This window comes from Rhipicephalus microplus, chromosome 8, assembly GCF_043290135.1.
Source record: "Rhipicephalus microplus isolate Deutch F79 chromosome 8, USDA_Rmic, whole genome shotgun sequence".
Lineage (NCBI taxonomy): Eukaryota > Metazoa > Arthropoda > Arachnida > Ixodida > Ixodidae > Rhipicephalus > Rhipicephalus microplus.
In genome coordinates, this window is record NC_134707.1 from 131,614,782 (window position 1) to 131,686,870 (window position 72,089).

At 45.0% G+C, this 72,089-nt stretch overlaps 1 protein-coding gene across 1 annotated transcript; it reads right to left on the reverse strand.

Moving 5' to 3' along the window:
* Positions 1-22,395: 22,395 nt before the first annotated feature.
* On the reverse strand, positions 22,396-24,414 carry LOC119178138 (uncharacterized). The gene is made up of 3 exons (XM_037429302.2): positions 23,864-24,414; positions 23,221-23,432; positions 22,396-22,824 (listed from the first exon to the last, which is right to left on the reverse strand). The coding sequence occupies exons 1-3, from the start codon at positions 24,036-24,038 to the stop codon at positions 22,453-22,455; spliced, it is 759 nt and encodes a 252-aa protein (XP_037285199.2). The 5' UTR covers positions 24,039-24,414; the 3' UTR covers positions 22,396-22,452.
* Positions 24,415-72,089: the final 47,675 nt, after the last annotated feature.

Sequence of the window (72,089 nt, forward strand, 5' to 3'; positions counted from 1 at the left end):
TACTCCGGGGCCCGGACTTGTTGCCGGCGGCTAACTCAATGGTCTTGGCTGGCGTTGGGGTCTTCTAGGTGACGTGGGCTAGATTGACGGTTTGAAGGGGGCGTCCATTACATGAAAGCAGCACCACCACCAGATGTCACGGGGTCGTGACGTGAACGAGGGTAGCGGACTCCATGCCGAAGAAGCAACTGTTTATTCGGGCTGAACTTGTGGCCATTAAAAGGGAAAGTGAGACAATGGCTCTGATAGAGGCGAACAGAGCATCGGCCCTCAATCGACTGACAAGCGGCGAAGCGTGTCGGCGTTTATACCATTGCCATGGAATGTTTTAGTGCTATCGCTGGAGGCGTCGTATGTTCCCGAATAATCTATGACGTTCCAGAATCGGGCGTAATCTTAAAAAAGGCGATCTTACTAAAGCCTCGAAGCTTCTCGATGCACTGAACGTAGTGTAATGGGATGATAGTAATACTTGGAAAAAGAAACGTTGGAAGATATATATATATATATATGTATATATATATATATATATATATATATATATATATATATATATGACGCTATGATGAATGGGTGACGTGGCCTGGTCCATACGCCATGTTTATTGCAAAAGCACTTCTTCCTCATCTACTTCTCCCAACCATCCATGCCTTCTTACGTCACATGATTCCCCCTCCCCCCGAAAGATAACACCGGTTACAAACTACAACAAACTCACAGTTTGTGAACTACAACAAAAGTTCACACTTTCACATCCCGACGGAGTTTTACAATCTCACTGAATCTTCAAGGCTGAGGGAGCAGTCCGGTGATTTCTATGATGACTCTGGTGGACGAGCTTGACTGTTGCGTCCTGGATGGCATAACCACACCCTGAAAATCTGAACTGGTGATGTCATCGGTTGAGTTTTTGTGAGGAACGGACACGGTTGGGAGTGCCTGTAGCATTTGAAGTTCGGATGTGGTCGGGGTTGTCTTTTTCGTCGTGAATGGTGCCATCTCAGTGCTTCTTGCTTTCGTGCTTTTTGACAGACTGTGACGAAGTGCCTGAGTGATAGCGGTGTGCAAACAAGGCTTCCGCGTCTTTCTCGGCGTTTTCTGTGGTGGTGCAGTCGGTGTAATAGCGAGCGCAGAGAGTGTCTCTGGTGACGTTTCTTCGTGCGAAAGTGTCTGATGTCATGAATTGGTCTTTGGTTTCGAGATCTTATTTTCTGATGTTCTTCAATTGGTGAGTGCACTTCCGTTGAATTTTGCGTTCGCCGATGCCCTCGTTGCAGTCTCTCTCGTTGTAGCATGAGTTTGTGAAGTGGGCTTTGCTTGCTTTGCTGAGACTGTAAGGAAATGGCTGTAGTGGCACCCGTGCCGGAATGGCGCATTCATTTCCTCCGGTGTTTGACGCGTCCTGTAGGCAGCTGATGAATGGTGAACTGGTGTCTTGCTTGTCGGGCATAGTTGGTAATGCGTCATCATCGCTAGCATGCTCTTCAGGGGCTTCGGTGACGAGGATCATTACGAGTGCTTCCGAAAGACAACTGTGTACGAAGTTTGATGTATCATGCACTTCTTAATTTGTTCGATTCATGAATCGGTGAGCTCTGCATGTGGGCGCCACAGGTGACATGGCATTACTAGGTTTGAACTGCAGATTTTGGCAAGTCTGCGGTGCCGTAGAAATGACACGAAGCTCTTCAGGGGCTTCTTTTTCACTGTTCGCTGCGAGTAGTTCTAGCGCCTGGTAGCGTGCAACGTTCGATGCGTCTGAGCCTTCTGTTTTGTTTGGACTCTTGACAGTGTGTGCACCGGACGGTGATGCATGAAACCGTACGGAAGAAGAATGGCTTGACACGGTATTTTTCCTATGCGCCAGGTTATCTACCATGAATACGGCATCCTTACAAGGCAAGTGATGAGCGCTAGGAGCGCTTGAAGAACCGCGTGACGAAAACCCAGGTGGTGGACCACGTATGCGAGACGAAGAGTGAAGGGCATCAGGTGGTTGAGCAACGTCTCGGGTCATATGCCGAAGCGATGACTTTCGCGCAGAAGGGAGGCGCGCTTGACGTTTAGGTTTTTCTCAAAATACGCATGGCCTTCTATAAGTAAACTCATGTGCCACTTCGTCTTGAGGCAGTTGTCGATTCGCGCTGGGCTTTCGAATGGTTGAGGACTGCTTAAGGAATTGACGATAGTGTGCCGTTGTTTCTAGATGGTTGGCAATGAATAGGTCTTGGTCATAGTCATTAAAACGGGTAATGATCTTCTCTTTCATTTTTCGCCATGACTCGTCGTTCTCGAATATGTGGGTGAGGTAAAATTTAAATGCCTCACCGGTGACGTAGTCGCTGAAGTTCGTAACCATCCTCCGTTCCGACCAAGATGCAGCGGTAGCGTGGAACTCGAACAGGTCGAACCAGTCTTGTACGGGTCCATCATCCGCTGCTTCGGTGTACTTGGGGATAGGGGTCAGTAGATGCTTCTGACATGACGCTGATCTATGTATATTGCTAGGCGCTTGTACGGTAGACCATATATGCACAGGGTGTCATGCGGAGGACTGCGTAGATGATGAGCGACTTATGAAGCGGCTGGTAGGTCTTCATCCTGTCGACTCGTGTGACGCTATGATGAATGGGTGACGTGGCCTGGCTCATACGCCATGTTTATTTGTTTTGTTTTGTTTTTCTGGGAGGATTGGCTCATACCCACTCAGGGGGATTGCCCAAGAAAGTGTAGTGCAGTTTTTCTGTGATAATTTTAACTATGTGCAATGAATTGGTATTATAATAAGACTTATGTAAAAATAAAACAACATAAAAAGAGCAAACGAAAAAAAAATCAAGTTGAGCAATTTTTAGATTTGAGGTGTTATGTTTACCACTCAGCTGCGTTTACTTCACTCTGCCCTTGAGAGTAATAAATATTTTTTTTGATTGAAGATCACAAAGGTATACGCTTGGTTGCCTGAATATAATCGCAAACGGCATTGAAAGCATCCCTGTGGCAATGTCCCAAAGCTGAGGCGCCAAAGCTTAGCGCCGTTTCCGCCGTCAATCTAAGGCCTATTTTCCGAAATGGCATAACTAGTAACCTTTTTCTAAGTATCTCGTAGCGGCGACAATACAAAAAATAATGATCTAGTGATTCCATTTCTCCGCAGATTGCGCAGAGGGGTGATGTTGTCTGACTAGTTCTGAGTAGATACAGGTTTAGGGGGGGGGGGGACACGACATCGAAATTTAGTAATTAAGACTTCGAGCTTTCTGGACTGACTCCAGTGGGGTTGCCATGGAAACATGAGGTGGTTATAGTCTGTCCATGTAATTACTTTTTCTATCGTATCAGTGGAGATTTCTGATTTTCGATATCTTATAGCCGTGATATATTCTACATCTGGCAGTATGGACAAAACTGGCCCATCAAGTGCGGCTCGTGCTAAGGAATCGGCCAATTCATTTAATCTTAATCCACAGTGACCCGGAACCCATAGTAATCTCAGGAGTCTCAACTGCGGCGGTACTAATGTTTTGAATGTGCTTAGAATTCGAGAGTTCTCTGAAGCTGTCAGAGCTGCACAAACTGAAAGAGAATCCGTCATTATTATTGCATTGTTTTGATTTGATAGAAGTTTTCGAAGAGCTAAAATAATCGCCAAGCGCTCCGCTTCAAAAACTGGAGTAAAATCAGGCAGTCTCACTGAAAAGAACCAGTCAAGCAAATCAGAGGCAATGCCTACACCTGCCTTTTGATTATTTACGGAAGCATCTGTGGCTATTATATCTTTAGTTTTTGCATGCTCCAAGTAATCTAATAATATGGTATTTAAAAATTTGAGGGATTGTAATTTGGCGTTTTGGGGGAATATATCATCATACTCAATAATAACATGACATTTCGAGTCATTAGTCTCTATTACATTTCTAATGTTCACATTTATACTTTGTAGATTTTTTTGTACAAACATTATCTGAGGTGTGTGAAACCGTGGCCAATGAGCAAGAAAGAAGGCGTCTGAGTTTGCGATAAAAGCATATTGAGATCTTCTTGCCGGTAAGCTATAAAATTTTAAAAATGCTTGTACGGTCAAAATTCAAAATCGACAAAGAAGTGTAGGCAGGCGCGCTTCCTGGTACAGTACGTTGATAGCCACAAATCTAGGGAGTCCCAGACACATTCGCAGTGCTTCTTGCTCCAAGAGAACTAGAGGATTCGTTTTATAAGCAGGGCCACCGGAGAATAATATGCAGCCGAATTCCATGATGGGGCGCATGTACATCTTGTACAAAGTTATCAAGGTGTGCCTCCGTAACCCATATTTCCGGTTACTTAGCTTGTGTAGTAAGCCTGCAGCCCGCTGTGCTTTTGGAGTTATGTACTCTATGTGTGGACTCCAGTTAAGTTTGTCATTATAAATGATTCCCAAATATTTTATAGAGTCTACTTGCTGGATGGGTTCCTGTTTATATAGAATTGAAATTGAAATTGGTTCTGCAAGTGGAAACGCCATGAGCGCGCTTTTGTTGACATTTAACGATAACGAAATCGACTGCAACCAAATTTCTAACATGTTAATATATCTTTGTAAGTTAAGTTGTAATGAGTAAATACCACAGTCAGCAGCAAAGAGTGCGATGTCATCAGCATAAATGTAGACAGTAACTTCTTGATCTGTTGGAATTGTGCTCATTAAAGCATTAAATAATATTGGAGATAAGACTGCTCCTTGGGGAACTCCGCGCGTTTGTTTAAATCTAGATGAGGAACATCCATCCTTGACGCAGTAGAATTCTCTTGATTTTAAGAATTCTGCCACCCACTCAATAAAATAATGTGGGAAGTTCAATCTCTCTAGCGTATTTAACAATATGAAGTGCTCTACACTGTCATACGCCTTGGCTATGTCAAGCGTTACTGAAGCAGCGTATTGCCTTCTTTTACGCGCGAGCTGTATTCGGCTCTCTAAATCAGCATGGGTTTATTCCAAAAGCACTTCTTCCTCATCTACTTCTCCCAACCATCCATGCCTTCTTACGTAACATATATATAAATATGGAAAGAAGTGTATACCTAAGGGCTCGTTTTACCGTGTTTTACACAATAATAATGACATATAACCGACAATAATGCCTAGGAAAATAGAGCGGAAGATATTAAACCAACGTTTACTGTAAATATGAAGAAAAGTGGGTGAAATGATAACTTGCCGTGGGCAGAATCCGAACTTCGCGGATTTATTTCACATATAAACACTTTAAAGTGGCTGGGGGGATAGCTGTCGTGGTAGCTCAGTGGTAGAGTATCGAACGCGTCATTCGAAGGTCGCAGGTTTGGATCCTGTCCCCACGGCAAGTTATCTGTTCACCCACTTTTCTTCATATTTACTATACAATTTTGTCTAATATCTTCCCCTATATTTTCATTGGTATTATTGTCTGTTAAATGTCATTATATATATATATATATATATATATATATATATATATATATATATATATATATATATATATATATATATATCGTGTGTATTTACCCCATCCATGTAGCCATAGGAGGTCCCCCTCTCAGTTTCTCTGAAACTTTCGGACCTCCTGCTGTAATAACGCTAACCATGTAAACAACTGAACTATTTAATAAACTTGACTTCACTTGACTAATATTTATGCGTCCCATCTTCTCATCTGTACAAGCGCTCATCATCACCACACCAGTTTCGGTTGTGGGGTGCTTGAGAACTCAAGACAATAAAAAAGAGTTTTCAGGGTACTGGATGCCGCCTTACAAGTGGTTGAGAGTGCTGTCGGGACCCTGCATTCTCTCGCGCTCTCTGACACCCCCAGCATCTTCTAGAACACATCTCTGGAGCTCCGTTCTGGCCACCGCTTAAACGACCTGGGTTCGGTATAGTCGCAATGCAGCCAGCCCAGCGCGCCAGCTTCGCCACCACTCCCACCGCCAAGAAACCCTTTTCACCTGTTCAGCAGCCCTCAAAAGGATCCTGTGCTGATCGCAGGGCTCCGGGAGAGATCGTTGAAGACTGGCTCGAGGAGTATGACCGCGTGAGTGCCATCTACAACTCGGATGAGTCTGCGAAACTCACCCACGTGGAATTCTACTTGAGCGCCGTCACAAAAACATGGTTTTTAAAGCACGCTACAGATTTTTCTACATGGCACACCTCTACATATTAGCTCCACCAAATTTTGGCCGAATTGTCAGTGCACTCCGATATCGCCAAGACAAGGCTTGGTGCACGTGTTAAACGCCCCGGCGAGTCTTGCAGTCCTTACATTGAAGATATATTTTCGCCCTCTGTCACCGCATCGACAATTATATGGCAGAAAACAACCATGTACGCCACCTGCTCAAAGGCATTGCGACAGTCACTTTTAATGCACTTGCAGTGCGGAACCCCCCAATCATGACCGATGTTGTCGTTACCTGTCAGCACCTCGAGGAGCTTCAGACCACTTGGGTGCAACCTGACACGTATGAACTGAGCACTAGCCAGGACACAACAGAGCTGCGTGCAATGATTCGGTCTATCATCTGCGAGGAACTTCATGCACAGGCTTTACCTCGCCACCTTGATATTCGAACGATACCACCTGCTACTAGTCTACGTGACGTCGTGAGGGAAAACCTGACCTTGATGACTGGCCCATCAGTACCAAGCTCACACCCCGTACCCATGCCAAGTTAGGCTCACGTTGCTGCAATGAACCTGCGCCTCACTAAAGCCAGGCCTCGATGACTGGCACACCTGCTCCCATCCCACAGCCCTTGTTCATGTCAACTTATGCTCAGGTTGTTGCTATGACACCAGCACCCCAGCAAAGCGCAATGCGGCTACCAGCGCTCGGAGTGTATGGTTCGCTCAACTCACTCGCCCCAAGAGCAGCTGCCCAGCCTTATAACGCCTGGCACACCACGCGGCCGATTAGCTTTTATTGCTGCATGCGTGTTCATATTTAAAGGTTCTGCCGACGCCATCAGCAATACGAAAGATGAAGCTAAGATGACTCTAAACGGGACAATTTCTACACCACTCAGCCACCCTATTGCCGACTTTATTTAAACAGCGCACGCTGGTCACCGTCTCCGCAAAACTTCGGCTCAGTTGGCTGGTCTGGTTTCTCGCGTCGTCGCTTACATTCACTGATGCGGTGTTTCTCTTCCTCACTTCGACCTTCTACTTCGATTCCCCACCGTAAACTGGAAAATAAATAGTGCAGCTTCGGGAGGGAAAGCTGCATCTTTTGAACTGCGTCAAACCCCTCCGGACCGCTCATCAAATATTCCATTGGTGTATGTTGAAGGTATACAGACTGAGGCACTGGTAGACACAGGCGCATCAATTTCAGTGGTTCGTGCAGACTTTTCTACCTGCTTGAAAAAAGTAAGGACGCCATACGATGGCCCTTTTCTTCGTTGCGCAGCCTCAAGTGTTTGTTCAGCCTTCTAGTGTTTGTACAGTCCGCGTTTTCATAGATGGCATCCTTCACCACGTTCTGTTTCTTCTACTTTCTTTGTGCACTCACACACTCATTTATGGACGGGACTTCCTTTGTTTGGTATTGGCTTTCATATCACGTCGTCTGCGATTAATTCATACATCAGCTACTGAGAACTCTTTCGATGTCGATCCATACAGCTTCCGTTTCGTTGTTGTCGCTTTTTTTTCATTTCGCCTGGAGTTGAACAAATTTTCACGGTTGCTTTAGATGCTATAGTTACCAGTGACGTGTTCATAGCTGCATCAGTTCGCTCCAAACCTGTGGGGCTTACCTTCGCACCCAGCCTTGTGCGGTTTAATGACGGTAAAGCATTGGTTACTACGTTGAACCGCACTTCTTTGCCAGTGATGCTGCCTAGGGCACTTCTGTGAGCAGCTTCACTGACATCGAGTCTGTTTCGCTGGTTTTCCTTCTCGCAGAATCACCGTGTTTGTCTGCTTCAACTGATACCAAGGCTACTACTCTGGCTCTAAGTGCTACCATAAGTCGTCGCATCACTGCCGAGCAAAACAGAGACCTCTTAGACCTTCTCCAAAAGCACAGCCTTTCATTTGAGTTTGAGTTTGAGTTTGAGTTTATTCAACCATGTGACAAGTACACGAAAATTCGATGTATATTGGTGCAATGATCCGGTCTATCATCCACGAGGAACTTCATGCACAGGCTTCACCTCGCCACCTTGATATTCGAACGATACCACCTGCTACTAGTCTACGTGACGTCGTGAGGGAAAAACTGACCTTGATGACTGGCCCATCAGTAACAAGCTCACATCCCGTACTCATGCCAAGTTAGGCTCACGTTGCTGCAATGAACCTGCGCCTCACTAAGGCCAGGCCTCGATGACTGGCACACCTGCTCCCATCTTACAGCCCTTGTTCAAGTACACGAAAATTTAATGTATATTGGTGCGAAGGGAAAAAAGCTGCATTTCACAGCTTGACTGGCCCTTTCACCCAGAAAAAAATCTAAACTACAAATATACAAAAAATTACAAACATTACAGGCAGCGGAAAGCGACAATACAAAAAGAAACACGCATGTGGCCCATGACAGCAAATAATAGAATCACAACTCTAAAATACATACAAAAATATTTATAACAAAGCAATGCATGAAAGAACAAAAACTGAATAACCATTACAGAAATCACCGGACATTCATTTACAACACATTCAGCACATCCAATTTAACATTTCAGTTTTAGACAATATACGCAGATTATCAGTTGTTAGTTTCCATTTGTTCATCACACTTTGAAGGCAGTAACGAAGTGTTTCAAATCCATAGTTTGTGCGAGGACAAGGTACATGCCAAGTCTCCGTATAGCGAGTAACGCGACTGGCAGGATTTGGTTGCAAGGTGGCCAAGGTACATAAAAAGATACTTCCTCTGCGTATTTCTGATTTAAAAGCTGACAGAAGCTGGTATTCGTTATAACAGCGAATTCTTAAAATTCTATAGTTTGTAAATATTGAAGCAGTGTGTGCGTTATAGGATACACCTTGAATGCACCGCAAGGCATTTTTTTGTAACAAGACCAGGTTCTTTAGAGATGCTTTGGAGCCTGTAGACGAGACCAGATGACAATAGTGTAAATGTGAAAAAAAAAGCATTGTACATTAATATTTTTTTTTACAGGTAGTATGTTCTGGCATCGACGCAACACACCTAGAACTTTACAAAATTTGTGACTAATGTGTTCTGCATGGTAATTCCGTGCCATATGTTCGTGAAAATGGACACCGAGAGTTTTAACTGTTTGGCAAAGTTTAATTTCAACGTTATTGAGTATTAGCTTGTGAGACGTTTTAAATGACCTGGCTTTCGCACGGAACAGTACAGCCTTGCTTTTAGAGCAATTGATGTGTAGAGAATTTGCCACAGTCCAGGCATACATTTTATTTAGTATTTCATTAGCAAAAACAATGAGGTCATCAGCCGTTCCCCCAGAAAAAAAATATACTAGTATCGTCTGCGTAGATTACATATTCTACAGAGCTGTCAATACGTACAATACCGTTGATAAAAATATTAAATAATAGGGGTCCCAGAACGCTACCTTTAGGTACGCCATTCTTAACGTTCATGGATGATGATAGCTCCCAATTGATTGATACACATTGTTTCCTATTAGATAAGTAGCTTCCTAATAAAGCTAAAACGGTACCGCGAACTCAATAACAGTGAAGTTTTTCTAGCAAAATATCATGGTTTAATCTATCGAAAGCTTTCGAGAAATCTAAAAATATTCCTAGGGTAAGTTTTTTTGCTTCTATATTTCTTAGAATCAATTCCTTTTGGTATAGTAAGGCACTTTTGGTTGAGAGGCCTGACTGAAAACCGAACTGGGACGGCGAAATAATGTTGTGTTTATTAAAGAAGTTTGATAACCGAATGAATATAAGTTTTTCACACCCCTTAGAGAAAACTGGTAAAATCGAAATTGGTCTGTAGTTTCCTAAATTGCTTTTGTCCCCACCTTTATATATAACCGTTACTTTAGCGTTTATCATTCTCTGAGGAAACAACCCAGTGGTGAACACCAGATTATAAATATGTACTTAGCAGGCGCATATCAGATCTAAAATGTATCTTATAGGTTCTAATTATAAGCCATCTATGTCCTCGATTTTACTCAATTTGAAATGCTGAAAAACGCTGATGACCTCTTGCGCGTCTGTAGGATTTGCAAACACAGAATTATTTAAAGCAGGAGGCAAATAACCTGATGAATCACAATTATGACTACTGTCAACTAGTGAGGTAAAGTACTCGTTAATTTTGTTTGCTAGTACTACGTCCTTGTATATTTTATTTTCAATAACCAGCTCACTAATATCATTAGACACTTGTTTGGTAGATATAATAGCATTAGGTTGTTCCATAATTGCTTAGAATCGGTAACACCGTCAAACATCTTGAAGTAATAATCGCGTTTAGCTTGTTTTTGTAGTTTAGTGAGTTTATTTCTGTATACTTTAAAAGCTTTAAATTTATCCGGGTCTCACTTTATCAGAAACTTTTGATACAACCTATTTTTTTCTTTTATCATGTTGAGTATTGCGGGAGAAATCCAAGATTTGCGCGCCCGTTTTGGTCTCTTTAAGCTTTGTAAGTAAAATGTTTTTTTTTATACACTGAACATAGAGTATCAATAAAACAATCATAAGCAAGATCAATAGAAGAACTAGATAGAACGTTGTTCCAATTGAGAGTTCCAATTTCCTCTCTCAAAGAATATAGCGTTCGCGGATTAATTTGTTGAAAGTGAGCGGCAGGAAGGATTTGACTCCTTACACTGGTGATGTTTTCTATGACTAGATATATGGGCAAATGATCACTTATCGGGGCACGCAGGACGCCTGCCTGTAACGTACTGTTTGTACAACTTGTGATAAACAAGCCTAATAGAGTAGAAGTGGTATCAGTAATACGTGTTGGAATTGTAATTACGTTTGTTAAGAAAAAAGAAGCAAGAAGGTCTGAAAGGCTCTTCTGTTTATGTGTGTCGCTCAACATATCTATGTTAAAATCACCTCCCAGCACCAGTTTGTAATTAAATTGGTTTACAACAGAAAATAGGTTTGACGTACGTTCCAAGGTTCTAGGCTGCACCTTCATTGAAGAGCACAGGATCTCGACTGAAAGCAGCTTCATTGTACGCCGCCCATACTGTGTTTCTTCGGTAGAATGACAAATCATTGAGGAAAATGTCACCAACATGCTCAAACGGGATATTACTCGACCTTCATCCAGCTCTCGGTCGTCTCCTGTAGAGTTTGTCCAGAAAATGGATGGTTCTGTCCACTTGTGTGTTGATTACCGAGCACTCAATAATATCATGAAAAAAGATGTATATCCTTTGCCACGCATGAATGATACCCTCGACTCCCTACAAGGTGCAGAGTTTCATCCAGTTTCGACCTTCGATCCGGCTACCTATGCCTATGCAAATACTTATACGCGAAGCAGACAAGAGGAAGGAAGCGTTTGCAGCGCCAGGCGGGCTTTACGAGTTTAACGTCATGCCTTTTGGCTTATGCAACGCTGCGGCAACATTCGAGTGTATGATGAATACTGTCTTACGTGGTCTCAAACAAAAAACCTGCTTATCTTATTTAGACGCCATCGTAATTTATTCTTCCACTTTTCCTCAGCACCTTCAGAGTTTGGACGAAGTTCTAACACGCTTTTTGAACGCTGGCCTTCAGCTCAGTGCCACTTTGCCAGTTAAGTACCACTTTGCCAGCACAAGCATCAAAGTATTGGGTCACCTTGTGAGCAAAAATGGCGTTCGACGCGACTCCGACAGGGTTGCTGCCGTAATTAGTTTTCCTCGTCCGGGTAATCAAAACATTTGGGAAGTTTCTTGCGCCTGGCGTCTTACTTCCGCCGCTTCATCAGTCACTTTGCTGCCTGTGTGGGGCCGTTACACAAGCTTCTGATGTCGGAAACGGCCTTCACTTGGACTGACGAGTGTGAGTGTGCTTTCGAAGCCCTCAAACGTGCTTTGACATCAGACACCGTCCTCCGTCACTTCGACGATAGTGCATCCACTTTCTTTCACACAGATGCTAGCGGCCACGCAATCGGTGCTGTCCTTCTCTAGCGCGACAACACTTCACGTGAGTGAGTAGCTGCGTATGCCCGGCGCACACTAACATTTGCGGAGAACTACTCGATAACACAAAAGGAATGTCTCACTGTTATTTGGGCCATCCAGAAATTTCGACCTTATTTTTATGGACGCCACTTCACTGTGATTACCGACTGCCATGCTCTCTCTATGCTGGTTCTCTTCGCTGAAGAATTTGTCTGGGTGCCTCGGTCACTGTATACTTCTTTGCAAGAGTGCAGTTTTGATGTTGTGTACAGGTACGGCAAAACAGCAGCAGGATGCCAACGCTCTGTCTTGCTGCCTTCTTCTACTTTAATCTCCAACTACGCATCATCAATACCCTTCAGGTGATCAAATGGCTTCTTCTTCACTCATGTTATTACCCCCCCCCCCCCACAGTTGCTGGGTCGCTATCTTTAAAGAGCACCGCTCAGTTTGCCACGTGCCAACGTGACGACCCCTACTGTAACCGCATCATGGGATACTTGAATGGCTCGCCTTTTCCACCTAATGCGAGACTACGTTTTCTGCTTTGGCAGTTCAAGCTAGAGAACAATGTCCTGCCGCGCTATACTTACAATGCCGATGGGCATCGGTGGGTGCCAGTACTTCCCCATTCGCTGAGAAAAGAAGTTCTCGAATTATTGCACGACGACCCATCAGCTGGACACTTAAAATTTGAGATCTACACCCAAAAGGTTTACACCCTAAAAGGTGTAAAACGGGTGTACGCATTAAATTTACCCATGTGAACACCCTTTTACGCCCCAATTTTTAAGTTTGAGGTGTTCGTACTTAAAACAACCTCAAAACACCCTATTTACACCCTCATATGCGGGGTGTAATGAACAAGGCTACAAATTATTGATTGATATGTGGGGTTTAACGACCCAAAACCACCATACGATTATGAGAGAGGCTGTAGTGGAGGGCGCCGGAAATTTCGACAACCTGGGGTTCTTTAACGTGCACCCAAATTTTGCACACGTGCCTACAAGGCTACAAATGCACGGCATTTTCGGGCCGTTTTGCTTATACTGTTAGTATACGTTAACCATCTTGATACAAGCAAGGCTCCCACTATTAGCTGCTTGCGAGTCTAGTAAAAAATAGATGCAGAAAGGAGTGTGAGCAAAACGCAGTTTTCATCGATAAAGCACGCAAACTACTATAAGATGCAAGATACAATAGGAGCGACGCTTGTTCAATAGAGTAAGGGCAATTCTCTTGTACCTGTTTCTTTCATCTGTGTCATTTGCGTGATTAGTCAACAGTCACAAAGTGCACTGATTTGCCTGAACAAGGCAATGTGGCGCATTTTCGTGTAGCCATGCATGGAACACTCCCCCGTCCCCCCTCCCCCCATCCCCCATAAGATCGAAGCCTTTAAATCTGGAGATAAAACGTCCACCACCTGCAAAAAAACAACAACAGCACAGTTGTTTAGCCATAACCACCACGTCAGCAGGCTATCAGGTCCCTTAAAAACGAACATTGACGTCATGTATTTTAGCAGGCACGTTTTATTTAATTACTGTAGCGAATGTTCCTCTTCATGTGTCCTTAACAGTGCATGATGGAAATGAGAAAGAGGACACTGACCATAAAGAAAAATGCAGAATAAGGATATTTCAGTGACCTTGACGCAGCCTTGCTCACAATGACGGGAGCCTTGTGTACTAAATTGCGAACAAAGCTCTCCCCAGGGGAGCCGAAACGCATTCTGTAGTTCTCTCTCTCTCTCTTCGATTTTATTGTGGATCTCCTTCTTTTAATTTATGTAACTTCCACAGCATACGTGCTTCGGTCAAAGCCTTGACTTTGTAGGTAGTGAGAAAACAACATTGATGAAATATTTTCAGCCGTGGTCTTGTTCCACGGACTGCAGCCTAAGTACAAATGTATTGCCGCAAATTGAAGACAGAAGTAGTAATTAACAGGTTGAGAAAGTAGCAGCAGGTCAGTAATTTTATTTACTGCGTGCCAGAGCGTTCCTATACTTTCTTGTTATCGCTTGATGCATAAAAGCGTGCAGATGCGCGTATGTGCTGTCGTCTTCGTCTTCCTAGCAGTACGCACGTGGCAATATGTTCTCATCGAATAGTGTGACGGCCGATGCATGCAATGTTGCAATATCTTTACCGAAATGAAAGTGCTGATAAAATATCGCCTACGTGACCTTGAATGTGCAGTCCCTAAAGACCCATAGAGGTAAGCAAAAATCACTAGCTTAGCTTTTTTACCAAAATTCACTACATTAGGTCGGTGAAGGTGCGCTAAACTTTGCTCCTGAATATTTCAAATGCGCGTTGTGACCAGTAGTTCGCGCTGGCCGCACTGCATTGTCACAAAGTTCACTGCGGTTCAGATGCACTGTTAAAGAACTAGTATAACGCAACAGATCGGTGCCACAAAAAAAAAGCAGCACTCGCGCTATCAGCAGAGGGCCAGACCTAGCGTTAAACCTCATCTAGCCGGTTTGAAAGCGCGCCGATGCCATCAAGTCTCGTCGCCTAGACAACCTTGGCTGCCCGGTATTGCTGCGCGCCGGGCGCACAGCGCGGAAAAGGGGTCGAAATCGTCTTACATGTCACTGCGTGCGCTGGCGGAAAACCTTCCCGCGTGTGTGCGTGTGGTGCGCATGGCTTCTCGATCGGTAGAGAATATTAGTCGGTGTTTAGTTTGAAATGGGCCTGCGCTCTGTGCTCCACCAGTGTGTTCTGTCAGTGCTGATTATTGCGAAGGTGCACCATCCTGAAGACTGGACCTGTGGAATTATATTGTGGAGCACTCGAAGTGAAATAGTGAGTACCGCTCTCACGTTGTTCCACTCAGCGCTTTGTTAACTGCGTGAGCACGAGAATAACGCCTTCAAACAATTTTGTTTTCAACTAGTTGATGACAAATCTGCATTTGTTTACTTAGCGAGAATATTTGTCCGAACTGTTTCACGGGGATGATGGCGAATGTGATTGTGGGCAAGTTTTTTTGTTTGTTTAGATTGTTTGGAGTACAAAGCAGAGTGAGCGTGCGCCGCTGAGGTTCAGCGAAGAACTTGAACAGATTTTTGCTGTGCCCTTTGTTGGCAGCCGTTTTTAACGGGGCCCACTCGTGCTGCTCATCAATTTTAGTTTACTAATTATTACAAGTGTGGGGACGGCGCCTGTTAGCTCTACGCATCAACCGTATGTAAGACGCATTTGCTTGGGCATGTCGGTAGTTCATTTATTTTGTTTTTTTATTGCACAAAAAGATCGAGAACGGAAAACAAGGGGGGGGGGGGTGTCCATGTCGTTCTTTTCGGTTCTTTTTCGTTTTGTGCGGTAACACTACCGTGATAACTCGGATTGATGCATCGGGTGACAACACAGCATATTGCTTCGCGTTAGGCGCGCCTCGCGAACTTTGCCTACTTGCTAATACAATCAATTTTGTTAAATTTGTCTGCACAGGTATTTTCGTTCACCCGCAACGTAGCGTGACACTGCCGACAGCCGTGTCCATGTAGCGGATCGAGCACTGAAGCTGGACATTTGTTTGAACAGACCTTTAGTCTGTATATGTGGTCGAATTGCCTACTTGAACAGCGCAAACGCTTGTTTGAACATAACTGCTAACGTTCGAGCACATTTTATTCAGATTGTTTCCATCATGTGTACCTTGCGAAATATTCTTTTATTCAGAGTTTTATTGCCATCGCCTCGCTTTGGCGTTTAACTTCGCTAAGTACTTCAGATGATAAAGGTATTTTCGCTATGTGAAGCGTATTATTAGTTTTTGTTTCACAAAAACACTTTATTGTTATACCTACTGCACGGTATCTAAGCATGTGTTGCAGCCAAAATGTAAGACTGGGCAGCATATCTATCTGGGAACACAACACGCAAAGCCACTGAACAGCCTACGCTGCACCGGGAAGGAGTAATGCTTTCTCACCCTGACAGCAAGATTGAAACAAATGGCCCTAATTTAGCAGTATGCAATGGTCATTGAGTAAAGGTAACAGGGTCACTTTATTCGAAATTTTCCAGCCATTTTTGTGGCTATGGCAACTGTGTTTGAAAAAAAATCGTGCTGATTTAATGCACTAAAAACAGTGAACTACTTGAATATTTCGGATATAAAAAAGTTTTTGGTCACGTGGTTGCCTTTCAAACTTTTCCGACTGCTGTTTGAGTGTTGTTTGTGCGAAAAAATATTTTACAAGTACCGCACCTTTTTTACACCAATTTTGGTACATGTTAAGTAAAGGGGCTTATGTAAGGTGTTTGACCTCCGCAATATTAACACAAATTTTCGGCCACATACGTCTGCAAGAATTTAGCCAAAGTGTGTTATGTTTGCATATTCTTATTGCTATACTGCACTTTGTAAGAATATCTGAGCTGTGACTATTTACTTCACAGAAAATGTATTTTGATGAAAAATTATTTTTAGACATCTTACGCTGTTAACCTCTGCAAGGAAAGATCACTAATTTCACAAAATTGACGTGTCCGTATTGAGACGTAATTTGCACCATGTGGTGGTTCAATAAAAACACCTTTTACCTAAATTGAAATCAAATAAACAGTTCTTTGTATGTGACAAGTTTCATCATTTTAATTTCTATTTCAAGGAATAAAATATTTTTTGAATTTTCCCATCATCGGCAATGGGGAACTTCGAGGCGTCGGCTGCTGTATGACCAAATGGCGAATGGGGAACTTGGAACTTCAAAAATCATTTTTTAGGAGCAAAGCTCTTGAGGCCGTGGGTCGTTCTCTTCTCTGTAGTCGTACTAGTATTATGTAGCCACTTGATGAGTTGCACAATAGATTGCGTTAGTGGTTTTCGCAGCATATACACGGACAAAATGATGATCCGTGGGACGAATCGTTTGTCCGTACATTTGTGCTTTCATCCGTTCGTCTGTGCATCCATCCGTCCGGGCTTCCGTGTGTTGGTCTGTCCGTGAGTCCGTCTGTCTTTCTTTTCGTCCATACTGGCGTCAGACTGTCTGTTCATCCGTTCGTGCGTCCGGACGGACGAACGCTACGCCCCACTCATCATCATTCACTCCGTGGATATGCTGGGATTTTTTTCTCAAAACATAAATTGCTATGACGAAATTTGGCACATGAAAAGGACTGTTTATTTGCTTCGATTTAGGTACAAAGTCTATTTTAATTCAACGACCACATGGTGCAAGTTGTGTCTCATTATAGACAAAATAATTATTTTGTGAAATTTGCGATTTTTTCACGTAAAGTTTACAGCTTCAGAGGTCTAAAATATTTTTTTCTCAAAATATAGAGAAGACATTGCAACAGAAGGCGACGAAAGCTCTAATGAAATTCCCACGCGACACGGACTTGAACAAGCGACTGTAACAGCAATGTCACACACCACGAAAGACAAGACTGGACTGAGTGAGTGTGCGCGCGTGTGCTGCCGAATGTGCTGTGTTTCTCTCTTCCCTCTCTGCTCTCTCTCTTTCATCTCCCCCATCCCTCTCCCATGCGCAGGGTAGCAAACTGGCTGCCTATAGGCTGGTTAACGTCCCTGCCGTTTTTTCCCCCTATTTTCCTTCCTTCCACCAAATATACCTTATGTGGATTAAGTATTCACTCCTCAGATATTCATTCAATGTGCAGTATTGATATAGAAAAATGCATATATAACACATTTCGGCTAAATTATTTGAGGCGTATGTGGTCGAAAAATGGTAATAATATTACTGAGCTTCAAACACTTTACGCAAGCCCTTCACTTAACTTGTAGACCAAATTTGGCACGGAAGAAGAGATACTTATGAAATTTTTTTTTCGCAAACATCCAGACGAGATTCCGGAAAGTTCAGGAGGCAGCCACGTCACCAATAAATTATTTGTTTGCGAAATATTCCAGCAGTTACCTTTTAATTGCAGTAAAATCAGTGCGATTTTTTTTCGAAAACATTTGCGATGGTCACCAAAATGGCTGGGACGTGTGATGTGGAATGACCCGATAGCCAATTCTTCCATTATTTATTTATTTACATATACTGCCCATCCCAAATCGAGATTATTGCAGGAAGGGCACATACATTGTGAAAGGGCAAGATTTATACAGAGGGTACTCACTGATCTATTATAATAACGAGTGAGACAAAGCCGACAGAAATACATTTGATGACTACATCAGTACCACTAAAATACATTAAGTAGCATAGGACATCAATTCCAACTAGCACTGGAAAAAAAGAATAGTGATCACTTCAAACAGTAGACAAGAGAAAAACAGAGTTCGTCAATTCTGAAGACAATAAATAACATTCGAGCAGGGATGAAAATGTTTCCAATGATTGACTGTTTGTTATACTGATTGGTAAGTTATTCCACTCGCGAATTGCTAGTGGAAAAAAAGAATATTTCAGACAGTCCTTCCAGCTCTGATATTCATTCAGTGTCCGTGAATGCTTTTGTTGTGTTGGCCTTGTTTCTTTAAATGACATGTACTTTGAACTGTCTATGTTTAGCTGTTGGGGAACTATCTGATATAGAAATTTCTGACGTGCCAGTTTAGCGCGGTTTTTTATTGTTAAAAGACCTGCTTTTTTTAAAAGTTCTGTGGGTGAGTCAGTTATTCTGTACTTGTTATAGACATCTTATTGCTTTTTGTTGTATTCGTCCTAGGGTATTTATGAGATTGTTTGTAAAGGGAAACCACGCGACACTTGCATATTCTAAGACAGGTCTGACAAACGCTTTGTAGGCTAGAAGCTTCGTTTAAGGTGGCGCGGAAGCGAGACTTCTACGAAGGAAAAACAGCCGTTTTAATGCAGCTGATGTGACTTGACTAACGTGGATATCCCATCTAAAACTTGCGTTAAAGTTAAACCTAGATATTTGTGTTCAGTCACTACCGGAAGTGGAGAGTTATTTATAACGTAAACAAATTCAGATACTTGCTTTTTCTGTTATCCTCAAGAGAGCAGATTTTTTAACATTCAGGGTCATTTGCCAAAGAGCACACCACTGATATATGAACTGCAAGGCATTGTTCAGTTTTACATGATCTTCTGGGGCGTTAATTTCCTGGTAAAGTATACAATCATCGGCGAAAAGCCTCACATTAACACCAATGCCAGCAGGTAAATCATAATGAAGATCAAAAATAAAATGGGGGCCAAAACACTGCCCTGCGGTACACCTGACGTAACGTTGGCAATGGTAGAACTTTCGCGATTGACTTGCACATACTGTGTTCGGTTACTCAGATAATTGTCGATCCAGTCAGCAAGTGGGCCTGCGCCTATCGTTGCCTCTAATTTTTTATAAGTTTTTTGTGTGGCACCCGATCAAACGCCTTTGAGAAATCTAATAGAATCAAATCAGTTTGTTTTGTACAGTCTACATTGAGGGAGACGTCGTGAGTTAGTTCAACCAGTTGGTTAACTGTAGATAGTCATTTGCGAAAAACTGTGTTGTAGTGGCGATAAGATGTGATTCTGGTCAAGGGACAACGTTAGATGTTTAAGAATAATGGGTTCCAGTAGTTTGCAAGTTGTGCTGGTTAGTGAAATGGGTCTGAAATTTGAAGGGTCAGCATCGCTACCAGATTTATGAACAGCAGCTACTTTTGCGATTTTTCATTCTTGGGGGAGGGAACAGGTTGATAGGGACTTATTGAAAAGTATACATAGTATTTGGCTACCCATTCAGCATATCGCCTAAGAAATTCATTTGGCAAGTTATCGGGACCGGCACCCTTCTTAGTATCTAACTTTAACAACAAATTAAGCCCTCCGGACTCTGGCACAACACGTGGTTCAATATGTCGGGTGTTGCAAATGTCAACATCAAGCACATTTCCATCATCAATTGTGAAAACAGATTGGAAATAGTTATTTAGCGTGTATCCACACGACGGACATATCCGCGCAAATCCCTCCCGCGGACGTTCGTTCCGCCGCCCGTCCGGCTGCGAAGCACATTCAGACGACGGACGAAGCGAGCAGACGGACGCGCTGGAGAAAAAAAACATGGCGGCACTGTCTGAAGCGAGAGCTGCCCGCTTCAAATCTTTAAGCTCTTCGTAGCGCATCGCGTGGGCTGTTATTCCCAAACTGATGGTTGTGTAGGCTTTAGGTCTGTGTCCTCGAGCTTCGACGGCAACGTATACATGACTATTTGGTACTGTTTCCGAGCGCCGTACTCGTTTTCTGAAAAGTGTAGGCTTAGCGACCACCGCTATTGCCAATACATGAGCTCGGTGATCTGCGGTAGCGCTGGGGCTACCATATCTCGGAGCTCATGATAATGTGCGAATGTTTGCTTATTCTTCTTTTCTATAGATGGCGCGACCAGTCTGAAAGTAGAAAACCCATTCATCGCTAGCCATTCGAGGTTTAGGTTTCCGTCTATGACGCTGAGTTTGAAGTTGAAGTGAATATGGAGGTCGAAAGAAAGCAACGAATAGCTGCAATGGCTGTTGTATTAGCAGAATTAGACGATGAAGCGCTGTTCTTCCCTGTAAAACGATCTTGTTGGCAAAAGGACTACATCGCTAACAAGCATCTGGGTATGCAATATCAACTCTATCGTGAACTTTTGCTTAGCGACAGCCAAGAATACAGGAGGCTTCTGCGAGTGTCGAGAGAGCAGTTTGTCCAGTTGCTGTCGCTCGTAGGACCTCGCATACAACGACAGGACACCGTAATGCGGCGAGCCATATCAGCTGAAACAAGGCTGCAGGTCACGCTACGATACCTTGCTTCAGGCAAGTGTTGCACGTCTGTGCATTTCTACTCGAAACATTGCTCCTATTGTTGCATCCGAGACTGTTCAGACTTGGAGAGCCTCGCTTTTAGAGGTGGCATTACGTTGTGTGTTGTAAAACGCCAGCAAGGTCTTGAATAGGCACATATGTGACACTAATAAAACAAATCTTGCGAAGGCTACGAAAGCCCTCTTACACAGCCTCGCTGTCGTTGATGTACAGTTTGGCACTCTTGGCATACATCTGCGAATTAGTGACGGTATTTTTTTCCCTTTGTGCAGGAGAGAGCCACCACTCCTTGAGTCGCCAATTTCGTCTGGGCCACTCGACTGTAAATGATATCATCCATGAAACATGTAATGTAATTTATGAAGAGCTGAAGAATGAATTTCTCAAAACTCCAAGCACCGAGGATGAGTGGAGAGACGTCGTTGCTGGTTTCAGTAGAAACTGGAACTTTCCAAACTGCGTTGGAGCGATGGATGGAAAGCATGTGATAATTACTAAGCCAGCAAACACGGGAACAGTTTACAGAAACTACAAGAAGAGCTTTAGCATTATACTGTTTGCCGTGGTCGATGCGAACTACAAATTTTTGTACACGGATGTTGGTGCGCCAGGGTCACAGGGAGATGCGGGCGTCTGGCAAACTACGCCTCTGCAAGCACACTTGTCAAACATGTCGGCTGGTCTTCCGGAACTGGTCAAGGTGGGAAGCTTGCCTGATCTGTACTTGCCACCAGTTTTCGTCGGTGATGACGCGTTTCCTCTTGGAAGAAACTTGATGAAACCGTTTGGGGAACGTTCGTCATCAGAAGAGAAGAGAATATTTAATTACAGGTAATTTATGTCACTACTGAAACAGCACTATGTGATATTTAACCGTTTAATCGAAGGTGCGCTAACCCAGATTTGCAGCACACATTAGCATGCTACTATCTTCTCAGTGGTGTAAAGTGTATAAAATTATATCTTACTTTTTTTAATGCTTTACAGGTTATCCAGGGCTCGGCGTGTAGTTGAGAGCACCTTTGGAATACTTGCGAATAGGTTTAGATTTCTGCACACCGTGATTGACGCTGAGCCAAAACGGGTGACATCAATGGTGAATGCAGCATGCGTATTGCACAACTTCCTCGCCAATGAATTGAACGCAGCTGACTCGTGTGCCGACACAACGCCTACTGCAACTCTGTTCTCTACACAGCCTTATTCTCGCGGACGAGTAAGTGCTGTTGGCTCCGCCGTACGTGACAGCCTATGCGAATTTTTGAATGGCAGGGGTGCTGTGTCATGGCAGCGTACGTCAGCCCACTTGGAGGCCGATGTATACAGAAGGCCATAAGATTACGCAAAGATAGTGCAAGATGCACATGCGTTGTCATAAAATAAAGTTGTTGAAAAATAAAATGCGGTTTGTTTAGTTGAAGGGCGAGATCTTGTATACGCTGTCATATGAATGGCATTTCAAATTACGGATATTTACTTAAAACTGAGTTTCATTCACACTGACAACAATGCTGGAGGTAAGCAACGATTTATTAACTGGCAATATTAAATGAGATCTGTTGAGCTTTCTTACTCGCTTTTGTTGATGTAGATTTCAAGTGCGCTTAAGATAGCCTTCTGGCATGGGATCAGCTTATCCTTCGGAACCTCGCGCATGTGTGCAGCAACAACTTTACCAAAATAGTCGATATCATCTTCCTGCTGTGTGGTACTCTCTGGTTGGCCTACGCTTGCAGCTATTTTTTCCAACACAGTTTGCCGTTGGGCCAATATTTCATCTAAACGATGGGGAGATCGGCGCCTTTTCTTCTGTGTTCCTTGGCGGGACATTGCAGAGAGTGCCTTGCCCGCAATTGGGTCGTCCACGGTAATGTTTTGGTCGTCAGTCGCTGCAGCTGCATCGTCTGAGGTTTGTGAAGGATCATCAATGTCTGGTCGTACCTGCAAGACACAAAATGGCGCACAAAGTCTCTCGCAATTCCAAAATGTAATGCTTTGCAGACACACATCTGCGTATCTATTCCGATTACAATCTGTATTACAACCACGTAAAAGCAATGGTACATTATTCGTGATTTGGCGTAATTAGAGCGCAAGATTCAAACTTCAGTGTCAACAATTTTTGGTCATATCTAATTTAAATATAGAAACGACGTTTGAATAATTCAGCACACCAAGCAACTAATCTTAATGTAGAATTATTTTGGTGTGTGTTCAAGCATTGAAAAGGTTGTAAGGCTGTATAAGAAAGTGCTAAGTAATAAAAAATACATATTGTAAAAATTTACGCGGCACAAGAAGGCTTCATCACAAATACGAAAAACAAGGGCAGTTTACCTTCATGGTCTCCGCCGCAGCTTGGCATGCATCAGTGCTCACAGAACGCCAACAGGTCACTTTTGAAGCATCCAAAAACCTGAGTGAATTATAAAAGCGCCAGCGACCTTTATAAACGTCCGAGCTTGGCATTCCACTCTTTGTGGATTCTACTTTCTTCTTCTCCAACCGGTATGTGCGTCTCTTATTGTCAAAGAAGCGCCGAAGGGCTTCTGTAAAAAAAAAAGAACAAAACAGAGGGGGGGGGGGGTGATTATAAGTACGATTTACACCATGCAGTTTCGGTCAATCACCATCACAACACATTATGCTGAAAAAACGTGGCTGGTGCTCTAACGAATACTGCAGTGAATGTTTTCAGTTTTACCGCAAGCTTACGCATCACAAGCAACGTTTGGCGGACTCGTCGCCATTAACACTGTTCTTGAATTTCGCGCCGATTCCTTGATTAAAATGCATTTTTATTGAGCAGCCCTGCCTCCGGCACGGTAGCATGCTTGGGAATGCGCTGACCACGGCCGTCACTTGTAGACACCAATGTGCCCCACGTCATGCATAACAGGTACATTCCAGAAGGTTATTATCACGAAACCCACCCATATAATAACGCAAAACATAGAGAGTAAATATAAATGGTACTTACTGGCATCGTACGGCCCGTACGCAGGCCACTCCTCGTTCATTTCCTTCGCTATGCGTTCCCATATACTCTCCTTCACTGTTGTGTCCGCGTACTCGGCGAGTGTCATATCCCACAATGCGGGGAACTGCTCAACAAGGCGCAGCAGAAAAAAAGTTGCGTCGTCGCTCAAGTTCATAGTTGGAGTTGTTTGCGGTAGTGTGCGTCGAACGTACTTCCCACGCAAAAACCCAAACAAGACGAGCAGAAAAAAAAAACGTGCCTGTTGCCAGACCCTTATAACTTCGTCGGCTAAATTTACGAAACCACACGAGAAACAGAAAAATAAGCGCTTGTTGCCACACTAGTATTGGCGTCCTCCGCTAAATTTGTCGTGTTTTTCCGCGGGAATCCGTTTGCGAAAAAGAGCGTGGCATTTTCCGTCCGCGACGTCCGCGGACGCGGCACGGATGGCGGAAATCCGTGACGTGGGGTCACGTGACGCGCCGTCCGCCGCGGAAAAGACGGATTTGGTCCGTCGTGTGGATACACGCTTAGCGAGTTTGCTTTATCTTTGCTTTCTTCCGGGGCCGCGGGCCTAATGCGGTTTTTGGGATTAAGGTAGTTCCAGAACTTCTGGGGAGACGTTTTCAAAAAGTTGGGTAGGGTACTTGTAAAATAGTTTGATTTGGACATTTTTATTTGGGATTTCATCTTAGTAATAGCTTGACTCAACTTGTTCCGAATTTGTGGAGTAGGTTTTGCTTTCAAAGTTTTTCTGAGGCGCTTTACTTTACGCTTGCAATGAATGATTTCACGCGTTATCCAGGGATTATGTTTTCGTGTTTTCTTTGTTTTAGATGGCACATAGTTAAGAACGCAATGTGTTACGACTGGTTTGAAGCTTGCCCATAGTATTTCCACATTTGTGTTTGAATCACTCGCAAGTAGTTCAGATGAAGCAAGTTCATTGAAAAGATGATCAAGTATACTGGTGTCATCGGCATGGTTAAAATCAAGATAGGCAGAAAAGGAGTTGGACGGTATAGGGATGTCAACTATAGAAACGGAGCCCTGAATAACTTCGTGGTCTGATATGCCCTCAAGAATTTCAACTTGTGCATTATCTGCAGAAAAATGATCGCTTAAGAACACCAAGACGAGTATATTAGAACAGCACCCTTAGATACGGGTAGGCTGTTTTACGATTTGGGACAGATTAAATGTCAACATGATGTCAATGACCGCATCCGTGCATGCGCTGTTGTGTTGCAATGTTCGCCAGTTTATATCGGGTAAGTTAAAGTCACCGAGCAAAATTAGCCTGGCTCCGAGAACATACCGATGCATATACGTGTGCAATGCCTGCAAGCTATCCTTGTCTGAAGATGGGCTGCGATAAACGCAGCCAAGAAATACTGGGCGAGAAGTGAAGAGAAGCTTGCAAAATATTGCCTCGACTCCGATAACCTCAGGAAGTATTTCAAAAGAAAGTTCTTTTTTAAGTAGGATGGCTACACCTCCCCCGCGTGTCTGCCTATCTTTACGAATGACGACGTAGTTGGGGGGTGTTACCTCAAAATCCTTTATCTCATTTGTTAGCCACGTTTCTGTCAAAGCTACGAAGTCAGTTTCAATTCCAAGTAGTAAGCATTCAAGCGGTACTAATTTTTGAAGCATGCTGCAGGTTTTTATGGTAAGAAATGTTATTTCTTTCGTTGGCTGTGGCGTTGTGGCTCGCCTGATGCTTCCGCTTCGTCGTTTTTTTCATGGTTAATGGTGTGACGGCCAGGGCTTACGAGCACAATATCAATTGTATTGTCATCCCATCGGTACAGATATGCATTCACTTTTAACTTGTCATGGACCAGAAATACTTTGTCTCCGGCTTCTTTTTTGGTTTTTGCAATTTGCTAAAGCTTTTTTCTGATGTATCTTACTCTATTTGAGAAATCCTCTCCTACAGAGAAAGTGATGCTCTTTAGGTTCGTGCAGTTGCTAAGAATGGTTACTTTGTCTCCGAAGTCGAGGAGTTTCAGCATCACTGGTCTAGGTTTTTGAGCGTTTTGTTTTCCTATCCTGATGATTCTTTCTACTGGAACGGGTTTGATTTTTAGTTTGTTCTTAAGTATCTGCTCACTTATAGTTTGTTTGAGGGTTTCGGGGTGTTCGTCTGCCTCCTCCGGTACGCCATACACAAGTAAGTTTGACCTTCTAGACCGGTTTTCTAAGTCGTCTATATTTAATTCCAAGTATTGAATGGTTTTCTGAAGATTGGTTACTTGGGAGACACAGGACGTGATCTTGTTTTCCGGTAACGTTACTTGTTCAAGTTTTGCTTCAATAGATTTTAAACGTTCTTCTTTTATTTCGTTTACGTCATCTGCAATTACTTGAAGCTGTTTCATGATCTTGTTTATATCGGGTCCCGGGTTTGTTTCAATGTCGCCACTGAGCAACAGTAATTCCTTGACACAGGCACACATGTCACTCCATAGGGCACAAATCTGCCTAGGGCACGGCAGCACTATTAGGCATAGGTAATTTGAACGAATACATTTGTCATAACGCCTGCTCACCTGCGGTAGATAGACAAACGGGTTGAGGTGTTGCATCCTGGCAGTGCTGCCGTGCCCTATGGCTTGAGTCGAAGTGTGTCCAGTCTTTATACCATTCCAGTCTGCCAGCAGCGCCGTCTTCACGTAGTGGCGATCAGCGTCGGCGCATGAAGTCACCGAGGCAGGCCTGTTTCTAGGCAAATCGCCGAGCGTAGATTCCGAGTGCGCAATGCGCACATGATGCACTTGATGGCTTGGAAGTGGTGCGCCGTCGTATCAAGATAGCAGAGCCGGTTCTTCGCCTCCTGCTTGTGCGAGCAGCAGGACGCCAATTATCTGCGGGAGATAAACAAACGGGTTGAGGTGTTGCATCCTGGCAGTAATGCCGTGCCCTATGGCTTGAGTCGAAGGGTGTCCAGTCTTTATACCATTCCAGTCTGCCAGCAGCGCCGTCTTCACGTTGTGGCGATCAGCGTCGGCGCATGAAGTCACCGATGCAGGCCTGTTTCCAGGCAAATCGCCGAGCATAGATTCCAAGTGTGCAATGCGCACATGATGCGCTTGGTGGCTTGGAAGTGGTGCGCCGTCGTATCCAGATAGCAGAGCCGGTTCTTCGCCTCCTGCTTGTGCGAGCAGCAGGACGCCAATAATCTGCGGGAGGTAAACAAACGGGTTGAGGTGTTGCATCCTGGCAGTGCTGCCGTGCCCTATGGCTTGAGTCGAAGGGTGTCCAGTCTTTATACCATTCTAGTCTGTCAGCAGCGTCGTCTTCACGTTGTGGCGATCAGCGTCGGCGCATGAAGTCACCGAGGCAGGCCTGTTTCCAGGCAAATCGCCGAGCGTAGATTCCAAGTGCGCAATGCGCACACGATGCGCTTGGTGACTTGGAAGTGGTGCGCCGTCGTATCCAGATAGCAGAGCCGGTTCTTCGCCTCCTGCTTGTGCGAGCAGCAGGATGCCAATAATCTGCGGGAAGTAAACAAACGGGTTGAGGTGTTGCATCCTGGCAGTGCTGCCGTGCCCTATGGCTTGAGTCGAAGGGTGTCCAGTCTTTATACCATTCTAGTCTGTCAGCAGCGCCGTCTTCACGCTGTGGCGATCAGCGTCGGCGCATGAAGTCACCGAGGCAGGCCTGTTTCCAGGCAAATCGCTGAGCGTAGATTCCAAGTGCGCAATGCGCACACGATGCGCTTGGTGACTTGTAAGTGGTGCGCCGTCGTATCCAGATAGCAGAGCCGGTTCTTCGCCTCCTGCTTGTGCGAGCAGCAGGACGCCAATAATCTGCGGCAGGTAAACAAACGGGTTGAGGTGTTGCATCCTGGCAGTGCTGCCGTGCCCTATGGCTTGAGTCGAAGGGTGTCCAGTATTTATACCATTCAAGTCTGTCAGCAGCGCCGTCTTCACGTTGTGGCAATCAGCGTCGGCGCATGAAGTCACCGAGGCAGGCCTGTTTCCAGGCAAATCGCCGAGCATAGATTCCAAGTGCGCAATGCGCACACAATGCGCTTGGTGACTTGGAAGTGGTGCGCCGTCGTATCCAGATAGCAGAGCCGGTTCTTCGCCTCCTGCTTGTGCGAGCAGCAGGACGACAATAATCTGCGGGAGGTAAACAAACGGGTTGAGGTGTTGCATCCTGGCAGTGCTGCCGTGCCCTATGGCTTGAGTCGAAGGGTGTCCAGTCTTTATACCATTCTAGTCTGTCAGCAGCGCCGTCTTCACGTTGTGGCGATCAGCGTCGGCGCATGAAGTCACCGAGGCAGGCCTCTTTCCAGGCGAATCGCCGAGCGTAGATTCCAAGTGCGCAATGCGCACACGATGCGCTTGGTGACTTGGAAGTGGTGCGCCGTCGTATCCAGATAGCAGAGCCGGTTCTTCGCCTCCTGCTTGTGCGAGCAGCAGGACGCCAATAATCTGCGGGAGGTAAACAAACGGGTTGAGGTGTTGCATCCTGGCAGTGCTGCCGTGCCCTATGGCTTGAGTCGAAGGGTGTCCAGTCTTTATACCATTCTAGTCTGTCAGCAACGCCGTCTTCACGTTGTGGCGATCAGCGTCGGCGCATGAAGTCACCGAGGCAGGCCTGTTTCCAGGCAAATCGCCGAGCGTAGATTCCGAATGCGCAATGCGCACACGATGCGCTTGGTGACTTGGAAGTGATGCGCCGTCGTATCCAGGTAGCAGAGCCGGTTCTTCGCCTCCTGCTTGTGCGAACAGCAGGACGCCAATAATCTGCGGGAGGTAAACAAACGAGTTGAGGTGTTGCATCCTGGCAGTGCTGCAGTGCCCTATGGCTTGAGTCAAAGGGTGTCCAGTCTTTACACCATTCCAGTCTGCCAGCAGCGCCGTCTTCACGTTGTGGCGATCAGCGTCGGCGCATGAAGTCACCGAGGCAGGCCTGTTTCCAGGCAAATCGCCGAGCGTAGATTCCAAGTGCACAATGCGCACATGATGCACTTGGTAGCTTGGAAGTGGTGTGCCGTCGTATCCAGATAGCAGAGCCGGTTCTTCGCCTCCTGCTTGTGCGAGCAGCAGGACGCCAAATATCTGCGGTAGATAAACAAACGGGTTGAGGTGTTGCATCCTGGCAGTGCTGCCGTGCCCTATCACATAATCGTGTCAATGTGAGCCAGTCCAAGAACACTAGTATCATTTGCATTTTAATACGTAACTGTACAGTACCTAATTTTACAAGTTACCTACACTGAATACCTTCTCAATGCGCATACCGTCATGTATGCTCAGTGGCGTTGCGCTTTTGTGCAATACAGATAAAATATGTATATGTTGTTGCGCGTCGTACTGCATTCCTTTTAATAAACTAATCGAATGAGTACCATAGTAGATCTGCAGAAATACACATGCAGCTGTGTTGATGCATACTTAAGCATTGAACTTGACATTCATTTAGATTGGTCGTTGCATACAGCTAATGAAACATTATCAACTTGGAGCAGCACATTTTTATTTGCCTGCGTGAGCAAGCTGAAAGGGTATAGTAAGGTTAATATCTACGGCATGAAAGGTATATTGATTCTGCCACAGCGCGCTTTTTATTGCCTTTATTGCTCAGCATACCTTTTCTGCCATTTCTCACTGCAGCGGAGCCCGATGCCTCTGAATATGCTTGCTATGCACTCAATCTATACTTACACATAAGAAAGCAGTTAGTTATGCATGGTGCACACTGTATGTTGCACTCTTTGTGAAATTTCAGTCATTGTTCTTTGTGTATTTATTTTAGGTTTCCAGGATTGAATTTCCTGTACAGAAGGAACAGCTTCGCCCCACTTCTCTCGAAAACACTAGTCATATCAGCAGCAGAAGATGATTGTGCAAGCAGCAGTGACGAGTGGTTTTGCATTGCAGTTAGAAGTATACCAACACTGACATTACTTATTACAACCCCAATTACACTACCTTGTTGAATGTTCTCTTTTTATAGTCGAAATTTATACTGCGAGATGTAATAGGTTGTAAATGTGAATCCAGAAACTCGCTTACTTTTTCTACGTGTTTTTTTCCTCTATTGTATAGGTGTCAATCAAACGCTATACGTCTCAGTCGTTTGCCCGACTAGTGCAAATGTTTTTGAAAGTTGTGGAGATTTATTGTATTGAAAACAATAAATATTTAGTATAGAGAAAAAGAAACTTGATCCCATGACATAATTCAAGATTTTGCAGAATGCCATCAGAGTCCAGTTTGTCAGATTTGCAGTTTTGCTATGATAAAGGCAGATGTTACCATAAGGGCTTAAAATTGTTTTTGCTTCGGCGTTATGTTCGGTTGGACCTTACGCTACAGTTTACTGCTTGCACTACTGTGGTGTGTGTGTGTGTGTGTGTGTGTGTGTGTGTGTGTGTGTGTGTGTGTGTGTGTGTGTGCGTGTGTGTGTGTAAGTGCCTTCCGCGTCTATGTCGTTTACGGCTCAGTCTACGTACACATATATACACTGGTCTTATGCATCTCACTCAAGTCCATGGCACCTTGTTTTATCAGCTGCATGCATGCAGGTATAAGTGCAGTGGATGAGACCAGTATCTTCCTTCTTCCCTGTCAGCCGCAGAGAAGGTTCATATATGCTTCTCCCTGAGAACAATTGAGGCTTGGGCCAGTTGGTGATGCATATTTGATGGAATGAAGTGCTGTGAACGGCCCTCCTCAACACACCAGTCTAAGCGTCACTTCCAGTGTCTCTGCTTTTGTTGCCCGTTAATTGCGCTTCATTTGATCAAGTATGCTTATCCATATAGCTGCCATCGTTTCAAGGGGGCTTTCAGTGTACACCCCACTCGCATGGGTGTAGCTTCATCCAACACCCATTGTTTAGGGGTGTTTATAAACGCCTAATAAAGTAGGGTGTAACGTTTCTTTACACCCTACGATTTCAAGGTGTTTCTAAACACCTTATTGTTTATGGTGTTCCTAGACACCCTAGAAGGATGTTGCCCATGGAACAAAACAAATACACCCTTATGGGTGTAAAATTTTTTAGAGTGTACAACCGCGTTAGGAGCCGTTTCATCTGGCCTGGTCTTTCTACCTTTGTGGCTAAGTATGTCGCTACTTGCGCACTTCGTCAATGCCGAAAACGACCAAGTTCAGCTCCTGCTGGCCTATTACAACCCATTGCATCTCCTTGTACACTTTTTGGCGTGTCAGAATACACCCCGTCGGACCTCTTCTTGTAATGCCAGCGGGCACCGCTGGATCGTCACAGCCGTCAACCACCTCACACGATACGCGGAGACCACTCCTCTACGCCCAAAATCTGCCTCAGACGTTGCCGCCTTCTTTTTAGAAGCCATTGTGTTACGTTATGGTGGACTTCACATGTTGTTGAGTGACCAAGGCAAGGTCTTTTTGTCCACAATTCTTGACCAAATTCCTAAAACTTGTGGCACAGTTCATAAGACCACATCCGCTTACCACCCGCAGACAAATGTCCGGAAAGAGCGATTCGACCATACTCTGTGGTATCCATGTACATTGCACTCAACCACGAAAACTGAAAAAAATCTTCCTGTTCATAAAGTTTGCGCACATCACCGCTGTTCCACCAGATATTCAACCTTTTTCCTCGTAAGAGGTTGTGCGCCGACCTTCACCATCGATGCCTTTTTGTTCAATGTAACGACAAAAATGCCCACAACTACAACAGAACATTTCGTATCCGGGTTCGCTGACACATGTCAACGTGCTCAACTCAACACGGAGGCCAGTCAACAAGACCGCAAGCAACGCTATGGGAGCTATCATCAAGACGTCACCTTCCGTCCTAGATGAAATACTACTTTGGACGCCTGTTCGTACACCCGGATTGTGTGAAAAAATCCAGTCACGCTTTTTCAGACCTTAAGTTGTTTGTGAACGAACATCTCCTGTCAATTAGCTAGTTTCTCCCGTCTAGGGTTCCTCGGACTGTCATTACCGTGCCGTGCCTCGGATGTCACGTTTGACGCCTGAAACCGTTAGCTTGCCGTGCATTTCACACCTATGTATATATATATAAATATATATATATATATATATATATATATATATATATATATAGTGACATCTTGCAGACAACAATGCCAAGAAAAGCATTGACGAGGTTATTAAACCAAACTGTAATGTGACTCTGATGAACGAAACGTGGGTGAAAAGATGACCTTCCGGGAGAAGCAACCAAACATGCGACCCTTGAATTACGCTTTCGATGCTCTACTACTCAGCTACCACGGCAGCTATCCCCCAGCCACTTCATTGGGTATATATGTGAATTTAAACGTGGGAGTATCAGTCGGCGCCATCAGTAGGCATGGCGGCAGAGTGTGGCACACTTTTTATGAGCCTGTATGGCGTCTCGTAGCACGCGAACTTATTACGACCTGGCAGCTGACCAATAGCCCCTCTTATATAACGTAAAGGTATACCAAGTTCGCCAGTACGAGACCCTCGTTAATGAATTAAGAAAACAAGTGTATACTTAAGGGCTCGTTTTTTTCGTGTTAGGCACAATATTATTGGCATTTAGGAGACAATATTGCCAATGAAATTACAGGAGAACTTATTGAACCAAATTGTTATGGGACTCTGAAAAAAGAAAAGTGGGTGAAAAGATAACTTGCCGTGGGCATGTTCGGTTCCTGCCCACGGCAAGTCATCTTGGGATATGTAGGCATGCTCAATTGAAAATGAACCGCGCTGTTTTCAGTTGGGCTCTAGTTGTGTGTTCATTCTTTCCCGTTGACATCAAATGCCCTCGAAAACAGGAATGTGATGCGTGAGTAGACTGCAGTAGGCATCATAAAACGGTGCCATCAGAAAGATTCAGTGTGAGGCAGCAACTCAAGATAAACCTACATATTACCCTTTCTGCCACTTTCCGGCTTCTAAAACGAACCGTTTTTTCTTGATTCGGTCATACACTGAACAGTGTCGCGCGTCAGATTGCCGTTGGTGTTTGTTATCAATAAAAAAGAATGATAACGCAATTAGAGAATCCCTTAAAACCGTGCACTTCATTATCAATAAAGATTGCCTACATATTCCTCATTCAAATTCCGATAATTAGGAGAGTGCCTTAGCAGTATCGAAATCTACCTCGGACGGGTTATTCTGACCTGTTTACCGAAAAGTTATTCGTGAACACAGCAGTGCAGTGGTAGAAATGTAATCTATGTTTTCTTAATGCAACGTCGTTCATTTTTAAAAGTCGTGCTGCGTGACTACCTAGGGCAACGTTCTAGTTAAGAACAGCTAGCCGGAATATGCCAATAATCAGAGTGGAGTAGATTCGAGCGGAAGTAAACTTTCCGTGACTACAATGAATGCTGCCTGTGCTTTTCTTGTATTACCTTGCCAAAAGCCCGTTACGTTGATGATACGGGCTGATGTGTTTTCATTCACTTTTTTACCCTAAAACAACTGATGCCTTCTTACCATAGTGCTAAATGGTGCCTGTGGCAATTGAAAACCGAGGAAGGGGTTCGTTGCAGTAGGCTCATTCGAAGGCACTGTTTTCTTTTGAGTGCAAGATCACACTGCAGAGTTATTTTACGTATTTCAGAGCATTCCTGGATCAGTTGAAAAGAATGAGCTCGAAATAGATGCATTGCGGGAAAAATGCAGATCTGCGTCATTCGGACATGCCTAACTATGCTGCATTGACATTTCGCTCGTATGAAGGTTAGTCCTCGCAGAGTTGGAAATAATTATATGAATAATCAAATGAACCTCATCAACCACTAATAATAGTAACTACTCAATTGTACTGGCTTATGTGTACTAGGCTTGCTTTGCAATATTCTATTCTGTTTACTTTAGTTAATGTCCTGCAGACTGATAAATCAGAGAGCCTCACCGGCAGAGAAAGCATTGCACTTCGCTTGCGGCATCACAGTTACATTTACGGTGTATGCGACGTATTTCAGAAAGCTGCATTATAATCACTTTTCAAATAAATATAGACACGAAAGCTTGCCACAGCACACGTCATTGCTTTTTTGTAGTGCTTTGTAGTAAAATAAAAAAAGCTATGTGTGCGGCTCAGGTCAATGCATCGGGTCATAATAAAGCATTGTGTACTTCTGCTCAATGGCCGCTTGAATATTCCAAATAGTCTGACTGTACAAGTGGCAAAAAATGAATAGCAATGGCAAAAAAAGGCAGATCCTATGAACAATATGAATCGATGATATCCGAAGCATGAATGAGAAATGTTTATACGTCACTATAAAATCAGTCCAACAATACGAGGTGGAGACAAATGATGTCGTACATGACTTCTGTATCATGATTGTTATGTTTGGATGTGTCGTTTACCTTAGTCATCTATCCACGTCACGTGATACCTAATTTTGTATATGTGGAGCTAGTGAAACGGCCGCGAGCATGCTATGAGCGTGGTATGTTGTCACGTTCTTACATGACACGCGTATCAGGGATATCATGTTAGCACCCATCATATATATTATCATGCATTGACGTCACATAACGCCATATTTCGTATATGTGGAGCTAGCAAAATGGCCGCGAGTGCATCATGAAGGGCCCAATATACTCCAATGTAGCGTTAAAACGCGCACACGGTGAGCACAACGACGCTACGTTAGCAAAACGCAAGCACTCTATTGTCTGATGCCAGGCGAGACCCGCGTCTGTCGGCGCGGCCCGATAGCGACTGGCATGAAATGTGACATGTTGCATTTCGCACCGATGTGATAGAGTAGCAGTATGCCGCTGCGTTAACCATACAACACGGTGCCTCCCTCTTTTCGTGATGGATGGACGCCGGACGCGCTAAAACGTGCATGCGTTGAAGCAGCGCAGCGCGGCGCCCGCGTACCGGTGGGTATATGACAGGACCGGCGCCTGGCGTGGCAATGCTGGCGTGACGCGACAAAATGATCGCCGGCGAGCTCGCGCGCGCAACATGTCGAAATGTATTGGCGCCTTAACTGTGGCCTGTAGTCACTTTCTCATATGACACGCATCTCATGATTATTATGTTTGCACTCATCACATACCTTCGTCATCCACTGGCGTCACGTAATACCATATTCGGCATATGTGAACCTATCGAAATGGCCATGAGCGCATCATGAACGTAGCATGTAGTCATGTTGTTGCATGACACGCATCTCATGTTTATCATGTTTGCACCAGTGTCATACCTTCGTCATTCATTAATGTCTCGTAATACCAAATTTGGTATAAGTGAAGCTAGCCAAACGGCCGCCAGGGCATCATGAGTGTGGCATGTAGTCATGTTGTTACATGACACGCATCTCATGATTATCATGTTTCCACCAGTAACATACCTTCGTCATCAATTCACGTACCGTAATACCAAATTTGGTATATGTGACGCTAGCGAAACGGCCGCGGTTTCATCATGAGCGTAGCGTGTATTCATGTTGTTACATGACACGCATGTCATGATTTTCATGTTAGGGTCTGTCGTTTGTGTTCCCCATGCAATCATGTTTTACCATACTAGTTTTGCAACATGCCATGTGAACGAAACCACCGCAAGAGCTGCACGACCATGAAATGTAAATTAAGACTTTGATGGCATACGTATCATGATTTTCATGTTATGACTAGTCAGATATGCTCTTTATACAGTAATTTCCCGGTCTAATTATTTTTCCTTTATTATATGTTAAAAATTATGCATTTTCTGGAACCAAGTTTTGCAGCTAAGTAAGTTGCCAGCTATTCGCAGCAAGACACACTTGGATACTTAGAGACAAAGAAAATAGACGAAAGGAGAAAACAGGGAGTACAACCTCGGAGGTGATCCAGCTTGCTTCCATCTACGGGGATGGCAAGATGTAAATTAGAAGGAGAGAGAGAGCAAACTTTAATACTGGTTCGAGCAGTGAAACTGCTACACTGATGAACGATTGCAACAAAAAAATAGCCCTGTTTTACATAGGTACAACGATGTTCTCTGAACTTGTTGGTTTCTTGTTATGCCGATTCCACTGCTCTGACCAGTATTAGTTGAAAACCAATGAGCTCAATTTATTGCCGTTAGGCAGCAAAGGCACTGTTTCTATTTCACACAGCACGTCTAGCCATGAGGAGTTAAGTGTCCTAAGAATTTAGTAAATTACTTGCTAACTCTAAAAGAATGAGTACACACGCCAGTGCAATCATATACATGTTTTTGACTGTAAATATTCACATGTCCTACCAAGAAAGCAATATATGTCATTTAAACTGTGTAATAGGTCCAAAACCAGAGACCATACGTAGGAGAGTATGCTTTCATACCATATAAAGCACTTACTATCATCACCTTTTTTAGAATTTGAGCAAGTAGGCAAGGTCTCCTTTCAAAATATTTTCGGCCTGATGACCCATATAAGAGTGGCTGCCTCGTAGGGTTAACATTGATAAGCTCACATGTGAACTCTGAAGATGCGTCGCAGTGCGTTCTTTCCCGGATCTTGTATTTTGAACGTTATTTGGAACACCAGTGCACTGGTGTGTGTACTCATTTTTTATAGTTAGTAAATCGTTTAAATTCTTAGTACAAGTAACTCCTCATGGCTAGAAGTGCTGTGCGAAATAGAAACAGTTCTTAACTAGTGCTTTTCTTGCCTAACGGCATTGAATTGAGCTCATTAGTTAGCACTTATTACAGATCAAAGCAGTGGAACTGGCAAAACGAGAAACAAACAAGTCCAAAGAAGACCATCGCTGTACATATGTGAAGCAGTGTTATTGTTTTGTTTTTCTAAATTGTTCATCAGTGCATATGTTGCGCTGCTCAAACTGGTATTACAGTTTGCTCTCTGATGTTTGTGCGTAAATACTTACCTACTTACCGCATCCCTTTAAATTAAGTAAGGTGGAAACATAAACGTGGGACAGTAGTTTCTCCACGTGATGTCCTCAAGAAATAGGCTTTTGATCCGCAAATGCAAGCGATATCTCAGTTGTGAAATGCCCCTTTTATGGCTCTTCCATACAGCGTGAATTGCGTTGCTTGTATATTATGCACAATTTTCCCGGCATTCTGCGTGTTTTCGACCCCACAAACAGAGATAATGGCTTCCAACAACAAAAAAACATAAACTCAAGACACGCCTAACGCTCTGTCCTGATGCGAAACAGTGGTATGGACAAGAGAAACAGTGGTAGGTGCTCCTGGCTAGTCGCACCTACCCAAAGCGGCGGCTGTATATGCTCCCCTTTTTCAAAGATCAATCGTTTCGCGTTAATTATGATTCATGAAGCACCTTTCTCTAACGCATGCATTCCTTAGTTATGACATTTTCCTCGTGTTTTAAGTTGAAATAAGTCATTAGGCCGAAAATAATTGTAAAGCTTCTAGCTACTTGCCAGTGGTAAATGGTTTTGCTGTAAGCCGAGGTGTGAATTGTGGCGTGTTTAAGCTCCCATGAAAGCTAGATGTAACTTGTTTACAAATGTTGAGAGTTCAATAACAAAACAAATGCTTCGTATCTAGTAGTTCGTGGCAAAATAAAACAAAAAACCCTGGCATATCCCAACCAAGCTTAGTATTGATATTATCTGGAACAGTCTTCGAGCATTCGGATACGCAGTATAGATAGGTGCTCATTCAAGCCACCATATCAACAAGCATTACTGAGTGAACGTTAGACATGACAGGCCACTGACTCCCGCTGTCTGTCACCTTCAAGTGACCTTCACGGCCCACCTAATTTGCAGGGTTTCTGTAGAAACGGCCATTATTTTATAAAACTACATTGCACTCTCATAACGAAGGCTGCTGGCTTTTTATGGCACTATTTTCAAATGTTGTCCTGATGCCTTTCTTGGTGGATTCATTTTTGATAGAATAAATTAAACGCAGAGTAAATATACAGTTTCCACAAAGCGACAGCTTTCTTTCTTTTCAGCACAAGACCTGGTGTGGAGACTATATTCAGGCATTTCATTATGTTTTCGTCAAGTCATTGTAACTGCTGGGCTTATCTGGTCTTCTACTTTAGAGCGAAAACTGTAAAATATGTATGTAGTCAAAAGGAATAGCACCGCATAAAAACGTAAACGCTTGTAACGAAGTTACTCCTAAAGTGAACACCAAATGATAGTGCCACAATGGTGGAAGAGGTATGACGAAAGTAGTAAAGCTTGTAATGTTTTATGGTCAGTGTTTTCATGCACAATTTCTAGTGCAAGCTTCTATATTCTTGCAGTGCAATTCGGAAATGTTGCACATGTCTATTTCTTTTCAGTTCGTTTCCAAGGAATCAAGTCCAGGCTGAAAATTGCACAACACAATGTTACGAATGAATAAAACACAGAGAAACGTTCTTTCAAAACTAATACTTCACAGCATTACATAAAAATACAATAATCATGCGGCAGCAAACTATTTTAAGTGCCTTCATTTACAATAATAAACCGCCCTAACGACAAAGCATATAGCAATTTTAATGAGCCCATAATTGCTCTGACATTTCTCATGTCACTCCCTGAGTTGACGTATGATTGTTGCATATTCTTGCATCGAAGCGGCAACACAGACGATGAAGGTTGTAATTACACAGGCTTCATTACATTATTTCCTCTTGTATCATGCATCACTCAAGCAATTCTCAGATTCAGAATGTAACTCTTGAACAGGGCTGTGCTGCTGACTTGTTATGCATTTTAAAAATACGTTTGAGTATCTGTATTTACGAATCAAGAATAGAGGACTGTGCGAGCTCAGGCCTGTTCGTAAACTGGGCCTGCCGCGCCTCGTGGGTGGGCCTGGCCAAGGAAATTTGGTTTAACAGTGGGCCCGGACTGGCTCGGGCCTGAAAATCCGGGCTCAGAGCTGTTCCCAGGTGTGGGGTACGTGACAAGCTTGGATAGGGCCGGTTATGAACTTTCCTCAGCTCGTAAAGGTACAATGAAATTAAACACTGACTTGATTTCGACCTACAAGGGGTTCTCTGAAAACTTTAATCAAGTTAATTTCACCAACATAAGTTTATTCATAGACGATAAAGTTAAAGTAGGGAGAGAGAGAGAGAAGAAATGTAGGAAAGGTAGGGAGGCTAACTGGACTAAGCGTCCAGTTTGCTACCATACACATGAGGAGGGGGAGAGGGGAGTAAAAAAAACACAGAAAAGTTAAAGTAGGAGTTCCAATTTCTAACATTGGGCTGCAATCCCCACGCGTGGAGTCTCGGTTTTTAAACTACATTTGCCGTCTTTTGTATGCAATGACTCTCCAAAATATTCTGAAATTTGGCATGCTAAGAAAATAGGCCAAGTGTCGGAATTTTTAAAAGTAATATTCACTGGAGAATATATGCCCAAAATATGAACAAAAACTTAAGAACATGCGAGTATTACAGAACAAAGAAGTCTCAGGTTCAGTTATTTTTTCTTAATAAAAAATACAATAAACGTTGGCCGTACGCCAACATTTTAACTGAAGTTCCACTCAATACTGAATTTTTCAGTTTTGATTTTTTGCAGATGCATAAAAATGTTTGGACCGTGTAACGAACTATAAAGAAATGAATATAAATTATATAAATATACTGTTATAAATAGCCTAAATACTATTGACTAGTGCTAGGGGCAACTTAGTAAGAGCGGCTGACATTATTAATCTGGTAGCGCAATCTTGCATTTGATGTTTATTGCAGGCCTTTTATTGCGATAACAAAGTGCGAAAAGTTTTATTAAAAGTTAATGAATGGCAAACAAGGTATGATTCTTCGCGTGGAGAAAAATACATTATATATATTCAAATAAACAAAATCAATTTACTCAGGTGCAGCGCTGACATAGTGTTCAGGAGCACTACGATTCTTAAAATTCGTACCCAGTTCTATAGAGGAGCTTACTACTTCGTGCCTTTGCTCGAACGACAACTCTAAGATTTAGTTTTCTAGTTCATTTTGCAGCATCATTTCCATGATAATTCACTTTAGTTTTGTAGTAATGATCAATTGTAAGGCAAGCAATTGCAGCGCAGTGACCAAGCTTCACATGATTTCACTTAAAAAATAGAAAATGCGTTTCTGCTGTCATTAATGAAAAATCACTCAGCGTCAATCAAAGCGATTTTGATGGTTCCCTACATGTTTCTTTGAGCGTAAATAACACATGTAGGGCACCACGTAACGCAATTCTCTGGTGAGAAAGCTATGACATTTATGAATAAAAATGATGCATTGACAGTGGTTTTTGGACGTTTTTACAAGTGTGCACTTCATATGATTGCTGACTAACCAGAAAAGTGATGCATATGAAGATAATTCTATGATCCAGAAACAACTGGCACTTTTGGTTTCGTAGGTGATGGGTGGTCGACTTTTTTTATTTGCTTGCCACGCCACGGTGGTCTAAGGGCCAAGGTCTAAGGGCTAAGGGCCAAGGTACTCATCTGATGGCATGCAGGTCAGCGGATCGAATCCCGGCTGCGGCGGCTGCATTTCTTATGAGGGCGAAAATGCTGTAGGTCCATGTGCTCAGATTTAGGCGCACGTAAATCTCAGGTGGTTGAAATTTCCGGAGCCTCCAATAATGATGTGGTGATTTTGGAACGTTAAACCTCAAATATCAATCAATGAACATTTTGCTTTTATTTTTAAAAACATTTAGCCCGAAACTTTATGCGGCAAAATACTGGTCAATAAATGAAGCATTTATTATGAGCAGAAAGTGAGAAAGGTTATTTGAAAAAGAATCATTTTTTCACTTAGCCTGACACCCCTACGGGTCACTTCAAGTCAATTTACTTCACTCTTACCGACTAGGATCTACCTAGATGGCAGGCTCTAGTGAAATACGTCACAATCTACTACGTGATAACTTCCGCGTAAATTTCAAAATGGGGTCACTACCCGTAATTGACTTTTGCCCATTTTTGCATTTACCCCCAATCGTGTCCCGACGAGCGTGGTTATTTTCGCAATTGTAAAAGAGAAGTTCACCAGTAGAAGAAAAGTTACTCTTCCCTTTAGTATTTATTTAGGTTTGGCAAAATTACACGGCGCATATATACAAGTTTTACATTTTATTTTGAAAAAATGCATATTTCTCACGTGGCGCGAGCAACTTGAAGTTTAACAAGAACAAGTACTGAACTTCTTTTCCTTTCTGCGGAAGATTCTGCTTTATTTGACGGGAACGGGTGAAAAAAAAGTAAATAGAGCCGAGGCTTACGTAGTTAACATCTGGCTATTGTTGGCATTATTCGATTTTGTATTGTTTTCTAGGACCTGCTGGGCGAGCCTGCCGAGAAGATGGCACGAACGAGCTCCTTTTGTTTCTTGGACGAGTACGTGAGCCCTGCAGAGGAGGATGGCGAGTAGTTCCCAAAACAGACATCGGGGCAAGCCGTCTACAGTGCCCCACTACCCCCAGAGGCGATGGCACCCCGCAGAGCAGACCAGGGTGATGGCAGCACGTACAGCACCCAGGAGGAAGCGCCTGATACCATGGCACCAAAGAGTTCCGGGGTCTTGGCGAGGATGACGCGAAGCTGTGGGCACTGAGCCGGATGCCACTGAAAAACAGTGGGTACGGCTCGAGACCACTCTGGACCGCGCCGAGGCAGCAATCGTCGACCGTCTGAGGCTGCCCCAATCAAACTCCACCTCGGCGCGAGGCTATTCTCGATAGTGCTTCCCAAATACCAGCTTTTACTGGGGGAACCTGCGCTGGGCCATCTGGCGTATTGCGGAGATGGTTTCACAGCTTTGCCCGATCAACTCGGGCACGCTACAGGACTGCTAAACCCGCCTCTGGCCTCCACCAGCAGCGGAAAAAACGCTCCCCAGGACGTAAGCCCTCACCATTGAGGGACTGGACTTATTCCCCTTCTTATATGACGGAGTCGCAGCCAAGCTCCGTAGGTGCGATAGTACAGCTCCGGGAGAGGATCGTCTTACCTACCACTACTAGAGGCAGGTGCACCCTGAAGGGTGGTACCTTGCAGCAGTATTCAACATCTGTCCAAATACCATTACACACCTCGCACCTGGAAGACGACGAGAACAATCCTGATCCACAAGGAGGGCGACCACAAGGACCCCTCAAACTGGCGGCCCATTGCATTTAGTCAAACAATCGCCAAACCCTATGTCAGGTGTCCCACCACCCAGCTGCAGCGGAGAGTGGGCCACCAAGCAGTACTGTGCAGGTGTCAGAAGGGCTTCATGGCCTAGTTTTGTCTGTTAGAACACAACTTTGGGTGGTAGGGTTTCCTGGATGACGTCAGCACGGGAGGTGTGAAGCTGTGAGTGGAGTTTCTCAACTATGCCAACGCCTTCGGGTCAGTCAACCATTGGGCTATCAGGCTCTCATCGATGCTGTCCGTGGCACCAGCACGGGGGAGGCCTTTGCGGAGATTGTGAAGGAACTCTGCGGCACCAACCTAACTTCCATCGTGGTAGCCGCAGGCATCAGGAATGCCATCAGCAGCGAAGTGGACCAGCGGTAAGGCAGTCCCCTGACTGTCCTGCCGTCCAACATGGTGGTAGACCCGATCATCAGAGTGGAGCAGGGAAAAGATAGGCAGCACAACATCCTTTCCTATGCCGATGATCATGGTTCCCACGCTCAGCCCATGGTGTATGCTGGATGCACATACAGCTTTTCTGTACATAGCCCTTAAATAATCTATATGGGCGGGCCTCACCAGCCCAGGAGAGTGGCATCGCTTGGACGAGGGGATTCACCCACTGATCAAAAAGGCCCTCTACGTGCCGGCCCGAGTGGCAAACAAGTGTATAGTACGGGAGTGCACCTGAAGGCACTTCGGTAATCCCTGTTGCGGCGGAGCTCAGTGACACCTGCCGGGTGAACGGGCTCTTCAAGCTCCTGTGATTGATATGTGGGGTTTAACGTCCCAAAACCACTATATGATTATGAGAGACGCCGTAGTGGAGGGCTCCGGAAATTTAGACCACCTGGGGTTCTTTAACGTGCACCCAAATCTGAGCACACTTCAAGCTCCTGTCGTCGACCGATCCGGAGGTCCGGGAACGAGTGAGGGAGGAGCTCTACCGGGTGGTGTCGAGGCGGCTGTGGTGATTGGTGGACACGGAGGAGGCTGAGGCCTACCTCTCGGGAGAAACATAAGGCCACTTCTGAAAGACCAAGACTCAGCTGCAGTCTGTCTGGACGGAGGCCCACAAGGCCTCCCGCCGCCTGTCAACCAATTGAGAGCTACTTGACCCGGGCATGCGCATCACCTGCGAGGAGGCTGCGGTGCCAATGAGGAACAGGAAAAAGTTGGTCAAGATCTTCCGGGCCATCCTCAACCAGGGCCGCGACTGTTCTCTTTCGGAGAAGCCGTTCCAGGGCTAGCCGATGGCGTGTGTGGCAGCAGACCCCGCCAGTTTTCACTTCATAAGTCCTGCCGCTACACCCGCTTCAAGCAGTGGCACTTCGTCGACCGATCCCGGTTGAATCTCCTCTCCCTGAATGCACACGGACGTGGGTACCAGCAGCAGACAAGAGGTGTCGACGCGGCAAGTACGAGGAGGCGACGCTGCCACACGGCCTCTGCCACTGTATGCGGCAGAGCCGGGCCATCACGGAGCGACACAATGCCACCGTCGCGCGCTTCAAGTAGGCGGCCCTGGAGAAGTTCACCGTCATTGAGAATAATTAGCAGGTCAGCTTACTCGTCCTGCCAGCCGACCTTGTTCTGACCACCGCATGTAAGCATTTCAAGGGGCCGGAGGCTCAAGGAGGAGGAGTATGCCGCCTTACGGAAACACCTCCTCCACTGGTTTCAGCACGTCTCCGTAGATGCCATCGTCGTCGGCTGCCTTGGCTCGTGGGATCTGGCCAACAATCGTTTCTGTCACATGTTTTGTACCGGGAACTACCTGCGGACAATGCAGAGACTTTGCGTCAGTGGCACAATCTCCACCTCTACGAATATTTACTGCAGCAATATAAGTGTTTTGTAAATAGTGTTTTATACGGGAAGCGATAACAAATTTTTTCATTGTTTTACACCTTTACAGATTAACTGATACAACTTACTATTTGTCTTTAGTCTTATTATTACCTGTTTTAACGTGTACAATTTTATCGCAATTCTTGTTTTGTTCTTTTGTAAACCGTTATGATGATGCACGTAACCAGCAATAAAAACAAATTCTATGCCAAATGTTATTCTGTGATGAGAGTAATTGAAGTAATATGGCCTGAATAATTTATCATCGCAAGCGGACTCAAGTTCATAAACTATCTAACTGCATAAAGTTTTGTTAAAAATAATCGCTCTAAAGATATTTAATTGTTTTCGGCGGCTTCTATGATGCCCGAAAATGTCAGGGCGGAATGGTCAGGTTGTGCGCAGGAAGAAGCACAGTCTGCTTTCTGTGCCCACATTGTTGGCGTCCGTGCTTTTATCTTGTTCCTCTATAATGCGGTTTCAAATTCGTATAATCTAATTCTCAGTGTTCACTAAAACTTACTCCGCAAGGGCGACAACTATGAAACAGAAAAATAGGAGAGGGGAATAGGTTTTACAATATGTTACCTAATTTTTTCTTGAATCTTGGCTCTACCCATCTGCATAGTGACTAAGGTGACGTAATTTCAAACTAAATACTTTTCTTTCACGGCTATGTAAAACGTATGGGGAATGCATGACGTGCATCAGAAGAAAGTGAATATAAACATTCGGCAGATGTCTGTGTGGTTCGTTAGGTAAACTGGAATACGATTTTAAGTCGAACCAAAAAGTACGCGAAAAGGCGTAAACCTGACGTTTTGGAACCGTCTTGGTTCCCTCCTGAGGGGGGACTTTGGCTACGTTGCAGTGGTGTCTTCAAGGCAAACTTAGTGAGGAACAGCGTGTAACGCAGGACAGTGACAGAGACGAATGGAGCGCTCAACTAAGTTCCGTGCTTCGTCCGTTTCTGTCACTGTCCTGTGTTACGCGCTGTTTTTCGCTTCATAGATTATGCACCAACCAGCCCAAACAAGCCTTTTAGTACAGTGTTCAAGGCACTCGCGCCGCAGTTACTGACCCCACCCCATCCCCTTCCCGTTTTGCCGCAGAGCACAGTCTGAGTCCATTCACCAGGAAAAGAATTCCGAGAGGACGGTTTATGTTCTGGGCCGTTCGCTGTAAATGCCACGACTCGTGTAGTAGTCTTCTTCTCCAGAGTAGTCTCGCTTTTAAAGATGTTTGTTGCGACGAAATCTATTCGATGGTCAAACGTCTTGAAATTCTCGGCGATGGCGCTCATTGTTCAGCTTCATCGCGCATAGTTGGCGTGTTGTTCGAGTAGTATCGGCTGGTTTTTTATGTCTCGCCGATATACGAAGAAAGGCACTCGGCGCACGTGGTGGTTCTGTAAACGACACCGGGGGTCTTGTCCATTAATGACCGGTCGTTCGGGCGGAGGAGGAGGCGGCCCAGCGTACACAAATGCACGTGTGCGATGCGCACTCCTTCTTTTCTGAAGATCCGGGCCAACATTTCGCTGGTTCCTTTGATGTGTGGAACCGGTATGCGTTTCAGACGGCTGCCATTTATTGCTGATGGGGGCTTCCGTATCCTCTGTTGCTCGGCGCGCTGGGTGATGACTCATATGAAATTTGTGTGTCTACGTTTTTTCTAAAATCTGCAATTACGCGGACCTCTTTTTTTCTTTCGCTTTGTGTCATTGTAGCATATTTTCTGGGCTGTCTGAAGTAATGTGGACACAACCGAGGCTTTGTTGCAGACAGGATGGACGAATCGTATTGATGGTAGCCGCCACAGTACGTTGACTTCCTGTGGATGGCAAACTCCAAGCCATTGCGCTTTCTTTTCACCTTGACGTCGAGAAAGGGCAGGCTGCTGCCGCTTTTACACTCGGATATGAAATGTATGACTGGATGTGCTATTGTCTTTGTCGTTCAATTAACACTAAAACTTTATTATATTGCTATGTAAATGAAAGGAAGGCGGTGTTCTGCTCGTTGCGTCCCCTGGTTTCATTCGACTCTCTTTTTTTTTCAACTTGAAATCATGCTGCACATCACTTTCTTTGCCACACTATACACTGGGAAACCCTATTGATGATGTCCGTGGTTGAAGTTTGGGCACGCCAAACGGGAGCCTTATTCCCAATCATTTTAAACAAGGCTCCCATACCGGGTCCCGCAAGGTCAGTGCATAATCCTTCTCTTGGGTTCAGTGTTCTTCTCGTTATATTGGGTGATTTTTCCCAGCCAAGGGGCTGTCCGTTGAGTCATTCATTGCATCCTCATAGCATTTGCAGAAAAGGTAGGAACAGTGTAGCACTGCAAATCAAACATTAATTGCATTCAGTATCCCGCTGTTCTCACCGTGAACCCCTTTTTACAAGAAATTCCTCTATGCACCACCAAAGTGTAGATATTACCATTTATATACCTTGCCGTTCATTGCGCGCTCGGGTGCCACCATTATTGGCTCGGGCCATCGCCTGGCCCGGGGTGCTATGTAGGATCGTCCCAGCTTGGCGAAACTCGGGATCAAATCAGAATATTTTTGAGCTCTGGCAAGACCCCATTTTGAATGAGCCAGCAGTGCAAAAAAATCAAATGAACTACTTTGCACGCTGCGTTTCATTGGTTATGATTAAAACCACCATCGCGTGAAGAGTGGTCGACATATTCGGGTGCTGTTTTCAAGCCAGGGGCGTTTTCTCTAATTTGTTTGTCGTTAAACTGAGTGCAGGAGTTTACCCATGTATTAAAGGTGCCAGAAACCTTTCGTGGTTGTATTTTTTAGAGGCACGGGATGCTTAAGTTTATTTTCGGAAGGTTTCAATGTATGCACTAAGTCTCTTTTAGAATAATTAGCACAGTGGTATCTCAGATTAGTTCCGACCGAGCCTACAACAAATCAACGATAGCTGAATGTGAGGTCACGTTTTAATCATCAAGGTCGGCCTGCGCAATCTGATGCCGAGGCTGATGGCCTCAGATATATGGCACTCACACACACAGGGGGATTGGCCAAGAAACGGGCATCAGGATATCTGAATGAAACTCAAATGAAAAAAAAAAGCCAAACTAAAAATTAGCTTCGAGATAAAACTGCCATAAAACAAAAAAACTTGGTTGCTGAGCAAGCGGTCAGACCCTCTCTTATTCCTGACAGACATAGAGCTACGAATTATAAACTAAATATATGAAAAGGTTAAAGTTCACTAGCACGGTAACCATTCAGTTGCATGGATGTAGTCAAACACAGGGGAGCATATATCTCTGTGGCAGTAACCAAACGAAATGCTGCCAAATGATAAAATTGTATTCCTAACTTCTGTAATGGGGCTACTAAAGATCTTTTTCTCTGATAGGAGTAACGACGACAGAATAAATATAAATTTTCGATTCTTTCAATTTCTTTGCAAAAATGAACAGCGGTTACACCTTGAGTCGAGCTTTGTTGAGGTAATAATTTAGTTGTGAGACTGTACAGTGCAATTTGGTAAAAGTGACCTCTAACTGATGAGGTACACACCACTCTTTATTCCAGCAATATCGTAAACGCTCGAAATCTTTAAATATACCCAAATTACCCATTCCTCGTTGAAAACAAGCATTTCGGCAACTTAGCACTGTCACGTAAGCCGTATCTGGCAAAACTGGCATGGTGGGCCCACTCAAGGACACTGGTGCTAAAGAGTCTGCCATTTCGTTCATATTTAATCCGCGTTGGCCTGGTACCCATAGGAAATCCAATTTTTATTCGTTTTTTTCGGTATTAAATGACGAAACGTATTCATCATCTCTGCGCTTGCTGCTGCAGAAAGTGTATTACATACTGATAACGAATCTGTGATGATCACTGGTGATGATTCACTTGAGAGCAATTTGCGTAGGACAAGAAGTCTGATGATAATGATGATGATGGTGATGATAATGATGAGGATGATGAGGATGACCTCTTATGAATGGCGTTCACCCACAGAGGAGGATGGGCCAAGAACCGGCCGGCAAGATACTTAAATCAAACTAAAATGAAAATAAAGCCACTCTGAAAACTAGTTTAGAAATAATACCACATGTAAACAAAAATTTTTGCTGAGCAAGCAGTCAAATCATCTCTTGTTTTTGACAGACATAGCTACGAATTATAAACTAAAGATCTGAAATCGTTAGGGTTCGCTAGCACGGTAATGTTTTAGTTGCATTGATGTAATCAAACACAGTGGAGCATATATCTCTGTGGCAGTAACCAAATGAAGTTCCGCCAAGTGATTAGTGTGCTGCTCGGCTGGTGCGCGCTTTTTTCATCATCTTCATCGTCTGCTAGCATCCTGGCACGCACCTGCGGCTCAATAACTATCTGGATGGGCAGTACACTTGGCCAGTTAGGCCAGGACATGTTATGACCAAGCTAGTTAAGCAAAGTCGTGGTGACGTTGAGGTAATTACGCCACATCTTAAAATACCATGCTAATGAAGCCATGCAAAGCTAATACTGCGTCATCTGAATTGTGATAATTGATGAGCTAGCTCAAACAGGCTAACGTTATTCATGAGCGTGCTAAGGAAAACAATTCCAATTAGTCTTTACTAATATAATGATGATTCAAGATTGTGCTAATCAGAATTACGTTTAATAGCTCCATAAAGATCGTGATCTTCATAATTGCCTTTTCGTTCAAACTTGATCAATGAAGACAAACTGTACAGTGTAATGGTGATTAGGCATTACTCAATTAGTATAATTGTAAATATATTGTCTATTAGTACAATGTATAAATAATAAAATTAGGGCGTAATTCGTATAAGACAGAGGTGATGCAGTCTTTACTTCAATGCCGATGAATCAGATGAGTAGACAATCGAAAAGCTGGAAGAGGCTATGTTACCACAAGCTCCCGAATGCTCAGCCTTGCACAAGCAGTGCAAGCTCATCAAAGTATTAGACAAGAAGCAGCTCTTTGACTAACCTACGCAGCGCTGTCGCTCCGCACTGCACATACTCTCACCTCATGTCTCTTGCCGCATGCTCACGTCTCGTGTCTCTTGCTGCATGCTCTCATCTCGTGTGGATTCAGGACGACACCCGAAAAAAGTGGTCCCTTCCCCTCTTCCGTCTCGAAAGAGAGGCGGGCAGCACCTGCTAGTAAAAAAAAACTGTCTGCTCGGGCTGCACAATCGCTCAATACACCCCGTAAATGTAGGCACTGGATCAAGCGTTCGGAATTAAGTCCTAGGCGTATTTACTTGACTTTCGCTTGTTGAGTGCCATCGTCAACGTCGCCGCCAGTGTAAGTGATAGCGGCCCCTCCTACGCGTCTACAAATGGTTCCTTTTAGCGGAAGATGGTAATATTTTTTATATATAAAGAAGCGACTGCCTAGGTTGCACCGCATGAAGCGCTTGACAGGCACACAGGCACCAAGATCGTCACGAATGGAACTGGGGCCTTCTCTTAATCAACGAATTTGTGTCCGAGTTGACGCATCGCCCCGCCGCGAAAGTCTAGTCACTAGGGTACTCAGTGTCTCGACCGCAGTTCACGGGATCAAATCCCGGCGGCTGCAGCGGCTGCATATCCGATTGAGGCGGAAATGCTGTAGGCGCATGTGCCCAGATTAGGGTGCACATTAAAGAACCACAGGTGGTCAAAATTTACAGAGCCGTCCACTACGGCATCTCTCATAATCATATGGTGTTCTTGGACGTTGAACCTCACATATCAATCGAGTTGACGCGTCAATCAATTCGATTTACAGACATGGCGAAGATTGGGTCGCCCAATAATTTTGCTCTGGCCACCAAGTAGTGATCACGCCAAGCAGCACGACTAATCTGTCAACTTAATCGCGCAGGCTGCCCACACACGCACACAGCAGTACAAGGGATAGCATCATGTGGCTACAATGTCTCACATTCAATTTCACCACTCTCACGACGAAGCCACTCACAGGTGCGTTGCTGCCTTGATGCGAGCCCCCGTTGGGACAAGCTGTCTTTATATTTATCTGAAATATTAGAGGCGAAGCTTTTTAATTCATGGGTCCTGCGTCTTCGATTTATGTATTAGTATTAGGTAGCCACCTCTCGTTCAGTCCTTGAAATGTCTGCTGGATGATGGTACATGTATATGATGAATATATGATGCAAAAATGTCAGATGGCGGTACTTGGAATGTTCACTGGCTGGACGAACGCAAGGAAAGGTGGGCGGACAGAGACAGACAGACGTACAGACAGACATACAGACACAGACAAACGGACAAACGGTTGAATGAACAGGCAAACAGGCAGCCGGATGGTCAGTCAGTCAGTCAGTCAGTCAGTCAGTCAGTCAGTCAGTCAGACAGACAGACAGACAGACAGACAGACAGACAGACAGACAGACAGACAGACAGACAGACAGACAGACAGACAGACAGACAGACAGACAGACAGATGGACGGACGGACAGACAGACAGACGGACAGAAAGACAGACAGACAGACAGACAGACAGACAGACAGACAGACAGACAGACAGACAGACAGACGGGCAAGAAGACGGACGGATGATCGGATGATACACTGTTTATCGATAAAACACTCCGAAGCACACCTACTCATCATCATTCGCACCGTGGATATGCTGTAATTTTTTATAGAAGCAAAACAAGCAGCAAGAGAAGGCTGCGTGTGTACACCTGCTGCCTTCGAGAGTGTAAATTTGCATGCTGCAGGTGGAACGAAACAACCTTTTCGAAAAAAGGCAAATGCTCATGAACACCTCGGTGAGAGACGTGTGTTGACTTGGCAAAAAGGTAGCGCGACAATCCTTCTCACGTCACTGCACTGTTGAAATCTTGTATTTGCAAGATGTTTCAGCGCGCGAACAAAGGAAAAGGGAGAGGGTAGACAGAAAGAGCGCTGATTTCCAACTAACTTCATTTCACAGAGTGGCAAGACTATATACTGCTAAAAAGAATGATAACAGAGCAGTCCTTTTTCCTTTGTTTGCGAGCTGAAACATCCTGCAAATATCACTACGCACCAACTGGCCCAAGCTTCCACTCCTCTTGTGTGTTAAAATGTTGGCTCAGGGGCGTGGCTGGCGTGTTCGCGCGCAGTGTTTCTAAGGTATATGTAAACTGATAGCGTAACTTTCATAGTATGTCATGGATACAGTAATCGGCAGCTTGTTGCCACCGTCGCCGTCTACGTGAGGAGGGGCAACTTACAGCAAAAAATAGAAAATAAAATATAACGTCACAGCCGAGAGCAGTAGCGACGTCACACAGTTGCCCTACTTGACACAAAATTGAAATTTTTCCTTTTTGCTGACCTGCTACGTGCCTTTAATATTACGCAATTTTATTGTACCTAATTGTGTCTTGCTAATTGCATGCGAGAGAGAAAAAAAGCAAAGATAACAAATAATAAGGAAGTTCTTTTATTAGCCAAATGACGTACTTGCAATACGCACAAGGAGCATCGCAAACGCAACTGTGACGCAACTGTTCACGAGCACAATAGCATAATGGTTCAAAAACTCACGTTGCCAAATCGTTGAAAACTGCTGCAGCGAGACAGCAGTTTCGAAAATATAGCTTTGGAAGCAGTAAAATGCCGCGTCTTGTAGCTTAACTTGTCGCGTGCACAGTCTCCAAAGGTGAGGGCACGCCGGCCGTTTGCCAGCGAACGCAGTCTGCGGTCACAGTTATTTACACATTCTGTGAGCTAGTGGAGCTATAAAGTGCACTTAAAAGTAAATAAACTTCTGAGGGAAAGTAGAAAGCTACCGCAAAAAAGCGAGCGACACCGCCGAACTACCGACAAGCTCTGATAGCATATTGTCTGGATACGCCCTTAAATTCGTTGGGTCATGTTCCCAGACTGACTGCGTCCGCGCGTCCATCCGTGCGTCCGTCCCTGCGTCCGTCCATGCGTTCATCCGTCCATGCAACCATTCGTGCGTTAGTCCATGCATATTTCTGTGTGTCCGTTCGTCCACCTATTCAACTGTGGAAGTACCACCATCTCGCATGTTTTCATCATATATTCCTCATATAGAAGCACCGACATCCAGCGGACATTCCAAGGACTGAAAGAGAGAAGGCGCACGCACCTTTTCTTACGGCTTGCGCTTCGTGTCTACTTCCCACCTTTAACCACCTCAAGTTCATGGTATACACTAGTTCACTGTATTTATGGCACTGCGGCCCTACGCTCGCAAAACTTTTCTAAAGCCTAGGAGGTTACGCCCAGCGAGTATAACGTACCAACCCTTTCTAGTCAGATAGTGCTCAATGTACATGCCAATGGCTGCTAATAGGAAATGAGAGACAGGAGAATTTGGCTTTTAGTTAACGCCCACGCTGCGAGTTTTTTATTGTACAACAACGCACAGGAGAAATCTCCCACCGGCACCCCCTTGCAGGTCAACACATGACTGGTTACGCACTACGACGAGGGGCGAACGGGTGCCGTTTTAAAGAACTTCGCACCTAAAACCCCAAATGGTCGAAATTTCCGGAGCCCTTCAGTACGGCGTCTCTCATAATCCTATGGTGGTTTTGGGACGTTAAGTCTCCCATGTCAATCAATAATAGCACTGTTTTTGTTAACGGTGGGTGATTCCACGAGAGATCGACACGGGTCAAATAGCTGATATTTTAAATTTGGTTGTTCATTTTATGTTTTGTGCACGTAACACACAGTAGCCTGAAAGTGAACTTCATTTGTTTGTGAACTGCAAAGTTTAGGAAAGAAAAATGTTTTACTTATTTTGTACGGAGAGACCAATCTATCTATCTATCTATCTATCTATCTATCTATCTATCTATCTATCTATCTATCTATCTATCTATCTATCTATCTATCTATCTTTCTGTCTGTCTGTCTGTCTGTCTATTTATCTATCTATCTATCTATCTATCTATCTATCTATCTATCTATCTATCTAGCCACCTACGACCTATAGCTCTCCGGGCCGTTTTGTTATGGTATATCAATACCAAATTTGGTATAGCATAACATGACTGTATGACGGGAATAACTGACAAGAAAAAACATGACTATCATGACATGTATGTCAATAATGTCATGATTTATGTTTCAAGGTCTCGCTGCTCTTTCGGTGGATTCGTTCACATGACATGTTGCGAAATCAGCATGGTATGACATGACTGCATGGCAAACAAAAGTGACAGAACTTAAAGTTGAAATCATGACATGGATGTCACGTAAGTCATGATTCATGACTACGTGCCATGCTTATGGTACGGTCACAGTCATTTTGTTAGCTTCACATATAGCAAATTTGGTATTACCGTACGTGAATGGATGCGGTAGGTATGGGGACTGGTGCTAACGTGATAATCGTGAGATGCGTGTCATGTAATAACATGATTACATTCCACACTCATGATGCGCTCGCGGTCGTTTCGCTAGCTTCACATACACCGAATTTGGTATTACGGGACTTGAATGGATGATGAAGGTATATGACTGGTTCAAACTTGATAATCATTCTGACGTGTGTCATAGAACAACATGACTACATGCCAGACTCATGATGTGCTCATGGTCATTTTGACAGCTTTACATACACCAAGTTTAGTATTACGGGGCGTGAATGGATGACGAAGATATGTGACATTCGCAAACATTATAAACATGAGATGCGTGTCACATAAGCACATAACTACGTGCCACACTTCAGTTGCCTAAACACTCCGACGTGACCAAGCGCACGTGCATGCCGGCGTTCGCTTCGTCGCGTTACGCTGGCGATGCAACGCCAGGCGCCGATCTGCCTGGCATATACTCGCAGGCACACGCCGGGGTGTGTTTCTTTGACCCATGCGCGCTATAGCGCGCCTGGCATCCTTCCGTCACGAAGCTAAGCAAACGCGGTGCTGTCAAGGTAACGTCGTCGGCGTGAAATGCAGCATGTCGCATTTCGAGCCAGTTGTCAACGTGCCTCGCCGACAGACGCTTGTCGCACCTAATGTCAGACAACAGAGTACTCGCGTTTGGCTAGCCTAGCATCACTGCGCCCAGTGTGGGTGCGCGTAAACGTTGCGGGCGCTCGCCGCCGTGTCGCTACGTTCACATATACCAAGTTTCTTATTACGAGACGTGAATGGACGACGAAGGTATGTGACACGTCCAAACATGATAATCATGATATTCATGTCATGTAAAACAATACTACACGCTACGCTCATAGCGTTCCGCGGCCGTTTCGCTAGCTGCCCATATACCAAATTCGTTATCAGGTGACGGGAATAGACGACTAAAATAAATGGCACGTCCAAACGTGATAAGCATGACATGAAACTCACGTAGGCATCATTTGCCTCCACCTCGTATTGTTGTGCTGATTTGAAAGAGACACCTCAAGCTTCCTCGATCGTGCTTCGCATATCACCAATTCCCACTGTACGTGAGATCTGCCAATTTTTATTTTATTTCTTGTAAACTATTGTCATCTGTTTTGAGGTACGACAACGTTAACAAATATTTATTAATTGTATGTTATACAGAAAAGGGCTGTTCGTGTCATTGCAAATGTTCTTTTTATTGCTGTCACACGACTTCCATGTTTCAGGACATGCACCTACTAACTCTACCACACTACAACCACACAATACTTGTGAAACGCTACCACACAGGATTAAATTGTGACAACGTTTTAGAAATTATTGCGGTCCTAAAGCACCGCAAAGATGTTTTCAACACCCGCTTCAATTACACGTGCTTTATTCAACGCACGCGCACCAACTATGGCGAAGAAGCGCCATCGCTTCCTCTTGTCGTTTCACTTGAATATCATAATTGTCATCTGAGTAAAATAACACGTTTTTTTCCTCTTTCAAAACATTTTGTGTCTCTCATCACAAGGAAAGATGTTCAATCTGGCTTTTGTGCAAATCTAGTAGTACTTGCAATATTACACTGTAATAAGAATGTTCGTGTGCGTAAGAAATGTGTACAATAATTTGTCTTTTTTCAGTGTCACCTTCAGAGTTTATTGTTTTTAATATTTGTGCTTTATGTTCAATTGGATAAACTGTCACTGGAATGCTTGCTCAATGTGTATACTTTCATTGCAATAAAACTGTGGCCTAGGCCTCGCGTTTTTAAGGGGTCATGGTCACAGTGAAGTGCATTGGAGGCTTTTTGACCAAGGCCTTCAACATCTCCAATGTTGAAATAAAGTTTCAAAGTTTCAAAGTTTGCGGCGATAGAGTTCGCCTGATCTTCCAACCTGGCAGCGTGTGTGCTCACAAGAAGAAGTGAATGTTGTTCTCTTCCTGCTGCTTTACTAACCATGCTCCAAACTTGAGCTTCATCTGTTTACAGCCTGTTCATAATTTCTGCCGGTTCTCTTACCTAACTAGCCGGCGCACTCTTCTTCCTTGAGACGTAGTGATTTTGAAACTATCCAGATTTTCGGCAGTCTGTAAGTCTCAAAGCAACTTCAATGCTTCTTTTAAGGGACAGGTCGTTTTGTTCAGTGTCCCGTTTGTGGGATACACTCTGTTGTAGCATCAATTAGGAAAGTTGTAAGGTAATATACAGCTACATCTAGGCTTGAGCCACATATATCAAAATTAAGTTGGTTGCAGTTCGAAACTTTTTCTAGTCGGCCTTGTCAATCTGCCATCTAAAAGTCTGTGAAGGACATATATTATCTATTGGTGTACTTAAAAGTAAAGGATAATGGTCACTCCAGTATGAATTGCTTATGACTTTCAATGTGTGTAAAGGTAGGAGTGGTGGAGACATAATGCTGGGGTCTATTGATGAATAGGTATTGCTAGCGAGGCTTTAGTATGTTGGGTCTTTTCGATTGACATGCGCTTGAAGAGAAAAGGAACTGTTCAATTAAGCAGCCTCGCGCACCGAAGCGAGAGTCACCCCAAGAACTACTATGCGCATTAAAGTGTCCTGGGACGAGATATGGTTCTGGAAGTTCATCGGTTACTGACTGCAATTGGTGTTTGTTCTATTAATGGTGTGGAGGTATATAAGTACTGCAAATTGTCAGCTCGGAGAGCTAATGATTCAAGAGATGTTTAAAGTGGTAAATGCGCGCAGGCTGTTATTTGACTGACTACTATGGCAACACCAGCGGATGACACGAAAGCATTATCTCGGTCCTTTGGAAAGACAATTTAGTTGCGTAGAAAGTTAGTGCGCTTCGATTTCAAGTGTGTTCCTTACACACGCAGCACTTTTGGTGTATTTTTGTGTAAAAGCTCTTGAATATCGTCGAGGTTTCTCAGCAGTCGTCAAACGTTCCACTGTAGTATTTGTGTCATCCAAAACTTGTGAGGTGAGATGTGTACAAAAAGTGCTGCCTTAGGTTACAGGGCCTTTTAAGACCTTTCAGTTCAGGTTTTTTTTTGCTTGCTCTATAAATTTGCGCCTTTCCTTCGGCATCTGAGGCACCGGAGGAGTGGGGCTTGTATCCATCACCTCTTGTGAGGTGGAGCTTGATGCTTGCTCGGCAGGTACGTTCACAAACTTTTCGGACCTAACTGCGCTTGCAGTGGTCCATGGTCCAGCAGACACTGGAGTCTGCCGAGCCTAATTGTCAGGTGGCGGAGCAGTATAGGCTGCTCACCCGGGTGCACTAACTGAACGAGCACGGTTACATTCTGTGCGACATTCGTGGGTGCGGAACGTGTGGCGCAGCACTCCGGTGCTTCACATCGACGAAGGAGAAATAAAATGGATTGTGCAGTGAAAAACGTTTCCGTGCCTCGTGGAAGGACAAGTTTAGTTTGTTTTTTCAGTTCTATTATTCCTCTTCTTTTTTTTTCTACGAGCGACATTATCACAATCAAGCGCGGTGGTCCCTTTCTCTGTTCGCACAACAGAATGCAGAAGTGCAGACAAGTGTTTTTTGGGTGCACATTTGCACAAGCAGCTTTGCGAACCATGTCCAAGGCGCTGACAGTTCAAGCAACGGCTGGGATTGGGAATATATGGTTGGGCACGCAGATTGCAATAGCTGGTTTTGATAGATTATGGTAGGTTGCTAGTCCCGAAAGTAATCATGGTGTGTTTAGTTCAGATCTGTTTATAAAATTGAAATTGCTCCAGCCACAGTTCAAATAGAGCCCGACGTTTTGAGACCGACTCGGTCCCTTCCTCAGGGGGTGACTGTCTTGGTCATGGAAGTGTCGTCGCGTCGTGTTCTCTCACCACGGCTCCGGCTTTCCCTTTCCACCACGTTTCGGAGACCGTGAACGTACACCGAAGGCATTGTTCCCAGCGAGCGGTTCACGTTGGCAGGCGTATGCTGAATGTGCCAAGACTCGAGCAAGAGCCTCTTTCCCAAATTCCGTTCTGTTTCAATAACAGAAGAGCCGTCTAAGTCAATTTTATGGTCGTGCTTCTCGCAGTGCTCCGCCAGAGCGCTACGTTGCACTTCCATCTTCCTGACGTCGTTCTTGTGTTGGCGCATTCTTTCCGGGAAACACTTGCTCTCGCCTATGTAGCTGGCTGGACACCCAGAACACGACACTTTGTAGACAACGCCCGGGTGTAGCTCCCTCTTTTCGTCACTGGAGGAGTTCGCACGAAATGTGGCTGCAACAACAGCGCAGAAACAACAAGCGACCCACAAAAGTGAGCTTGCGACGCTTCAAGGAGAAAAACACCACTACAGTCCTGACAACGAGAATTTCGTCGTCAATCTGTCCTCCAAACAACTCTCCCCGACAGAGCACAGCGTGCTGGCACAGAGCACAGCGTGCTGGCAAAGGGACACAACTTCAACACGACCACGACACGTCCGTCACTGCCGAAGATCATCGCGGCTACGGAGGAAGGCATAAGGCGACTCGACAGCGGCATTCGGGAGAACGTGCGTCTCAAGGCTATCGGCGTACTATCAAAAATAGGAAAGCGCCGTGAGCACAACCTGTCGAGAGAGGAGTGTAAGGCGATCCATGCGCTCCGAAATGATGATAAGGTTGTCATCCTCCCGGCCGACAAAGGGAACGCAATGGTCCTGCTCGACAGGGAGGCATACAACGACAAAGTGCGAGACCTGCTGGACAGTCCGGCCTACGAAAAGCTGGCGAAGGACCCCACACCAAGTATCCAAAGGGAAATGAACAAGCTCCTGGCGGATATCTTTAAAGCGCGCCCGAAGGCGAGAAACACATACCTCCAGCTCATCTGCCGGAACGGCTCTGCACCAGGATTTTACGGGCTTCCCAAGACCCACAAGCCCACAGTTCCGCTCCGTCCTATCGTGGATTTTACAACATGTCCACTCCGGGCGCTGTCCAAGTATCTCCACCGCGGACTCTCGCGCCGCTCGTGGGGCAAACTCCAACCCACATACGCGACGCCAGCCACTTCTTGGAGCGCATGAGAGATGTGACCGTGAGCAGCGATGAGTGCTTCGTCTCGTTCGACGTCGTATCCCTGTTCACCAGTGTGCCCGTAGCACTAGCGGTATCTAGCGCACGAGCAGCGTTGAACCAAGACGAGCTCTTGGATGAAAGAACCTGCCTGGGCGTCGACAAACTGTGTCGCCTACTGGAATACTGCCTCAAGGGGACGTATTTCAGCGTCAACGGGAGCTTCTACAGACAAGCCAGCGGGACCGCGATGGGAGCGGCGATCTCCGTTACGGCTGCGAACCTCACAATGGAACACATAGAAGAGACGGCACTGGGCTCCTTTATTGACAGGCCGAAAGTATTTGTGAGGTACGTGGATGACTGTTTTTGCATAATAAAGAAGGCAGCAGTAGACAGCTTCCTCGAACATCTAAACTCCATCGACCAAGCGATACAGTTCACGGTGGAACGAGAGCGAGACGGGGCGCTTCCGTTTCTCGATGTTTTAGTCAGACGACAAGGCGAGCGCATGCCCTTTTCGGTGTATAGAAAGCCAACTCACACCGGCAGGTATTTGCATTTATGCGTCCTGTCATCCAACTGCCCACAAAGCTTCAGTGGTTTCGGCACTCCTTTCACGTGCACGAGTAATCTGCACGTCGGAGGGTGAGAGGAAGAAAGAAGAAAAGAGGATTGTCGCCGAGCTACGAAGGAATGGCTACACAGAAGCGTTCATCCGCCGCGCGTCACGCCGTTTGTCGAGACGACAACCACCGCACCGCGGAAAGACACCTGCAAGCGACACACCGCCCGACCCCCTTTCCGCCCTGGCCACACCACCGCACACGAAAGAAACGAAGACGCCAAGCAACCGCGTCGCCATTCCATATGTGCCGGGCATAAGTGAACAGCTCTCGAGAGTCCTAGGAAAAGCCGGGGTCACGGTAATCCATAAACCTGTTTCGACGCTTGCTCGCTTGCTACCGCGGCCGAAAGACCGACCTCCGAGGGAGCTACACCCGGGCGTTGTCTACAAAGTGTCGTGTTCTGGGTGTCCAGCCAGCTACATAGGCGAGAGCAAGTGTTTCCCGGAAAGAATGCGCCAACACAAGAACGACGTCAGGAAGATGGAAGTGCAACGTAGCGCTCTGGCGGAGCACTGCGAGAAGCACGACCATAAAATTGACTTATACGGCGCTTCTGTTATTGAAACAGAACGGAATTTGGGAAAGAGGCTCTTGCTCGAGTCTTGGCACATTCAGCATATGCCTGCCAACGTGAACCGCTCGCTGAGAACAATGCCTTCGGTGTACGTTCACGGTCTCCGAAACATGGTGGAAAGAGAAAGCCGGAGCCGTGGTGAGAGAACACGACGCGACGACACTTCCATGACCAAGACAGTCACCCCCTGAGGAAGGGACCGAGTCGGTCTCGAAACGTCGGGCTCTATTTGAACTGTGGCTGGAGCAATTTCAATTTTCTAAACTTTTCTACCCAGCCAGACAGATTGCTGTCAAAATGTTTACGTTTAAGATCTGTTTATCACCTCGCCCGGTCGTTATTATTTGGACCTTCACTACATTCTTATCTTGCCAGCCTTGCCGCAGTTAGCTTTCAGATGGATCGAAGAGGTCATCGTCAGAGATGACCCCGCGCGTGGTGTTTAAAGACCTATGTGGGCCCACTGATACTAGGATATTGCCAAACGCCACTAGTTTCGAGAGCTTGTCATACTGGCTCTTGTCAGAACTTTGAGCGGATCACCACTTACCTTCTTTGTTATTTTACTTAGATGCAACAATGGTGCAATTGTAAGGACAGTTATAAATGCGAATGCATTTTTTAGTCGGGCTATGTCAGGCCCCCAGCATTGTCCGCGGCTGTGTCCGCGGACCGGCAGATGTTGCCTATTCGCTCTCTCTCTCCCATAGTAACAGCTGCGGGTGAGTGCACTTATCCTCAACCCTAGCAACCGGAGCATATAGTGCGAGAGAGTGTAAGAGAGGGTAGGTACAGTGCCTCACCACTCCTTTTCTCGCCTTTGGTTCTCTCCTCCTTAAGCCTCACTCTTTTCTCTGCTTACGCCTTACTCTCGACTATTCACCGGCTAGGCGCCTCTCTAGAACATTCGGAAATGTGTGCTCCAGAGACCCTACTTTGTAACGCCAACGCCAAGCCGAAAACGCTATCGCCTTACTCTCCCGTCGGCTCACTCCTCACTCTTGACGGTCCATTGGCTGGGCGCGTACCAAGGTGATGGCAGACGTCGGTGATGGAGAATGTCTGGCGGCAATGGGACCCTCCCTCAGCCCAAGAATTGCATTCACATATCCTAATAATTTGCTTTGGGAAGGTGAGACAATTTTCGTTTCAAATTGGCTATGGATGACGTGGTAGTTGGGGAAATATTGATTGAATTGCACAAAAGTGAACAGCTCATCGCTTCGTCACCCTTTCAGACGGCGATTAAGTAAAGCAGGGAAAGGAGTTTATATTAAAGGGTTTCTAGGTTCGGTAGTGATGCTGGGCCCCCGCCACCGAGACCAACCAAGGGACGCAACAAGGTGGAACACTCGATGACGCCAGCCAGACATCACCACTAAAAGCAGTTTGACAGATTTAAATATGGCGTTTAGCGTCCCAAAACCACCATATGATTATGAGAGACACCGTAGTAGAGGGTTCCAGAAATTTGGACCACCTGGGGTTCTTTAACGTGCACCCAAATCTGTCGACTTGGGCCTCGAGCATTTTCGCCTCCATGTAAAATGAAGCCACCACTACCGGGGTTTGATCCCGGGACGTGCGAGCTAGCGCTGCTATAATCCAATATAACTACCCAAGGATGAGTAACAAAACAAGGTTATCCTTTGCTGCCAGAATTTAAAACAGAAGTAAACTGAGGAGAAAAATGGGCAGGAAGGAATGACAGCAAGTGAGAAAGGCGAACTGTGAAGATATAAAACGAAGTGAAAAGGCGACTGCCGCTTCATTTGGATGGGTCAGCCCTGGGGTGCGATCTGCATGAAGCTATGGCTAAAGGCATGTGTTGCATCCGCCATGGGGCCTTAAATATCAAGCCTTCCGGTACTGGCTCAGCCCCCAGGTTCCCCTTTTTGCTGGTTGAGTCTAAGCCACGCATGGCGAAGCGTGCAAGGGTGTTGAAACCCCCACCCCTCCCCATAGGCTCGGGTATGCTGTGTACTATACACCAAACGCCTGCTTTTGCAAATGCCCCTGCGGTCGTTTCAGCATTTGAGCTTTACTACAGTGATACTGCCGATACATTGTTTAACCTTTACGGTAACATGTTCATGTCAAACATTTATTCGCCCTAAGGCTGAATGATTAGCGCTGAAAACTCGACATAGCCGTGCCTTTCAATAGTTAATTGTTATAGTATATTTGTTATAGTTGGTAATTTTTATAGTTGGCTCCCTAACAATAGTATAATTGGTATAATTGGCTTCCTAGTTCTACATAGCGGTGCCTTTGGCTTCAACTAGACACATTGAAAGTTTAGATTTTTCATACAAGTGATGTATATTGAGAATAACTTAGTTTTTGAGCAATTTAAGGGACTTGTGTATATTGAAAATATATTTTAGTACAATTCTGTTGTATACCATGATCTATATGTAATAAACACTTACATGACACTCGAGGTCTGTACTCATACGTGTATCGTTTCAATTATACCAAGCTATGAGGCGTATAACTATATGTAGTCTGATTGTATTGTATTTCACTGCGGCATGGGCCCGAGGGAAGCCTAGAATGTCTGTAAATAAAAATAATTTAAAAGGCCCTAGTTACGTTCCGTTTTGGTTCTTTCGACTAGCCTCTCGCTTGTTGTGCGCCATTTGCTGCTGCCGCCAAGGAAGCCGAAGACGAGAACTTTCCATCTGCTGGCACCTTGAGGAAACGACCGCTCCGACATCATCTGGATATAGAGACGTTTATTCGTTTCTCTCCTCTCCCTTCACTGTCCCTGCACCCCTGGTTTTATCCCCTGTCTCCCCATTCAACCACTGTTACAGTCCAATCGTAACGCACCACTCTTACAGTCCAAACGGAACGCACAGATGTGTCTCTCCTCGCCACAACCTCGAAGATTCACCGCCTCTTGCCCACTCATCGGTTCTCCGCCGTCGCTCGGCTTTCTTTCACACCGGTTTCCGGAATGGTCGACGACGGGTGTTGCCAGGTCGTGAAAAAGCGCCTCCGAGTAAGTTCCCGCGATGCCGGGTCGACAGGCCATCAATACAATTGGCCCCTGCGCCAATGCCGTCGCCTCCGCTGATTCTGATTGTCCGGCGGACGCGTACGTGTACCTTCCACGTGTACCGGCCACCTGCAGCCTGGCTTGGCCTCCTGTAAGGCGCCATAATTGAGCCCGACAGCGGCACGGGAGTTGTCGCGTCCTTTGTGGCCAGCAGACAGTCATCGTCCCGCATTCCGGTGGCCCTGCTTCCTTGTTGGCGAGGGGTCGCCGGCCGCTGGGTGGGTAACATAAGGTATTCGGGGAACGCATGAAGTTCGAGCCCAGCAGCCCTGTTCAGTACAACAATGTGCCCGGCAGACGCAATCAGTATTCGCTTGTCAGTTAAAGCTGCACTGAAATGGGCTGTGCACCGTTGTGTGTGGCTTGGGTTATAGAACTGTGGGAAACGTTTTAGGTGAAAAACCATTTAGGCCACTCAAATATTCCATTTTTTTCAATTTTTGCAGAGACTGATGATACTGCTGCCTTAAATAGCAAACTGTACAACTTTGATGAGCGCAGTAGCTTATTGTACCTTCTCGAAGCCAAACCATCCATAATCGCTTCGGGCAGTGCGAACTCGTAGGATTCCCTTAAGAGGAACGAAGGTACAAGGCCCATAAGTTCGTGGCCTATCCGTGGTCTTTTACACGCACGTGAACGAAAGTATGTTATGTTTGTGCAGTAATTGAATGTATTCTTTTTATGACTACATAATGCATTCAAGAAAGTTGTTTTATTTTCTAAAATTTTTGGTTGTCTTGTCCGTGAAAGGATGAATGCAGCAACTTTTCACAGAACTTGAATAATAACTTTACTGATGAAGAGACGAATATATATTTATCGCCAGATACTGCTTGACAACTTGACCGTTACTCTTCTCGCACCATTAAATGCGAGCTTTATAAAATAAACGGCCATTTCGAGGACCTGGGTCTGCAATAAAATCAAATAAAAAGTGCAGGAGATTAGCAGGTATGCTGGAAGTTATTTTTGCTGGGCTGTCAAGTGTGTTCCTACATGAATAATGAACTTTGAGTAGCTTTGGCAAATGAATTATTGGCTCTGCAGCTTTATGACCAAATAGACAGTTACTCATAACAGCACCACTGTTCTTGATGTACCTAGGACAAGGGTTAGTGGTGGGGAATTTTCAGTGGACCAGCGACATATAAGCCATGTACGCAATTTAGATGGTACATACCTGTTCATTACGAGCGGACCAGCGGTGAACGAATGAACCTCCATATGGTTTGTTACGGTACCTCAAGCAGATTCGCTCCTAAAAGACGGTGCCTAAAGCAGAGACCACAAAACAAGTGAACTCTGTTACCGTCTATGTCGCCCAGCCGAAGCCACGACAGACTGCGGTTTTCCAACAAAAATATTGCAAAGCAGTTTTGTACAACTAATTTGCAATATTTTGTATCTCTGGGCTTCGCATTGTTGACTAGCTCATCCTCGTGCTGATCGATTGCTCGAATACTCATTAATTGAATGGTTAGACTGGCCACCTCTGAAAGCGTTCGTCTAGGGTTCAATACCCGAACAAGGAAAATGTTTGCTTGAATTGCTTGAATTATAATATTTTTTCTTGTGAAATTTTTATGAACACAAGTGGGATAAAACAAAAGAGTTTTTAGTAAATATTTTTATTTAAAAGCCAATAAGACCTACCATATACAAGAAATTAAAAAGAAGAGCATGTTCTTTTGCCCTAGCTTGTTCTTTAAGCAACAGGTGAAAATTGTGAAGCGGTGCTTTGGCTCATTTGCTTTGCTGTGCGTTTTCGAAAATCTTTAGGTTTGTACAATATACGGCAGATCCCGCGTACTTTGGCAATCAATGTTATGCGAAGCATGCGGAGGGAAGGTGACTGCTATGTAAATTCACAACTTAACGAAACGTTATGGGATCACGTTAGTGATATATACAAATTCTCGGCGCACACAAATATGTTAAACAGTTCCATGCTTACTGTTGCGTAACGGAGCCAACAGAAGCATGGGTAATAGCAACACCAGCAACCATAAGCTGATATGATGTACTTGTACCAGAGACGATGGCGGATCTAAACATTGCTTTAGTGGACTTCACTATGATTGCCGGTAACTCGACGTGAAAGTAATACTGTAATACGATATGAGGGGTGAACGTCCTAAAAGCAACTTGTGAATCTGACAGACGCCATAGAGGAAGGCTCCGGAAATTTCAACCACATGGGGTTCTTTATTGTGCAATCCAATCCGGGCACACGAAGGGGCCTACAGCATTTTCGCCTCCATCAAAAATGCAGCTGCCACAGCAGGGACTCAATCCCGCGACCTGCGCGTAAGCAGCCAAGTACCTTACCCACTAGACCACCGTGGCAGCGTGAAAAGAACACTGCATCGAAGGGGTAGGTATGTACCGTTTATAAGAGTATATATCCGGCACTGCAACCACAATTCACGTTTCGCGAGCATAACTGTCTACTTGAAAAGCAGTTCTTAGGTCGTTGGTGGCTATGTGGTAGAATAGTTGATTGTCCCACAGAATTCTGGGATTTCATTCCTGCTGGGACCATGAAATATAATATATGCGTTCTTTGGGTGAACGCAGCAGATGCCAGCTTTTAGGAGCGAAGCTCTTTAGAGTCGACCAAGTTTGCGTCCATCCCATTCCACAAAATTTGAACCAAAGCTGAACATCTGCTCAACAAAAAAAATGAAAACGTCTGCAAACAACAGAATTTATGTGTAATCAACTGTACAACAGCACAATAGGTGATTACCCGCGCCATCCCTTTCTCTGTCGGTGCATCAATCCATTGTTACATTTTCTCTTCATCCTTCAATCCATGCATTTATTCATTCGTGCGTTCTTTTGCCTGTTTTTTATGTATACTAGTCGAAATATTCAACGTACACCTTAGCACCTATACCTTCACCCACTCGTCATCATTAGATTCATGAAGGTGCACTGACTTTTCTTAACACTTTCGCTAAAAAATTATCGATGTCTGCGCTTTTTTTTGGTTGATATAAACTGTCAATCACCTTCGATGCATTGCGATAAACTACAGTTTATCTAAATGCGACGTGACGGATGTAACGTGGGAGTACTTATGCGATGTTTGTAAAACTGGACAGCCATGCCTGCATTCCCAAATGACGCTTCAAGAACATCACCGTGTTTTGAAAAACAGTTGCCAGACCTGGCATGGCTCTGTGGTAGAATACTTGTATTTCCTGCGGAATGCTGGGGTTATATTATTGCGGAGATCAAGGCATTTTTCATTCATTACATCTGTGGAGTCAACGCAGCCAGTTTCAGATTTTTATCCTAACGCTCACGCTTTAAAATTACCGATGTGTGTTTTTGTCGCTTTTGGATAGATTACCCCGCCGCAGTGCTCTAGTGCCTAAGGTACTCCGCTGCTGACCCGCGGGTTGAAATCCCGGTTGCGGCGGCTGCATTTCCGATAAAGGCGGAAATGTCTAGGCCCGTGTGCTCAGATTTGGGTGCACGTTAAAGAACCCCAGGTGGTCAAAATTTCCGGAGCCCTCCACTACGGCGTCCCTCATAATCATATGGTGGTTTCGGGACGTTAAACCCCACAAATCAATCAATCAATCAGCTTTTGGATAGATTTCAAATGTCAATCAGCTGTGGCACATACCGGCCTTTTGGAGGTGCATACGCACCCGCAGGTATCTTCCACTGTCTGAAGAATAGTGTTTGACGACACATGTCGCAAAATGCTGACATTACCACGGCACCCATTTTGTGGAATTAAGAAAACCATCAAAGAGAGGCATGGATAATGACAGCAATCCTGCCATGGCATCCTGCCAAGCGACCGACAGGAAGAGCATTGAAGGAGCATCCATTTAATCTCGGCCGCCCTCGAAAAGCAGTGCCCGAAATGAAGCGCCAAGGGCTCGCTACCGCTACAGCATGGGAGTGTGCGTGATTTACAGAAGAAGGCGGGAGTAGCGAGGGCTGCACGCCAAGTAGAGGACGACACGCCGAGTTGTGTGCTTGCTCAACGATGACCCTCCCTTCGCAGGGTTGGCAATCATCCGCCTGATAATTCAATGAAGTACTAAGTGCTCAGCATTTCTTAGCGAACTTCGGTGACTTTGAGCGTATCTATCTATCTAGCCCCTTAAGTTTGGGTGCGCTCGTGGTCACCCCCTTACGTGGTGTGAACCGAAATTTGCATGGGAGGATAAGAGGGTAAGATTGTTTTACAAATGTCACGCGGTGGTCAAGAAATGAATACTGTCCGTATCCCGTTTCATACGTCGTCAAACACTTCCCGCAGACAGCGGGACATACCGACGGACAGGTATGTGACGCTGGTGTTCTGGTATGTGCCACAGGTGATTGACACTTAGTATCTACCCAGGAACGACAACACACATGGGTAATTTCAACGGGCGAGCATTAAAAAATACCCGACATTGGTAGTTTCGACCCGCGAAAGCAAAGAAAAAAATGTCAAGGACAACGCTAGAATCAAAGCCTAGCATTCTGCGTGGCAATGAAGCATTCTACCACAGTGCTACGCCAAGTCTTGGAACTACTTTTCAAATAGACGATAATCTTCGTGAAACGTCAAAAGGAGTTGCTGTGCTGCCTACTCAACATAATAAACATTAGATACACAGTAATACAGCCTTTGATACAGCCATCACGTGAGGTTAACGTCATTTGTGGTTAGTTGCCAGGCACTGAAGTTGATTTTTTCGCAGCGTCCAGGGCCAGCGTCCTCGCGAGCATCAGCGCTTCTTATCAGCTTCTCGCGTTGCTAACACGCATGTTACAGTTGGCATCGTTGCGCAAGTGCAAACAACTGGTTATATGAACATTTTCAATACTTCGACATATGTCGGTGTGTGCAACCTTTGTGCATGTATTTGGCGTCATTTCATGACGTTTCGCTCGATAAAGAAATTGCAACACGGTCGCATGAGGTCGATTCTCAGGTACGTGAGATCTGCAGAATTTTTTTTTCCCCTATTCATTCAATGACCAGCCACTCGTGTTCGTCAAACCATCTCACTATCCCATAATAATTTTGATCTACCCTTGTTAACGGGGTCATTATGAGATCACCGAGACAGACAGACAAACAGACAGACAGACAGACAGACAGACAGACAGACAGACAGACAGACAGACTGATAGATAGATAGATAGATAGATAGACAGATAGATAGATAGGCAGATAGACAGATAGATAGATAGATAGATAGATATATAGATAGATAGATAGATAGATAGATGCCAAATTTGTTTGCAGTACACAGCAACAAAGATCCGCGTTTAAAATGAAATACCAGCCTTATAGTGATAACTAATCTTCTCGGGCATACAGTGTTGTGATAGAATAAGTACGTCGTCAAAGGCGCCACACCGGTATCTTCTACGATATGAATCCAATCAGCGAAAAATTTGATGCCCTGTTGGAAACGAAGTTAAGAGACTGAATTTTGTGGCTGTATTGCTAGCAGTGCCTTTTTAGTTCAAAGCAATTTTACACAGCTGTTTATAATGCACGAAACATCAACACAAAAATTGACAGGGTGGAATTCAACATGATTCAAGAGCTAAATGAGCAAACTCTTAATTTTTGAGAGCAATGCATATAAACTAATAATTTCGGACATTTAGTTTGATGAAGTATATTTTGCACCAGTTGGCTCAAAAATTATATCCGATTACTTGGTGTGTGTTCAGTGCGCCTGTATATAGTTATGCGGTATAGAGTGTAGCTTTTGCAAATGCCGAGTAGGTTTAAAACAATCCCCCAAACAAGTCAGACGGAACGTAGACGTTGACGTGATGTTTTCTTGAAGCCATAGTGCGACATTGGTCTCTAGAGTTGCCATAATTTGATACTTGCTTGATTTAGTAGCTAATCTTGGCTTCAATAGAAGTTCTTACGAGAACACTTGCTGTGCCGGATGTCGTCAGGAGAGATTGCCGGCAGCATCAGCAGCGTGCTAGCCATGCGTTTGTAACCATGCGCGCACCTTGGCCACTTTGTCATTTTAGGCCTGCCATGCGTTGCCAGGAGGTGCCTCAATGCGCATGGGCCTTGCGCTGCGATGAGGACATGCACGTGGACCTCCTGTGGCAGTGCATCGAACGCGTCTATAGAGCTTCCAGGAATCGCGTTTAAACGCATCGGTGTGATTTATTCGACCCAGTGACGCTCGTGTTCCAGGAAGGCTATGGAGTCTGAGCGTGCTGGTGACGGCTCCGCCCACTGAGGAAATAAAATCTGTACTCGGAAAAAACGGGCGGCTTGCTTTGGTTCGGCGCTTGATTGCTCGCCTCTCGTGCACTTTTCTCTGCGCGTCGGCCGCGACACGGTGGCAGCAGTGCGACATGGTGTCAGAAGTTTCCGGCCAACGTAAAAAAAGTAGAAAGAAAGATCGGATATGTACTGATCAATGCGTAGCAAAATATGACCCCAAGAATCTATTAACAACTTTCGCTGATGCCACTTCATTTAGGCTCGGTGCGGTATTATTCCAAAAACAAGATGATGGTCAGGGTCGTCCAGTGGCGTTTCGCTCCATGTCTTTACCTCCAACACAGTCTCGGTACGCACAGATCAAGAAGGAAGCTTTAGCCCAAACGTTGGTCGCAGAGAAGTTTGAAGGGTACATCAGAGGACTCGAAGTAAAGTTCGAGACCGACCACTGACCACTCATGACCCTGTTGGGCAAAGCAGCGTTTGATTAACTCCTCCACGTATTCAGCGCATTCTATAAAGGCTAATGTGCTTCATGTTCAAGGTAGAGTACGTACCTGGGAAAGATCTAGTCTTCGCATATACGTCATCAAGGTATCCACTATGGCCAAGTCAGAATGACCCCCCACGCACTGCCCGTGTCTGAAATTGAGCGTTATGATAAAGGGTGCGTTGATACAGAGACTGAGATTCGTGGCTTCAAGAAAGTTAAGCAGAGTCAGGCCTAAGATCTGTGTCAAACCTTGGTTTGCTTGTGTAGAAACGAGTGGCCACGATATGGCTCTCTTCAATGTTTTTTTGCAACCGTATTGGCAATCCAGGGCAATAATCTTGGTTTGTAGGGGGTTTTATTCAAAGGCATGTGTATGTAATAACAAAGTGTCAAAACAACTGAACTCCTGAGCCACCTGCATGATGGTCACCAGGGCATCACTAATTGTCAGGCGCGTGCACGTAAGTCCGGGTGGTGCTCGGTACTCAGCTACACACTTGCGAATTTGTAACGAACTGCAGAGAACGCTGTATGCAGCGCAAAATGGCTGCACAGCCAATGATGCCCTCTGAGACTCCGATGCAGCCTTGGCAGAAAGTTGGCACTGACCTTTCTCAATTGAAGGGCGTGGACTATCTGGTCGTTGAGAATTACTTGTATAGATATCCGTAAGTTGCTCGTTTCGCATCAATCACTAATGAACATCTGGTAAATAACCAGAAATGCATCTTTGCACGGCATGAACAGTATTCCTGAAATAGTATTGTCAGACAATGGGACACAATTAAGATAATCAGCTTTTCACTTCTTTTCTCGAGAATACTGGTGCCGACATATCATGTCGAACGTGAGTTATACACAGGCCAACGCAGAGCTAAAGAGAATGGTTAAGAAAATAAAGGGTCTCAATAAAAGGTCTCATCCAGTGACCCCTACTTCGCCTTAAAAATAGAAAAACTCCGTACCTTCACAAACAAACTTCCGTAGAGCTCTTGATGGGCCGGCGACTGCGTACTACGATCCCCTTGCACCCTAAAAAGCTTTCGCCCAGCATCGGCAACATGAACGAAATTCGCGACTAAGGTCGTGCTGTGAGGGAGAAGCAGAGGAAGAATAGCCGGTATGCTGCCCAGAAGACTTCACCCTTGCTGCCTTGGACTAGTGTGTGGGTAAAAGTGTAGAGAGTGGCAGGCGTGGTCGGACGAAACGTCAATAGATTAGTCTTACGTTGTTAGAATGAACTCTGAAGCACGAATCGAAAAAAATAGAAGATGTCTCGTACGGCCAGCGCCGAAGGCTAATAACGAGGATGAAAGGCAGACTTCCCAGAGGACTTAATCTCGCCGAGAAGAGCCAAAGATGGTATCTTTTCCCCAAATGAAGAAGCCGCCAGTTCAAAGGTCAGCGTTGATAAGCTGTACCATGTCCAGCGGAAGAATGATGTCTTTCATTGGTAGATGTGGAGTGGCCGAGAAACACTACGCCAGAGCATTCCACCCTGGCTGGGGTAAACAGGAGGGAATCTACCAGTGGAACACACGCGCTCCCTCTAGAGCGAATACCAGGGTCAGAATGGAACGCAATGCGCGCGTCTCTTATTGCATGAGTGGACACGCTGTGCACTGAGATGCTAAGCATGCAGAACGTGAGCTCCAACGCGAGGTGCAACTGACGCGACCGATGTAAAGCCCTACCGACCAGCGTCCATTGGCGCGCCGAAAGTTGGCACCATTTCAAAACACATGGCGCTTGCGACTTGCGGTTGAATCTGCTGATTTTTTGTTTCGGAGGAGAAACAGTTGCTCCGTGGAGTCGATATCACGAAGGAGCTGCTCCAGACCGGCATTTGGAACATACAGGGAGCACTCTCAGTCTTCCGTTGGAATAGACTTGCTCCGCGTAGAGCACAAGAGATTATTAGGGCGAATATCCTTATAGCGGCACCTGTTCGTCCCTCGGAGACGTTTTAGTGTGTAACAAGTATAACATTTTCACCTCCAAGATGGTGCCGGTGAGAGATTTCTTCGGCGCAATGTTGAACAATGAAAGATTAGGCTCAATGTACATGCGAGTGGCTGCTGAAGAGAAACGAGAGACAGGAGTATTCGGATTTTAGTTAACGTGCACGCTGCGATGTCCATTAGCAGCCATTGGCATGTACATTGAGCACTATCTGACAAAAAAGGGTTGCTATGGTATACTCGCTGTACGTAAGCTCCTTGGTTTTAGAAATGTTTAGCGAGCGTTGGGCCGAAGTGCCATGAATACATTGAACTAAAATATACCATGAACTCGAGGTGGTTAAAGGTGGGAAGTAGACCCGAAGCGAAAGCCGCAAGAAAGTGTGTGTGTGCCACCTCTAGTTTAGTCCTTGGAATGTCCACTGGATGGCAGTGCTTCTATATGGGGAATATATGTTGAAAAGATGCGAGATGGTGGTACTTGGAGTGTTGAATAGATGGACGAACGGACACACAGACACATGCAAGGATTGACGCATGACCGGACGCAGGGGTGGATGCATGAATGGACGCCGGGGTGAATGCATAGATGAACGCAGGGACGGACGCACAAACAGACGCACGCACGCACTGGTGAATGGACGCTTGGACGGTCACACAGACGGACGCATGGACGGACGGAAGCAAGAACAAATGAACGGACGAATGTTTCGCCCCACTCTTTATCATTCACTCCGTGTAAACGCTGCCATTTTTTATTTTTAGGGTGACTGCCAGTTGTGCGTGTTGGTAAAGGTTCATGATGAAACAAGCGCTGAAACATACACACACTCAGAGAGGACACAGACGAGCGTTTACTAGCAACTGAAAATTTTATTTTGAAGCGAACACTAATAAATGGATAACACGCATGTGCGTCATTCCGAATCTCCCCCTATCATTGTCAACAACGTA

Bases quoted from the DNA above. Each gene is read 5' to 3' on its own strand.
- LOC119178138 (XM_037429302.2), bottom strand. From the start codon at position 24,038: ATGAACTTGAGCGACGACGCAACTTTTTTTCTGCTGCGCCTTGTTGAG. The intron at 23,433-23,863 runs GTAAGTACCATT...TTTTTTTTACAG, and splicing joins GTACGGGCCGTACGATGCCA to AAGCCCTTCGGCGCTTCTTT. The intron at 22,825-23,220 runs GTAAACTGCCCT...TGTGTCTTGCAG, and splicing joins CTGCGGCGGAGACCATGAAG to GTACGACCAGACATTGATGA.